At 45.2% G+C, this 72,089-nt stretch overlaps 1 protein-coding gene and 1 pseudogene across 3 annotated transcripts; one reads left to right on the top strand and one right to left on the bottom strand.

Moving 5' to 3' along the window:
• Window positions 1-22,920: 22,920 nt before the first annotated feature.
• On the top strand, window positions 22,921-23,327 carry LOC100074265 (annotated as a pseudogene).
• Window positions 23,328-26,691: 3,364 nt separating this feature from the next.
• PTP4A1 (protein tyrosine phosphatase 4A1) lies at window positions 26,692-52,938 on the bottom strand. Of its 3 annotated transcripts, none has more exons than XM_029067065.2 (6): window positions 52,844-52,938; window positions 42,316-42,861; window positions 40,288-40,380; window positions 34,534-34,664; window positions 31,295-31,369; window positions 26,692-28,158 (listed from the first exon to the last, which is right to left on the bottom strand). In XM_029067065.2, exons 2-6 carry the CDS (start codon window positions 42,418-42,420, stop codon window positions 28,041-28,043), a joined length of 522 nt encoding a protein of 173 aa, XP_028922898.1. In that variant the 5' UTR covers window positions 42,421-42,861; window positions 52,844-52,938; the 3' UTR covers window positions 26,692-28,040. The 3 variants fall into 3 exon arrangements, with proteins under 3 accessions (XP_028922898.1, XP_028922904.1, XP_039768239.1); XM_029067071.2 differs by having other exon boundaries at window positions 42,316-42,858; window positions 52,844-52,919; XM_039912305.1 differs by lacking the exon at window positions 52,844-52,938 and adding an exon at window positions 52,514-52,533.
• Window positions 52,939-72,089: the final 19,151 nt, after the last annotated feature.

Here is a 72,089-nt window from a genome sequence, read left to right as displayed (position 1 = left end):
ACATCTGAAGAGGTCCTATCACTCCTCAATACTCACCTTGTGTATATTCTCAGGGTAACTTGTTACAGTAGGGAATCTTTCCAATAAATGCAGGCCTGTTGAGAAACTTAACTTTGGACAGGTCAATGTCTATCACTGAACTAGATCAATATTGGCTATGTAGAAAGTAAGCCTAAGTTTTATTAGACTTCAGGGGTCTAAAATCTAAAGATTATTGGTCTCAAGCAAATTAAATTCAATGAGTTCAGGCAACATGCAAATTCAGGCTGGAATAAACAAGTAGAGAAGCATTGTGGCCTAGTGGATAGATTAAGGGCCTGGAAGTCAGAAGGTCATGGGTTCTAATCCTGGCTCCACCACTTGTCTGCTATGTGACCTTGGGCAAGTCACTTCGCTTCTCTGGGCCTCAGTTACCTCATCTGTAAATGGGGATTGAGACTGTGAGCCCCACAAGGGACAGAGACTGTGTCCAACCTGATTTGCTGGTATTCATCCCAGGGCTTCGTATAGTGCCTGGCGCATAGTAAGAGCTTAACAAACTCTATAACTGTAATTATTATTAGTGGGTAGAGCGTGGGCCTGGGAGTCAGAAGGACCTTGGTTCTAAGCCCCAGTCTGCCACTTTGCTAAATGACCTTGGGCAAGTCAAACACTTCTCTATGCCTCAGTTACCTTATTTGTAAAATGGGGATTGAGACTGTAAGCCCTATGCAGGACAGGGACAGTCTCCAACTTGATTAGCTTATGTGTACACAAGTACTTAGTACTGTGCCTGACACATAGTGAGCACTTAAGTGCCATTAGAAAAAAAAAGTAAAAATCCCAACTGGGAACTAAAAACTGGCTTCATCTGCCCTTTGGATTTGAGTACTCTGCTTGATATTATTTATTTTTTGAAGAATTACTCCTTGGTCCATTGTTTATTATCAGAGCTATATTCCTAGTAGAAGGGAAGGTTTGACTGAATAATAAAAATGGCTAGTAGTTTTATGGGGTTAGTGAAGAAAACATTCTCTCCAAGGTGATGCCTGTGAGAAGGAGGAAGCAAAGGTTGAAGGGATGGAAGAAAAAGCAAACACCAGTCTCAGAAAACAGACCCTAGGTCAGGGTTGCCAACTGTCTCTAAATTCATGGACAGTTATAAAAATGAGACAAAACTAAGTCTATAAAAATACTTGGATGTCAGTTCATCTGGGGCTTGCCACACTGGGGTAGCTGAAGGAGGAATCCCAGGGGCCTCATCACCATGGCTGCTCTCTCACCTGCCTCCTTATTTATGCAGCGAGTGCCTGAATGTCAGGGTTGCCAACTGCCGAGAACGATTTTTACAAATAGAGAATGTTGTGAGTTTGTCTGGCTGCTCTCATGTGAACAACTACTTCATACCCTTTCTCCCTCTCCCTGAATGCCTGCTCACCACTGCTTTTGATCAGTCAAAAGCCTTAAGAAATCTTAATATCTGTCCTACGGTTAATTTTTTTTGTGGTATCTGTTAAGTGCTTACTATGTGCGACACTGTACTAGGTGCTGGGGTAGATACAAGATAGGTTGGCCACAACCTTGGCATTGTCCTTGACTCCTCTCTCTCATTCAGTGCAAATATTCTATCCATTACTACATCCTGTCTGTCCCACCTTCACAACATCACTAACACCTGCCCTTTCCTTTCCATGGGAACTGCTACCGAGCTAATTCAATCATTCATCCTAAACCACCTGGATTACTACATCAGCCTCCTTGCTGACCTCCCAGCCTCCTTTCTCTCCCCACTCCAGACCTGATTTCACTCTACTGCCTGGAGCACTTTTCTACCAAAACATTCAGGACATGTCTCCCCACTCCTCAGAAAACTCCTGTGGTTATCCATCCACCTCCACATCAAACAAAAACTCCTCACCATTGGCTTTAAAGCACTCAATCACCTTGCCCCATCCTACTTCACCTCACTACTCTCCTTCTATAACCCAGCCCACACACTTCACTCCTCTAATACTGACCTTCTCACTGTGCCTCGATCTTGTCCATCTCTATCTCACTGCCAACCCCTGACCCACATCCTGCCTCTGGCCTGTACTGCCCTCTATCCTCAAACTTGACAGACAATTATTCTCCCCCTTCAAAGCCTTATTGAAGGCACATCTCCTCCAGGAAGTCTTCCCTGACTAAGCCCTCCTTTCCTCATCTCCCACTCCCTTCTGCATCATCCTGACTTGCTCCCTTTATTCATCCCTCCCTTTATTCATCCCTCCTCCCAGACCCACAGCACTTAGGTACATTGCTGTAATTTTATTTATATTAATGTCATATTCATATTACAATCCCTATCTCACAGGGGGCTCATGGTCTTAATAACAATGGTACTTTTTAAGTGCTTACTATGTGCCAAGCACTGTTCTAAGCGCTGGGGTAGATACAGAGTAATCAGATTGTTTTACGTGAGGCTCACAGTCATAATCCCCATTTTACAGATTAGGTAACTGAGGCCCAGAGAAGTTAAGTGATTGGGTCAGGAACAGGTCAAGGATGAAGGGAAACTTCCCCATGATGGAGCTGCGGTTTCACAGGATGCACTTGGTTGAGGCTGTAGGGAGGTGCGGGGAGAGGATTCTGGTAGAAGGGATGGTGCAAGGGGTGGGGAGGGGTTGGATGGGAGTGAGATAATGGGGGTTGGTGCAGGAGGTGGGGAATGAGGGGCACCGCTGGGACAGAATAATAGGGATTGGGTGGGATTGCAGGGTGGGGAGCACAAGGGGTGGAGGGTTGGATTGAAGAGAAGAGGGTATGTGGGAAGGGCGGACTGGGTTGGGCTGACTGGAGAACAGGAATTGAGGGGTCATGGCAAGGTAAGGGTAGTTTAAGGGTCATGGGTGAGATAATCAACAGCAATAACTACTTAATCCAATAGTTTCCTGAGTAAATTGTTGAATTTTGAGCAAATCCTTGGGTCCTTGAGAGTGAAGAGGTGAGAGTTTAGGAGTAAAACAGAGGCTGGGTTTATGTGAAGGTAAGCAGCTGTTGATAAGCAAAACACCCAGGATATTTTCACCTGGGTTTCTGACAGCCACACCTGTTCAGTGTTCTCCACTGTGGAATCAAGCCCAATTGTAGAGAAAGAGGAAAGATTAAAAAATGGCACTTGTAGGCCGCAGCTGTTTGGGAAGGAAATGCCACAGTTCTGGTGGCTGTGTCGGAGGTAGGCAGTGGTGCTGATGTCCGAAGACCTGGTCCGGCTGAAGCCATTTAGCAGACACATCTCAGGGCTTAGAATGCAGGTCCTCTGATTTCCAGGTCGTGCTCTTTCCACTAGGCCAAGCTTCTCAGAAGAGGGATAAGGAAGGTAAGTAAGATCCCCTCTCTCCCTCCCTCTTTGATTATGAGCTCTCAGTGGGACAGGGTCACTAATCTTGAATATACCCCAGTGTGAAACACACAGAATGTTTAACAAATACCATTAAAAAATGTCGTCATTCCTTACCTCCCAGGGTCTATTTTGATTATTGTGAATTTATATAATGTAAATGGTTAACAGATACCATTGTATCTAAATCAAATTACTTATTCCCCTGGGAAGGAGAGGACAGATGGAGATAATAGGTTACATCTGTTTCTGCCTATCTCCTTCTTTCAGCTTCTGGATGTGACTTTGCACATACTTTCACTGGACGACAGGACAAGATAAAGGTACATACTGTGTAATAATAATAATAATGATGGTATTTGTTAAGTGCTTACTATGTGCCTAGCACTCTTCTAAGCGCTGGGGTAGATCCAATGTAATCAGGTTGTCCCACATGGGGGTCACAATCTTAATCCCCATTTTACTGATGAGGTCACTGAGGCACAAAGAAGTGAAGTGACTTGCCCAAGGTCAAACAGCAGACAGGTGGAGCAGCCAGAATTAGAAACCCACATTCTTTGACTCCCAAGCCCATGTTCTTCCTCCTTAGCCACAGCACTTCTACAGGATGATACTTCACAGGAGAGCAGTGGCAGTGAGGTGTGGTGAATGGAGGAACAATTTCCTATCATTATCATAATAATTATTGTGATATTTGTTAAAGTGCTTACTATGTGCCAAATCCTAGAGTAGATACAGATAACTAGGTCAGGCACAGACCCTCTCCTACATGGCATTCACAGTCGGGAGGAGGGAGAGCAGCTATTTATTCCCCTTTTTAAGATGAGGAAACTGAGGCACAGAGAAGTTCAGTAACTTACCCCAAGTCACACAGGGAATCAATCAGTCAATGGTATTTTTTGAGTGCTAACTGTGTGCAGATTCATTCAATAGTATTTATTGAGCGCTTACTATGTGCAGAGCATTGTACTAAGCACTTGGAATGTACAATTAGGCAACAGATAGAGACAATCCCTGCCCATTGACGGGTTTACAGTCTAATCGGGGAAGGCAGACAGACAAAAACAACAGCAATAAATAGAATCAAGGGGATGTACATCTCATTAACAAAATAAATAGGGTAATAAAAATATATACGAATGAGCGGACGAGTAGAGTGCTGAGGGGAGGGGAAGGGAGAGGGGGAGGAGCAGAGGGAAAAGGGGAGAAAAAGGGGCTTAGCTGAGGGGAGGTGAATGTGGGGGGCAGAGAGGAAGCAGAGGGAAAAGGGGAAGCTCAGTCTGGGAAGGCCTCTTGGAGGAGGGGAGCTCTCAGTAGGGCTTTGAAGAGGCGAAGAGAATTAGTTTGGAGGAGCTGAGGAGGGAAGGCATTCCAGGACAGCAGGAAGACGTGGCCCGGGGGTCGACGTCGGGAGAGGCGAGAACGGAGGACGGTGAGGAGGTGGGAGGGAGAGGAGCGGAGCGTGCGGGGTGGGCAGTAGAAAAAGAGAAGGGAGGAGAGGTAGGAGGGGGCAAGGTGATGGAGAGCCTTGAAGCCCAGAGTGAGAAGTTTTTGTTCGTGCGGAGGTTGATAGGCAACCACTGGAGGTTTTTAAGAAGGGGAGTGACCTGCCCAGAGCGTTTCTGCAGAAAGATGATCCGGGCAGCAGAATGAAGAATAGACTGGATCGGGGAGAGACAGGAGGAAGGGAGATCAGAGAGAAGACTGACACAATAATCCAGCCAGGATATTATGGGAGCCTGTACCAGTAAGATAGCCGTTTGGGTGGAGAGGAAAGGGCGGATCTTGGCGATATTATAAAGGTGAGACCGGCAAGTCTTGGTGACGGATTGAATGTGTGGGGGTGAATGAGAGAGATCACTGTGCCCGGGATGGGAGGGTGCAATACAAGAGAGTTAGTAGGCATGTCCCCTGCCCCAACAAACTTACGGTCTAGAGGGGAGGCAAGAGACAAAGGATCATCTTACAGAAATCATCTCCTTTCAAACTGATTACCATTCAGGATTCAGGTTTTGTGTGTTCTCCTGAGAAGTAAATTGCCTCTGCTCCCACAACCCTAGCCCAACCCCTCCCTTCCCATTTCCTGGCCCTTGGCATCCTTGGTCTCATTACTTCATCCCATTCTTGCCCCATCTCCCTGATCATTCCACACCCTCCCACCCCCTCACTCCCCATTACGTCTCTATTCTTTTAGTTGATGAATTCTTTAATGGCCCCAACACCACTGGTGGTGGATCATCCCATTCTCCTTCCCCCTTCCTCTTCCTCGTCTCTTCCTTCTTCTCAGCCTCCTCTTTCTCCTCCTCCAATTCCCAGGGAGGGCCTTATCATATCTTAGGTAGACTAAGAATAATTTTCCCTCTAGGAGACATTACTGAACTCATTGTCAAATCTTTGTTTTTTGGTTTTTTTGTAAAGTGTTTTCCTCTGTGTACACAAAGCAAGCTCACTTCCGGACCATCCTATAAACCATCTGTGTCGCAATGTGCAGACTTGTTATGGGCAGGGAACATATCTGCTAATTCTGTTGTATTGTACTCTCCAAAACACATAGTACAGTGCTGTGCATATACTAAACATTCAATAAATACCACTGTTGATTTATTATAGGGTACAAACTATAACTGAGAAAAATATGTGCCAATACCTTGTACAATATTAAGAATATAAAAGTTTTCTGGTTTGATTTTTTTTCCCTGAAAAATTTCAAAATTCTTACCTTCATCTTCTCCCATCAAAATTCACCTCGCTAGCCAGGATGTATATGGCTGTTGGGAAATCTGCCACTGGTCACAGTAACAATTTTTCACCATGAATTTAGTCAATTAGATGAGTGTGTTACAATTTAAAATATATCAATCTTACATAATCAATCAATATAGTAAGCCAGTAGTTCCTATCTCTGCTTTGAGCTGAGTCTGGTTGTTTAGAAAAAAAAACAGATCACATTCCGCTCTTAAAGTACAGTGGAAAGATTTGATCTTTTATAAGTGACATAGAGATGGATAGTCGAGATAAAGGGCTAATACCTCAGCCTAACATGTGGTAATCCTGACAAGACTGAATCTTCTCTGGGAAGATTTCCAGAATATTGCAGTACTAAGAGGAAGAACTGTAACTAGTTCCAGGGATAGTCAGTTCTCCTATAGGGTAGGGACAGTGTGTTTTAATAGTGTTTTTTTTAATATGGCATTTAAGCACTTACTATGTGCCACGCACTGCGCTAAGCACTGAGGTAGATGTAAGCTAATCAGGTTGGACAAAGTCTCTGCCCCACAATGGACTCATACTCTTAATGCCCTTTTTTTTTTTTTTTTTACAGATGACATAACTGAGGCACAGGGAAGTTAAGTGAATTGCCCAAGTTCACACAGCAGATAAGTGGTGGAGCTGGGATTAGAACTCATGACCTTCTGACTCTCAGGCCCGTGGTCCATCCAATAAATCATGCTAATTCTCAGCATGGGTAAGAGATAAGATAGAAGAGAAAGGATTAATGTGGTAGCAGTTTGGTTGGAGAGGAAAGAGTGTATTGTAGCGATGTTGTGAGGGTGGAACCGACAGGAATTAACGATGGTTTGAATATGTGGATTGAATGAGAGAGAGGAGTCAAGGATAATGCCAAGCTTATGGGCTGTGAGACAGGAAGGATGGTGGTGCCATCTACGTGATGGGACAGTTGGGAAAGAACAGGGTTTGGGTGGGAAGAAGAAGTTCTGTTTTAGACAAATGTTTGTGGTTACGGGAGGACAACCAAGTAGCGATGTCTTGAAGGCAGGAGGAAATGAGAGACTGGAGAGAGAGAGAGAAATCAGGCCTGGAGATGTAGATTTGGGTGTCATCAACACAGAGGTGGTAGTTGAATCCATGTGAGCAAATGAGTTCTCCATGGGAGTGGGTGTAAATGGAGATAAAAGAGCAGATGTATATAAAGTACATGGACAGGTCATTTGGAGCGAGAAATGGGGGATGGGGCTGGAGTATAGGTTACTTGAGGAGATGTACACAGTGTAGGGGGAGTCAACAGTAATGTGTAAGTCTTTTTAGCTGCATTCACATATGGATAAAATTCACTCACAGGAAGAATGTCATCCTTGAACAGAAAGAGTTATGCATAGTAAAGAAAAGTACATTACTTACATAAATACATTTCACAGAATAAACAGGTGTAGTGGGCAAGAGTGATCAGGTGAAATGTACTCAGGATTAGGATTCAAGAAATGGGTCAGAATTCTGATTCTGCAACTGAACCATCGCATAATATTGGGCCAATGTTATTTAATCTATTTGTGCCTTGGTTTTCCCACCTATAAAATGGGGGTAATAATACCAGTGCCTCTCTACTTAACCAGGATCTTGGAAGATAAATGAGATCATTGTCATGAAAGCCCTTTGGGAAATAAAAGTGCCATAGAAGGCTAAGATATTAAATAGAGGGAAACCATTTTCATTATATTTTGCTCTGAAAGACAAAATTTATCCTACCCTTCTCCTGTTCCATGGCCATTTCTTTTACTCTGTTTCCTTATTCTTCCTTTGAGGTTGTAATAAAAGTCAAGAAGTCTTATGTCCACTAATATGTATCTTTTTCCATCCCAAAGTCACACTGCACCTCTAAATTTCACTGATATCCTGCCTCTCTGCCCCCTCCTTCTCCAGTTCTTTCCCCTGTGTCCCACTCAGGATGCCCTTTCTTGACTTTACTAGTTTCCCAGGTCCTGGTCCTCATTCCTTTATGTATCAGGAAGCCTCCAGAAACTTCTCTTCATTAAGGCTGTGTTTACATTAGGGATTTCACTGCTCTGCCACCCTGTGCACCACTGTAACATTCTTTGTTCCCCAAGAAACACACTGCTTCTCAATATAATACTTTGCTAGGAATCCACAAATCACTTTTAAGGTGGGATTAGACCATATAAAATCCAGTCCACAAAGGTGAGCCTATTTGGATTTCATATTTTTAAGGGTTTTGGAAAGGAAAGTTGTATTGATATTTATGTGAGTTCTTTCCACCCTCTCTCATAATATCTCCTGGCAGCCCAACCAGGCAGCAGTCTTTGTGTGTATACAGTGAAACTGGGACTGTAAGGACCCCACAATGGCATTTTAAACACATACATACACACACACACACATATGAATTTTACCATCAAAGATGTCTTCTTCTATGCAGCTGACTCCCAAATCTACCTCTCTAGCTCTGAGCTCTCATCTGATCTACAATCAGATGAGTAATGTAGCTTAGTGGAAAGAGCACAGGCTTGGGAGTCAGAGGTCGTGAATTCTAATCTCAGCTCCGTCACTTGTCAGCTATGTGACTTTAGGCAAGTCATTTAACTACTCTGTGCCTCAGTTACCTCATCTGTAAAATGGGGATTAAGACTGTGAGCCCCACGTGTGTCTTCCTCTTTTCTCGTCTTTATAATACCACCAGCCCCTGCTTTTCGAAGTCCATAAGCTTGATATGATGCTTGATTTCTTGCTGTCTCTCAACTCCCAAATTCAATCTATAGCCAAATCCAGCCAGTTCTTTCTATACAACATCTCCTGGATTTGTCCTTCTTATCTATCCACATCAGCTACCATCCTAGTCCAAGCATTTGTAGTATTGACAGTAGGTTATTATATGTAGGTTATGGTATTTATTAAGTGCTTACTATGTGCCAAGCACTGTTCTAAGTGCTGGGGTAGACATAGAGGAATCAGGTTGTCCCACGTGGGGCTCACAGTCTTAATCCCCATTTTACAGATGAGGTAACTGAGGCACAGAGAAGCTAAGTGACTTGCTCAAAGTTGCACAGCGGATAAGTGGCAGAGTCAGGATTAGAACCCACAACCTCTAACTCCTAAACCCATGCTCGTTCCACTAAGCCATGCTGCTTCTCCAAGAGTATCAGACTCTTACTGTATTGGACATTTTGCTGGTCTTCATTCATTTATTCAATTGTATTTATTGAGCACAAACCATGTGCAAAGCACTATACTAAGCTCTTGGGAGAGTACAATATAACACTAAGCAGACACATTCCCTGCCCACAGTGAGCTTACATCTAGAAGGTGGAGACAGACATTAATACAAATTAATGAATTACACATATGTACATAAGTGCTCTGGGAGTGGGGGAATGAATGAAGGGAGCATGTCAGAGTGACTCAGAAGGGAGAGAAAGAGGAAAGTAGGGAGCCTCAGGAGATGTGCCTTCATTAAGGCTTTGAAGGGAGACAGAGTAATTTTCTGTCAGATTAGAGGAGGGAGAACATTCCAGGCCAGAGGAAGGATGTAGTCTAGAAATCGGCTGTGAGGTAGACGAGATTGAGATATAGTAAGAAGGCGAGCATTAGAGGGATGAAGTATGCAGGCTGGGTTGTTGTAGAGGTAGGAGGGGCAAGGTGATTGAGTGCTTTAAAGCCAACGATGAGGAGTTTTTGTTTGATGTGGCTGTGGATTTGCTCTGCATGTTGCAAGTGCTGAATAAAACTATTTCTGTATTACCAGACTAAGAATCCGCTTTAAAAAAAATCCAGTGATGAGACAATGTATTAGACTTCCAAGAGAAATTGTGGTGTCTTCAAATACCAGAAATCTTTAACAATACCAATTTGTATAGATTAATCACCACTTGCCTGGAGGGACCAGATGCTCTCCCCAGGCTCTTTCCAGCTCTATGATTCTATGTTCCTATGGAACTGTCTAGTATGGTAGAGAATATATTTAAACCCTCAACCCCAGGGACTGAACACAGGCCAACAACAGCTTCTCAGTAAATCCTATTAACAAGCTTTAGTCAACATTGGCACATAAAATAATCTGGGCTGGATGAATCTAGTGGCCATTCAACAAGAACAGGGAAGCAGTGTGGCTTAGTGGAAAGATCACGGGCTTGGGAGTTAGAGGATGTGAGTTCTAATCCTGGCACCGCCACTTGTCTGCTGTGGGACCTTGGGCAAGCCACTTAACTTCTCTGTGTCTCAGTTACCTCATCTGTAGAGAAGCAAGTGGCTCAGTGGAAAGAGCCCGGTCTTGGGAGTCAGAGGTCATGGGTTCGAATCCTGGCTCTGCCACTTGTCAGCTGTGTGATTGTGGGCAAGTCACTTCACTTCTCTGTGCCTCAGTTACCTCATCTGTAAAATGGGGATTAACTGGGAGCCCCACATGGGACAACCTGATTACCCTGTATCTATCCCCGCGCTTAGAACAGTGCTCTACAAATAGTAAGCACTTAACAAATACCATCATTATTATTAAAATGGGGATTAAGATTGTGAGCCACAAGGGGGACTCACAGGATTACCTTGTGTCTATCCAAGCCCTTAGAAAAGTGATTGGCACATAGTAAGTGCTTAGCAAATACCATAATTATAATAATTTAAATTATTATTATTAAGAGGTTTAGGCTATCTGGCCAGTTCAGCACAAATTGTTGTTGGCTAAAATTTGCAAATCCACCTCAACTGTCCCATTGACCTCCACCTTATGACCCGATCTGCTATCTTAGAGCCATGTGGCCCAAGGGGAGGAGGATGGAGGGCACCTCCAAAATACTAAGGAGTTGGGGAAACGGGGGTGCTTGCGTCATGTCCAAGCTGTAATGGAGCAGGGATTGTAGGTGTCTTGCATCAGCAGTGGCTCTGGGAGATGCTGTGGGCTGCACTCCAGGGCAGAGGCTAGGGGACACACCATGGCACATCAGCATCAGGGTATGTATGTGGGAAGGGGGCAGTGATCCTGGGCTGATCAAATAGGTGCGACAGTGGAGCTGGGTTCCAGGACTCATAGTGGTGGGGGGAGATGCTGCCTGTGGATATGAAGGCCCTGGCACACTGTGGAGATGTGCTCCATAGCAGCAGCGGTTCAGGTCCTTGGGGCATGCTGCAGGTGATGGGGAGATGGGAGTGGGGTGAGGGGGGTGCCTTGGCTCCTTGGCTGAGGCAGCTTGGAGCCTCCTCTCCTTGCTGTGGGGCTCACCCAAGACTTTGGAGATGTCAAAGTGGCTCGGATCTCCCTCTCTGCCCGGCAGAGCTGATGAAGGGGCTCAGAGCTCCTCTGCACGATGGAACTCAACTCAGACTGTGGTTTGGATCCGGGAAGGAGAAGAAGTGAGAAAACCCACCATTGCAGAGGAGACTTTATGCACAGGAGTCCAGGGCATCTGGGGGGAAGATGGGGAGCAATTGACAATGGTAGGGTGGGTCGGGGCAGGGATCAGCTTTGGCTCCACTGTGAAAGCAGCTCAGGGCTCATCTCTCTGCCATGGAGCCCAAGCCTGAGGAAGGCAAAGGTAGCAAGTAGGTGCTCAGTAAATATTGACGATCAATGGATTTCAAGGTTCAGCTAGGTCCGTTCCCATGTACTGGGATATAGGCAGTAGAGGTGGTGTTGATGAAAGGAGAGGGATCCCTTAGTGGAAGTGGGAGAAATGGACCTAGGGGCAATGAGTCGGTGGTGGAAGAGTAAGAGGTGGTGATGCAGCGCTCAACAGAGGCGGTAGCACAGCCTAATCCACATACAGCATAGGAAGCAGTGAACAGAGATTCAGGTGCTGTAAATCAGGGAGAGGTGGCAGAGGCAAGGCTTTAGTGGGACCAGTAACAACAAGGTGAGAAGAAAGGGCTATGCAGGTCCCCAAACAAGTTGTTTTTGTTTGAGGCTGGGAGGAAGGATTGGGGAGTGAACAGGCAGGCCAGATGGAGGAGGAGAAGATGATGCATGTTAGCGGTGCCTGTCTCACTCAAAGGCCTCTGGCTCAGCTAGGAAACTAAGAACCAGTATGGTGTTGTGGGCTGAAAAGTCTCCATGCAGGTTGGTCTAAGAATGGGGAAGCAAGAGGGATGGGTGAGGCAGGGGGATTTAAGAATGGTAATGGAAGCTGGGGGACAGGGAAGGAAGGGGACAACAGAGAAAGAGAAAGGGAAGTGCGGGGCAGTGGGCATTTCCAATTTCTGCATGGTTTAGGATGGACAGACACAAACTTTTGGAGTGTACTGTTCTCCATCTTTCATTCAACCTTCAGCCCATCTGGTCTGTCCATTCAGATCTACAATCACTTAACTAAGGAAGGGGCATCTGTAGTTTGTAAGAAACTAATCATGTTTCTAAGGTTTCAAAGCCATGTACTGTTATCTGATCTGTGAGCCTAGTTATCTGCAGTTAGTAACTGAATGGTAGATAAGAAAAGGTTGCCATGTCTTAAGAATCAACCAGAAGTTTAACTGTAAAACATGCTTTTATTACTGAAAGAGGAAGAAATGAAAAAGAAAAGAAAGCAGTATTTGTGATATCTGAAACATTCCTTAAGTATTTACTTACACTAAATATTACCATTAGGTATGATTGATTTGATCACAGGAAAGAACATTTGAGAACTGAGCAGCCCCTGATTAATGCCACAAAGGAAATGGAAGCTCTGAGCAGAACTTCAGTGCTGGGAGAATTTGTTCCAGAACTTCACTGATTGAAATTTTGTCTTGGCATTTGATATTGAATAATAATAATAATTATGATACATGTTAAGCGCTTACTATGTGCCAAGCACTGTTCTAAGCAGTGGAGTGGATACAAGTTAATTTGGATGGACACTGTCCCTGCCCCACAAGGGGCTCACATCTTTAATGCCCATTTTACAGATGAGGTAAATGAGGCTCAGAGAAGTTAGCACCTTGCCCAAGGTCACCCAACAGACTAGTGACCGACCCAGTGTTAGAACCCAGATCCTTCTGACACTCTGGCCTGTGCTCTATCCACTAAACCATGCTGAGTACATCCCATAATTGATGTTGGTGGGACTGCTCAAGAGCCAGATGTGGGTTCAGGTCTCCCAATCATAGAGAAGGTTGGGCAGCACCATGGTCCTCTAGGGCTTTGTTTTTGTCTGGAAACTGAAACCATGCTGCCATCATACTGCCTGCCAGTCTCCTAAAGGATGAGTTGGCCTTCTTGATCTGCTTTTTTTCTTCCTTGTTTATCATTGTATCGGTGGCCAGTGTGCTGTCTAGGTAACAGGATTGCGTGACAGCGTTTGGCCAATATAAATATTGGTGCATGCATAGCTTCTCCTGTGCAGGGTAATACACCACTTAGGTTTTCTTCCAACAATCAATCAATCAGTCATTCAGTGGTATTCATTGAACACTTACTATGTGCAGTGCACTGTACTAAGTGCTTAGGAGAGTATAATGCAACAGAATTAGCAGACATGTTTTTTGTCCATAAGAACTTCAGTCTAGAGGGGGAGGCAACATTAATATGAATGAATAAGCAGTTTATAATATATAATTTAAATATATATATATATATATATATATATATATATATATATATATATATATATATATATATATATATATATATGAGTGCTATGGGGTTGGGAGCGGGGTGAATATCAAATGTCCAGAGGTCACCGATCCAAGTGCCTGGCTGAGTCGGTAAAGCCGTCGACAGTCATTTGCCTCTAGTCGCAGTTATCTTTATACAGCAATTCTTGGAAGAGAAGATGACAAGGGAATGTGCTGATTCTGTTGTATTGTACTCTCCCAAGTGCTTGGTACAGTGCTGTGCACACATGAAGTGCTCAGTAAATCCTACCGTTCGATTGATGACTTTCTAGGACTTTGGATGGAGCTCGGTGAAAGTCTGTTGAGTAGGAAGAGTTTCCCAGAATGGATGAAATGTATTCTAACAAGCTCAGCAAAGTGTCATGTTACATCGACTAGCATGGCTGCATAGAAGAAATTGAAGAGGCCCAGGCCAACCACACCCTCCCAATTACTCCACTGGGAATAAATCAGACAGGACACCTTCAAATCTGTCTCCCTCAGTCATGTCATTGTGAAATAGTCTCATGACCTTTCCAGGGCGCCAAATTAATTTCAGAGACCAGATCTAAGGATGGTATCATATGCTTTCATGAGGTCTTTGAAAACCATTGTAGAGGTCTTAATGTTGATCCATACACTTTTCTGGTGCATGGTATACAGGTAAAATCATGTCCATTATGCTGTTTTGTGGTCTCAAGCCACACTTAAGACTCTGAGAGCATTAGGTCAACACTACCTTTTAGTAGCTTGTCCAGGAGGACTCTGGCTAGGAGCTTGCCAACAATGGAGAGCAAAGGGATAACTTGATAATTTGCTTTAATCTGATATGTTGTCTTTCTTCTTTCCCTCAGCAGCTATACAGAGACAGTATATACCAGATCCTTAGTGATCTTGATCAAGGCTCAGTATCGAAACAGAAAATTTATTGTGCAATGTGATGATTAGACTGTAAGCCCGTCAAACGGCAGAGACTGTCTCTATCTGTGGCCGACTTGTTCATCCCAAGCGCTTAGTACAGTGCTCTGCACATAGTAAGCGCTCAATAAATACTATTGAATAAATACTATTGAATGAACACTTGCTTCTAGCCCACAAAAATTACTCTGGACACATTTAGAGATTATTTTTCAAAGCTGATTTAGATAGCATGCACAAAAGCACTTTCTAGATCATTCAAGGCCAAAGATTGAATGGCCTTCTTTCGGTGATATGCTGGATATTTTTTAAAATAAGTCACATCTTATACGTCAACTCAGCTTTGTCTAACAATACCAATTACCATACGCATCAGTGAGCACTCATTATCTATTTTTGAAGTGACAAGAGGCTTAAAACTTATCTCAGATTTCAAATGACTCAGAAAATTTCAACAGCTAGCAATTCTGAACTGCCATTCACATTTCACAAAACCAAGAAGAAAAATAACAAGTGAGCTTGTGTGAACAAGTGGCCACGTATTGCAATATTGTCAACAGCTAGCTGCTGCTTCTTAAGTATTCTACTTTTTCCTGCCTTTTATTATTATCATTAGCTCCTTCATTCTTCTACTTCTTATACTCATTTATTGATCTTCAATGTATTTCTATACCATTTCAACTGTTTGGAATAAAACCTCACCCCAAGTCCACCCCAGCTTTCAAAACTGAAAGTTGACATCTGTGATTGGATTTTTTTTTACCAGATTTGGAGCAAAGGATCTCCATTTTAGGGAGAATTTGTTTCTCTCCAATTTTCTCTTTCACCCCCTCCAATCTGGAAAAAGAAGAAAAATAACAAGTGAATTTGTGAGAACAAGTGGCCACATATTGCAATATTGTCATCGGCTAGCTGCTTCTTCTTAAGTATGCTACTCTTCCCTACTTTTAATTATTGTCATTAGTTCATTCATTCTTCTACTTCTTACTCTCATTTATTAATCCAACTCCATGGAACCTGCCCCCACGTAAATTCCAAGGACATCCTTCTTGCCAAATTCAACAGCCTCTACTCCATCCTAATCCTTCTCAACCTCCAGATGCCTTTGACACTGTGAACCACTCCCTTCTCTTTGAAACATTAATCAACCTTGGCTGCACTGACACTGTCCTTTCTTAGTTCTCTTTCTATCTCCCTGACCACTCCTTCACACTCTCTTTGGCAGACTCCTCCTCTGCCTCCAGTTCTCTAAGATTGAGAGTCTTTCAAGGTTTAGTTCTGGGTCCCCTTCTATTCTCCCATGGCTTCAATACCATCCCTAGAGATGATTCCCAAGTCTACCTTTCGAGCTCTGACCTCCCTCCTTTTCTTGCAGTCTCACGTTTCCTGCTGCCTTCAGGATATATCTACTTGGATGTCCTGCCAACACCTCACACGAAACATATCCAAAATACAACTCCTCATCTTCCCACCCAAACCCTGTCTTCCCACTCTCCTATCACTGCAGACAATACCACCATCCTCCCTTTCACAAGCTGTAACCTTGGCATTATCCTTGACTCATTTCTCTCACTGGGAGAAGCAGCATAGTTTGGTGGATAGAGCAAGGGCCTGGGAAGGTTGAGAGTTCCAATCCTGACTCTGCCACTAGTCTATTGTGTGACCTTGGGCAAGTTACTTGACTACTCTGTGCCTCAGTTTCCTAATCTGTAAAATGGGGATTAAGACTGTGAGCCCCATCTGGGACAGGGACTCTGTCCAACCCAATTTGCTTGTATCCACCCCAGTGCTTAGTACACAGTAAGCACTTAAAAAATACCAGAATTATTATTATTATTATTCAACCCTCACATTCCATCTGTCATCAAATCCTGAAAGTTCTACCTTTACAACATCACTAAAAGCCACCCTTTCTTCTTCATCCAAATTGCTACTACAGTGACCCAAGCACTTATATTCTGTCCTGACTACTGTATTATCCTCCTTGCTGACCTAATAATAATAATGTTGGTATTTGTTAAGCGCTTACTATGTGCAGAGCACTGTTCTAAGCGCTGGGGTAGACACAGGGGAATCAGGGTGTCCCACAGTCTTCATCCCCATTTTACAGATGAGGGAACTGAGGCCCAGAGAAGTTAAGTGACTTGCCCACAGTCACACAGTTGACAAGTGGCGGAGCTGGGATTCGAACTCATGACCTCTGACTCCAAAGCCCAGGCTCTTTCCACTGAGCCACGCTGCTTCTGTGACCTCCCTGCCTCCCATCTCTCCCCACTCTAATGCCCTGATCATTTTCCTACAAAAATGTTCAGTTCAACTCTCCCCACTCCTCAAAAACCTCCAGGGGTTGTCCATTTATCTCTGCATAAAGAGAAACTACTTACTACTGGCTTTAAAGCACTCATTCAGCTCACTCCCTTACCTCACCTCATTGATTTCCTACTATAACCCAGTCCATTTACTTTCCTTCTCCAACACCAACTTATTCACTGTGCCCCGATCTCACTGCTAACCCTTTGCCCACATCCCCCTACAGGCCTGGAACTGTCCTAATCTGTAAATTCATCCTGGGCAGAGAATCTGTTTTATTGTGTCGTACTCTTTCAAGGGCTTAGTACAGTGCCCTGCACACAGTAAGCGCTCAGTAAATATAATCGATTGGCAGACCACCACTCTCCCCACCTTCAAGGCCTTATTAAAATCACAACTCCTCCAAGAAGCCTTCCCCGATTAAGCCTTCATTTCCCTTACTCCATTTCCCTTCTGCATCACCTGGATCTGCACCCTTTAAGCATTTGCTGCTCACCTACCCACAAATCTGCAGGACTTACATACATCCTTAATTTACACTACTGCCTGTCTTCCCTCTAGAATTTTAGGAACTTGTGACCAGGGAATGTGTCTACCAACTCTGTATTGTACTCTCCAAAACAAAAGCATGTACTTAGTAGAATGTTCTGCAGACAGTAAATATGCACTAAATACCACTGATTAATTTGCAAAACAGATAAAATCCTTCTTATAAAGTAGAACCTAGGGGTAAAATGTTGTCCTTATCTTCTCTTCCAAACCTTGTTTTCTCCCTGACTTCCCTGTCACTATGGACGGCACCACTATCCTTCACATCTCACAGGTCCACATCTTGGTGTCATCACTGACTCTGCTCTCTCATTCACCTCACACATCCAATCCGTCACCAGCATCTGCATGTCTCATCTTTACAATATCGCCAAGATCTGCCCTTTCCTCTCCATCCAAACTGCTATAGTGGCTGGTACAAGCTCTCATAATATCCCAACTGGATTATTGCTTCAGCCTCCTCTCGGATCTCCCTTTCTCCTGTCTCCCCACTCCAGTCTATTCTTCATTCCACTACCTGGATCATCTTAATAATGTTGGTATTTGTTAAGCGCTTACTATGTGCCAAGCACTGTTCTAAGCGCTGGGGTAGATACAGGGTAATCAGATTGTCCCACTTGGGGCTCACAGACTTAATCCCCATTTTACAGATGAGGGAACCGAGGCACCGAGAAGTCAAGTGACTTGCCCAAAGTCACACAGCTGACAGGTGGCAGAGCCGGGATTAGAACCCACGACCTCTGACTCCTAAGCCCTTGCTCTTTCCACTGAGCCACGCTGCTTTTCTAATGGTGGTATTTGTTAAGTGCTTACTATATGCAAAGCACTGTTCTAAGCGCTAGGAGAGGGATACAAGGTGATCAGGTTGTCCCATGTGGGGCTCATAGTTTTAATCCCCATTTTACAGATGAGGTATCTGAGGCATAGAGAAGTGAAGTCACACAACTGGCAAGCGGCAGAGATGGGATTAGAACCCATGACCTCTGACTCCCCAGTCCTGGCTCTTTCCACTGAGCCACCCTGCTTCTCATATGCACCAATGCACCAATATATATGCACCAATATATATACTCTGTGTCAAATGACCACATCACAATCCTTCTATCAGCTCTTCCCTACCCAGCCGTATTTTGTTAAATGTAGCAGATATGGTTATGACCAAAAACTGATGTTTACCAGATCGGGCAGCTTGAATCTGACAATTTACCTGTAGTGGGCACTAATAAATCCAAATTACCTGCCTGAACCCTCACTCATTCTCCCCTCTAATCAAAACCCCTTCAAACAGTTGCCAAACTCTCACTACATCAAAGCACTTGGGGCTCACAGGCTTCATTCCCATTTTACAGATGAGGAAACTGAGGCCCGGAGAAGCGAAGCAGTTTGCCCAAAGTCACACAGCTGACCAGGGGCAGGGGCGGGATTAAAACCCACGACCTCTGACTTCCAAGTCCTGGCTCTTTCCGCTAAGCCAAGGTTCGAATCCCAACTGTGCCATTTGCCTGCTGTGAGATGGAGAGGGTCACTCAGCGAGGGAGGGATGGGCGCCAGCCAAAAGAGGGGTGGACCGGTCGGGGGGGAGGGGCGGGGATGGAGGACGGGGGGAAGGGACGGGGTAGGCAGGTAAAGGCTCACCCGGCACATGATGTCCAGCAGGGTGGCGGTGATGGCCGGGTGGGGTATCTTCTTATAGAAGCGCTCTGAACACATCACTCCCCTCCTCAAAAACTTCTAGTGGTTGCCTATCAACCTTCGCATGAAACAAAAATTCCTCACTCTTGGCTTCAAAGCTCTCCATCACCTTACCCCCTCCCATTTCACCTCCCTTCTCTCTTTCTACTGCCCACCCCGTACACTCCGCTCCTCTGCCGCTCACCTCCTCATGGTCCCCTGTTCTCCCCTGTCCTGCCATCGACCCCTGGCCCACGTCCTACCGCTGTCCTGGAATGTCCTCCCTCGTCACATCCGCCAAACCAACTCTCTTCCCCTCTTCAAAGCCCCAATGAGACCTCACCTCCCCCAGGAGGCCTTCCCAGACTAAGTCCCCCCTTTCCCTCTGCTCCTCCTCCCCTCCCCATTCCCCTCCTCCCGCCCTATGCTCTTCCCCCTTCCCCTCCCCTCAGCACTGTGCATATTTGTATATATTATTTCTCTATTCATTTTGTTAATGATGTGTATATGTCTATGATTCTATTTATATTGGTGATGTCCGCGCCAGACTACTTGTTTTGTTTTGTTCTGTTTTGCTTTGCTGTCTGTGTCCCCGGTTTATTGGGCAGGGATTGTCTCTATCTGTTGCCGAATTGTTCAGTCATTCATTCAATAGTATTTATTGAGCTCTCACTATGTGCAGAGCACTGTACTAAGCGCTTGGAATGAACAAGTTGGCAACAGATAGAGACAGTCCCTGCCATTTGACGGGCTTACAGTCTAATCGGGGGAGACAGGCAGACAAGAACAATGGCAATAAATAGAGTCAAGGGGAAGAACATCTCATAAAAACAATGGCAACTAAATAGAATCAAGGAGATGTACATTTCATTAACAAAATAAATAGGTAATGAAAATATATACAGTTGAGCAGATGAGGACAGTGCTGAGGGGATGGGAAGGGGGAAGGGGAGGAGCAGAGGGAGACAGGGGGAAAAGAGGGTTAAGCTGTGGAGAGGTGAAGGGGGCGGTAGAGGGAGTAGAGGGAGAAGGGGAGCTCAGTCTGGGAAGACCTCTTGGAGGAGGTGAGTTTTAAGTAGGGTTTTGAAGAGGGGAAGAGAATTAGTTTGGCGGAGGTGAGGAGGGAGGGTGTTCCAGGACCGCGGGAGGACGTGGCCCAGGGGTCGACGGCGGGATAGGCGAGACCAAGGGACGGGGAGGAGGTGGGCAGCGGAGGAGCGGAGCGTGCGGGGTGGGCGGTAGAAAGAGAGAAGGGAGGAGAGGTAGGAAGGGGCAAGGTGATGGAGAGCCTTGAAGCCTAGAGTGAGGAGTTTTTGTTTGGAGCGGAGGTTGATAGGCAACCACTGGAGGTGTTTAAGAAGGGGAGTGATATGCCCAGATCGTTTCTGCAGGAGGATGAGCCGGGCAGTGGAGTGAAGAATAGACTGGAGCGGGGCGAGAGAGGAGGAAGGGAGATCAAAGAGAAGGCTGACACAGTTGTCTAGCTGAGATATAACAAGAGCCTGTAGCAGTAAGGTAGCCGTTTGTGTGGAGAGGAAAGGGCGGATCTTGGTGATATTGTAAAGGTGAAATCGGCAGATCTTGGTAGCGGATAGGATGTGTGGGGTGAACGAGAGAGACGAGTCAAAGATGACACTGAGATTGCGGGCCTGAGAGACGGGAAGGATGGTTGTGCCATCCACGTTGATAGGGAAGTCTGGGAGAAGACCGGGCTTGGGCGGGAAGATGAGGAGTTCAGTCTTGCTCATGTTGAGTTTTAGGTGGCAGGCTGACATCCAGGTGGAGACATCCTGGAGGCAGGAGGAGATGCGAAGCTGAAGGGAGGGGGAGAGGACAGGGGCGGAGATGTAGATCTGTGTGTCATCTACGTAGAGATGGTAGTCAAAGCCTTGAAAGCGAATGAGTTCACCAAGGGAGTGAGTGTAAATGGAGAACAGAAGAGGGCCAAGAACTGACCCTTCAGGAACTCCAACAGTTAAAGGATGGGAGGGGGAGGAGGCACCTGCGAAGGAGACCGAGAATGACCGGCCAGAGAGATAAGAGGAGAACCAGGAGAGGACGGAGTCCGTGAAGCCAAGGTGAGATAAGGTATGGAGGAGGAGGGGATGGTCGACAGTGTCAAAGGCAGCAGAGAGGACAAGAAGGATTAGAATGGAGTAGGAGCCATTAGATTTGGCAAGGAGGTCATGGGTGACCTTAGAGAGAGAAGTCTCGGTAGAGTGGAGGGGATGGAAGCCAGATTAGAGGGTGTCCAACTGTACATTCCAAGCACTTAGTACAGTGCTCTGCACATAGTAAGTGCTCAATAAATACTATTGAATGAATGAATGAATGAGAACAACAGATTTTTCAATTAATGGCATTCCTTTAAGATGGCTTACAAATGTTGAGTTGAAATGAAGAAAAGTTAGAATAGGACTGGCATATATTTGTTGGTTGTCTTGGAGGAAAATGTGTAAGGATAATTTAGTTGTAGTCTTAGAGAATGGTTATCACACCCACTGGACTCCCTTAGATGCTAAAATCCATACTCTTAACACCATCATCACCAACAAATTCAATTCCCTTGCTTGCCCTGTCCTCCTTGTACCATCCCCTCAGCTCCCTCTGCTTCTGCTTGCAAGTAAACCAGCACTCTTGGAGAAAATCCAGGCAGCGGGCCAACTTCTGCCTGGTCAGGTTCACTATGACCTCCTAAAATTCAGTCCCCTCATTGGCTCAGCAAGTTCTTTCCCTTGCCCATTAACTCCCAAACCCATTACCAACTATTCTATGTCTTAAATTCTTTCCTGAATCTCCCACTGAATGCCTCCCTCCCTTCCTCTATTGACCTCGCTGACTACTTCACCATCAGGTGTGAACTTTCCCTCGCCACTCTTAGCTTTCTGTCTTGTTCTTGACATTTCCCCCTCTATATTTTTCCTCCAATACCACTGCCTTCACTATTTGTTCCCCCTCTCCTACCTCACCATAATCTTAAATCTCCCACCCTTAGTTCCTTCTCATCTGCCTTCAAACCTTCCCTATACTAAAATGCCTTTTGTAGATTTCTGCTCCCTTTGCTGCACCATCTTCCTGCTCCCATTGTCCATACAACTCATTTGAGGAGTGCATTCATCCCTCCAATGCTCCCCTTGATCCATCACTCTGAGGTTTTTGCCCTCTTCACTCAACCCTCTCCAAGGTACCCGAATGACCACGCACTGCCAAATCCGATGGGGTCCCCTCATCTTAATTCTTCTTAACTTCTTGGCCAGTCAATCACATTTCAACTTTCTCATTGCCGACCCCTTGACCATGTCCTGCTTCTGATCTGGGATTCTCACCCTTCTTACCCAAAAGAGAAGCAGCTTAGCTTAATGGACAGTGCATGGGCCTGGGATTCAGAAGGACCTGTCTCTCCTTCTGACTCTGCCACTTGTCTCCTGTGACCTTGGCAAGTCACTTCACTTCTCTGAATCTCAGCTACCTCATCTGTAAAATGGAGATTGAGTGTGAGTCTCATGTGAAACAGGGACTGTGTTCAACCTAATTAACTTGTATCAACCTCAGTGCTTAGAAGAGTGCTTGGCACATTGTAACCATTTAACAAGTACCATAATTATCTTTATTAACAGATGATTACTCTCCCCACCTTCAAAGCCTTATCAAAATCACATCTCCTCCAAGAGGCCTTCCCCAACTAAGCCCTCATTTCCCCTACTCCCTCTCACATCACTTTTGCTCTTGGACTGCCATGGGGCTGTCTGGGATCCACCATGTCCATCGCCTCAGTCCAGTCGGGTCCAGCCTGGCCCTGGACGATGCTGCTCGTTCTTTCGGAGGAGCACAAGGAGCACATGGGCTTCCTGCCGCAGGTGGAGGGCGCAGCAGTGGCCGAGTTCGGCTGCATCGCCATGGAGTTCCCGCGGAAGGGGCCAACCCCAAGGTCTACGAGGGAGCCACCAGAAAACTCAATGTGAGTAGTGACACAGTTCAACATGGAACCTAAGGATTAACCTATCTTCTCACTGAGAGTTCAAAGCTTATGATTCTGAACTGGACCTCCATGACTGTGCTGGTTTGGGAATTCAGGGAAGAACTGAACAAGTTGTTGCTTCAGCTTTACCTGGACAACAGAAAAGAGATCAGAATCCTACTGAAGGAGCTGGGACCTGACCTCCAAAATTACCACAACCTTGAGTGGAGGCTCATCATCAGAATTCATTGAACACCTACTTGGTTCCACACACTAACCTGGGAACTTGCGAGCATACTATAAAAGGTGACAACACATTTTTTTCCCTTCAAGATGATTGCTGAGGTTTATGGAGAATTATGCACCATTCAACCATGAATGCCCTCTAGACTGTGAGCTTCTCATGGGCAGGGAGTGTGTCTATCAACTCTGTTGTAGTGTATTCTCCTAAGTGCTTAGTACTGTGCTCTGCCCTGGAATGCCCTCCCTTCTCACATCCGCCAAACTAGCTCACTTCTCCCCTTCAAAGCCCTACTGAAAACTCACCTCCTTCAAGAGGCCTTCCTAGACTGAGCCCCCCTTTCCCTCTGCTCGTCCTACCCTCATCGCCCCAACTCCCTCCCTCTGCTCTACCCCTCTCCTCACCCCAAGGCACTTGTGTATATATGTACATATTTATTATTTTATTTTATTAATGATGTATACATATCTATAATTCTATTTATTTTGATGTTATTGATGTCTACTTGTTTAGTTGTCTGTCTCCCCACTTCCAGACTGTGAGCCCGTTGTTGGATAGGGATTGGCTCTGTTGCCGAAATGTACTTTCAAGAACTTAGTACAATGCTTTGCACACAGTAAGTGCTCAAAAAATGCTATTGAATGAATTTGCACTCTTTACTTGACCTTTCCTCAGCTCCACAAGCTCTTATGTACAAATCCATGTCTGTCTCCTCTTCTAGACTGTAAGTTCCTTGTGGGGCAGTGTGACCTAGTAGAAAGGGCACAGGCCTGAGAGTCAGAGAACCTGGGTTCTAATCCCAGCTCCACCATTTTTCTGCTGTGTAACTTTGGGCAAGTCACAACTTTTCTGTGTCTCAGTTCCATCATCTGTAAAATGGGGATTTGATACCTGATCTCTCGTCTACTTAGACTACACCCCATGTGCAACCTGATTATCTTGTATCTAAGCACTTAAATATCACAGTTATCATCTTCTTCATGGCCAGGGAACTTGTCTATCAACTGTTATATTATGTTCTCCTAAGCACCTAGCATTGTAAGCTCATTGTGGGTAGATAACCTGTGCTTTAGTATTATACTATCCCAAGTGCTTAAAACAGTGCTCTGCCTTTGAAGCCCTTAATCAATAAGACTGATTAAGCACTGTACTGAGCATTGGGAGAGTATAACAGATATGGTCATCAACTCTGATCGTTTCCTCTTAAATTCCCAGATCTTGGTTTCACTGAAAGCACTCACCAAGTTCCCCTACTGACTACTGTACCATTTTATCTGCCAGCTCTTCCCCACTGTTGGTGCCCTTTAGTGTTCTGAGTCCCCTACTCACCTGTATCTCCACTGACTATGGGAAGCTCATATACTTATGTAGCTTCAGCTCTCCCTTCTAGACTGTGAGCTCATTGTGGGCAGGGGCTGTCTCTATTTGTTGCTGAATTGTACTTCCCAAGTTCTTAGTACAGTATTCTGCACACAGTAAGTGCCAACAAGATTGAATGAATGTATAATTGACTCCCAAACCCACTGTCAGCCCTTCTTCAACCTTTAACCCATTTTACTGTCCCACATTTATTTCTTCCTCCAGGACATCTCCACTTGGATATCCTGTAGACATCTCAAGCCTTTCACCTCCTCTCAGGCTTGTTCCTAGCTTTCCCCTCCCTTGGGAGTCAGAGGACATGGGTTCTAATCCCAATGCTGCCACTTGTCTGCTGTGACCTTGGGCAAGCCATTTAACTTCCCTGTGCCTCAGTTACCTCATCTGTAAAATGGGGATTAAGACTGTGAGCCTCATATGGGACAAACTGATTACCCTGTATCTACCCCAGGGCTTAGAACAGTGCTTGGCACGTAGTAAGGACTTAAAAAGTACCATTGTTATTAAGACCATGAGCCCCCTGTGAGATAGGGATTGTAATATGAATTGATTCTCATACCTCAGTGTCTAACAGTGCTTGGCAGGGAGTAAGCACATTTCATTACCATTATCATACTCCCATTCAAGAAATGTGTGGTCCTTATCATTCTTTGTCTTATTAATCCATTTCTAAATCTTTTCCAGTCTCTCCTCCATCCACATCTTCTCTATACCTAAACCTCTGTCACCCTGACTCAAGTTCCTATACTACCACAAGTAGACTACTTACTCTCTTTCCCCTAACATGCTGCTTCTACCTTCCACTTCCTGGTACTAGACCCAGAGCTTCTTCGATGAGGACCTAAGTAAAGTAGATTAGGATACTGAGAGAGTTCTAGATCAGTACTCAGTCAGCTGTGACACCTCTAGAAGCTAATCAGTTGAATAAGTACTGCTCTGGTACCAGTACCAGAACCACCCCACCTTGAACTGAAGCTGTTTGCATGGCCTGGAGTTCAGAGAAGGTGCATGCTGGTTGCATCAGGGCAGAGGGGTCATTCCTGCTGCCATGGTAGGCCATGCAACATTGGTCTTGGTTTTCCATTACTACTACCTGTCCCAGAGCAGATTTCTGATCTGGGGAAGGATTCTAGATGCCAGGAGGCCATGTTGGTCCCCTAAGCCAATACAGTTGCCCAGCATACCTGCTACCTGTCTGCCCCCTTCACATTCAATGTTTCCTCCCACCACGTAGCCCCTTTTCCTCTCTGCAGTAAGCAAAATGCTTCCTTTTCTTCCATGTCCTAGGCTCACTTCAAGTGGTCCAGCAGACAGACGGATTTTCCGATTCTTTCTTTTGGACTTAGGAGTTGTAATTTACTCTGTGGAGCCACGGTGCAAGGATATGGAAAGGACAGTTTTCTCGGAATCCAATCTAGACCAAGACTTTCAGCAGCAAAGAGTCAGAAGCTCAAAATGTTAGATGTTCAAAACACTGCTAACTTACATAATTTTACATTTATATTAAGTGAACACTTATGGCCAAACCACCAAATAAAGTCTGTATGGGGAATCTAGTCTAAAAGTCCAGATGCAAAAAGATATGGGACAGCCAAATACAGTAATGGGAAAGAGTGATGGGCTCAAATGCACATATCTCTCCCTTCAATATCTACTAAAAATTATTAAAAACAAGATTTCATCTAGCAACCTATAACTGACCACTGAATGACTAGAATGGAGAGCCCACATTTACGTGTCAAGCTACTGATAAATACTAAGTTCAAAGTTATCCTTAGCAGTACTTAGCTTTTAAAATCCAAATCATATATTAATTTTAGATTTCATAACCATATTTTTATGGTATATTAAATGAATGATAGAACTTTCTTGTACTGTGCAAAGGTTCCAGGAAATTATTTTTGGAGAATAAACTAGTCACATAGTCCTTAAGAATTTTTAGTCTATGCGGTGACCTTCTAGCTTGTTTTCTGAATCAACGAATTCCAACAATGATAGATGCATTTCAGTATTTATTTAGATGTTTAAGCTTTCGCACTAGATTTTACAAGCTGGTGAACACTGGTAAATTATTCTCCCACAGAACTATAACCACACATTCCCAAGACAGTATAAATATATGGATCAACTAACATTAATACACACCACCATTTTATCAATTACATAATAAAACAAATCATCAAGTATCCAAATATTAAGTTACGCAGCTCAAAAGGCATACAAAATATTAGGTCTGCTCAGTTCATAGCAGAAACTCAAGGGAATGGGGAGAGTGAAGGAGAGGGAGCGAAAGAGAGGGAAAAAAAAAATCACACTTTCCAACAAAGCAATAGTTGATAAACAACTCTCAATAGGTACAATAAAAGAAATTACAAGATTTTTCTGAAATTTTATGATTAAGAATCATTTTAGCTACAATAACAAAGCATCTCTACATTTTAAAAAAATATTTACCAAAGTAAAAGGGCATATTCTATACGTCCTGCACAAGACAAAGGCAACATTTTACTAGAAATATCAATAGCCCCCTCCCATTCTTTTCAGTCCCTCCCTGTTAAGTTGCACCATAGAGTGCTAACATTAAATTAACTGTAAGGCTTTTTGTCTGGAGACATTAAAGACTTTGTGTGCTTCTGTACAATATAAAGTAGAGATTCGAACATGACTTTTCAACCAGAGGATTATGGTCTTTTTTAAATGCAGGTTTCCTTAATAGCACAAAATTAAACAGTTTTACGAAAAGACATTAAAAGATCACGGTAAGACTGAATAAAAACCCAACAAAAAGAATGGTTGTGCAAATCCTGATACTCTAGTGCGATTGTGGGAGATGTAAACATATATAGTGAGCAGGCAGATTACCGTACAGGCCCTATCTTCAATATTGAAATGACTGAAGGAGTAGGAGCCATGTAGGGTCTAGATTAGTTAGTTGACAACCAAGCAACTACACCATATAATGCAAAATATGCGAGTATTGTGCTGGATATTTTGGCACCTAATCCCTCTACAATTCATATTTATGGACAAGACTCTCGTAATGGGTAAGTGAGATTTAGAACTCAAAACTGCATGATTTCAGGTTCAATTGATACAAACGATAAACAAGAAGCTCCAAAGGCTGAACAGCAGGAATCTTTTACTAAGTATCTGGACAGGTTGATGTTAACCTAGACAGAAGTTGCATTTCTGCCAAGCTTGTGGCCTGTAAGTTTGTTCTCGGTACTCCTAAGGAAGCTTCATTAGGCCTATAATTCAACAAGGACAAGTTGGCAATTATGTACATAATTTGCCTCAAGTTTCAATTTCCAATCTGCTTCCAAGGCAATAGTATAGGCAGCCCGGCTTTACTGAATGCAACAGGTATTTCTATGACCATTAGAATCCTTGAAGCGCAGTCTCATTTTAGGACGGTACTTCTCCAAATACAGAAGTTGTTTGCTATTAAAGGCTCCACGACGCTTTCTGAAAGGGAAATAAAAAAAGAAATTACATTTTGGAAACGCTTACTTACCAGTTATAAAAGTGTGGGGGGGAAATTATCACATTTGAGAACAAAAATCAAATTGGTATGTTCTTTATAAGGAGTCATCCAATGTAAAATGTACTTAAATGCAAGACAGGTCTCACAATATTTCAACATCTCATCCAACCTGTGACAGGCCTGGTTTTCTGATTTCATTTTCCTGACTAAACCAGAATACAGATTTCAGGTCAAAAACCGTGAAAAAGAAAATCAACTGGTAGTCAGTGTGGAGTAAAAGAATACACTCACCATACTGAACCTTAACACATGACATAAAAACTGCTATTATTGGATCAAACTAATGATCTATCCATTCAGTTTAGTATTCTCTACCAGAGCTAAACGACTCATCTGGAGGAACACTAGTCTAACGGAAGCTCATCCTCAAGACTGTAAACTCATTGTGGGCAGGGAATGTGTTGTACTCTCCCAAGTACTTAGTACAGTGCCCTGCACATAGTTAGCCCTCAGTAAATATGATGGATTGATTGGGGATGTAAAGCCTACATTATAAACCCATAGCCCATGAATTTATCCAAATTCTTCTTAATAATAATGTTGGTATTTGTTAAGCGCTTACTATGTGCCGAGCACGTTCTAAGCGCTGGGGTAGACATAGGGGAATCAGGTTGTCCCACGTGGGGCTCACAGTCTTAATCCCCATTTTACAGATGAGGGAACTGAGGCACCGAGAAGTTAAGTGACTTGCCCAAAGTCACACAGCTGGCAAGTGGCAGAGCCGGGGTTCGAACCCATGACCTCTGACTCCAAAGCCCGTGCTCCTTCCAGTGAGCCACGCTGCTTCTCATACTGCTTCTTGAACATACTGCTACTTTCAGTCACGGATTCTTGTGACACCAATGTCTGTATACAACCCACTGTATTACTATTTCCTTGTTCATTTACAAGAGAAGTCACAGATACTGAATATTCTGTTTTTTATTGCCCTCCCTGTCACCATCATGGCTGAGTATATACGGGGAGGAGGAAGCAAGGAAAAAAAAGTTTTCAAAAATCAATGGCATGTTTGCGCTGATTCCATTTTTGTTTCTTTGGCATTGGTATGGATAACTGAGCGAGAACTGGATGCATTTCTGGCATGAGATACCTTGATATTTGTGGTCTAGGACTGTAAACAACCTAGAGTAAATACCCCAAATTGGCAACTAGCACATTTTCTTTTAGAATCCGTCTGCTGCAGTGAAACAAGCAGCATATACATGGAGCATCTTTCAGAGTCTGGCAACAGGGATGCACAAAGCCTACACCTTAGAAAAGAACAGGCCAAGAAACGTACAATGCATGTAACAGGATGCCAAAGTTGAGGCACCTCATAGGCTACTGAGGTCAAAATCGGAGATATCTCTGCAGCCCTTAGAGCATACCTCTCTTCACAAATAAAAGATTTAATCTCAGAGACCCGGCAACACTTCTTCGGAGACACTTTAACACTCCTCACATCACTGAATCTAAGGTTCCGAAATGCTGCAATGCCAGCATGGAAAGATACTGCCTTTACTCCAATTCTGATGGTTAGTAATGCACAGCCAGAATCACTTTAGACCACACTAGGGCTAGTCTGATAGAGAGCTATTCAAAGAATAACATCAAGGCCCTAATGGCATTGAAGGCTTGGGCCCTGGCAGCCATCATTATCATTATTAACAATGGCGTTTACTGAGGACTTACTGTGTGCACAGCATTCTACCTAGTGTTTGGGAGAGCATAATACACCAGAGCTGGTAGACATGTTCCCTGCCCACAATGAGCTTACAGCCTAACTAAGGGCTCTAGAGATTATTAAAGCACTCAACTGTAACACAGCTGGTCTTGCAAGATCTTTTCCCTTCTATCACCAAAGGAGCTTCTTTATTTTAACTGCTCGCTGACAGCTTACAGAACCATAATTTTCACAGTTTTGTGATCTTCAGGAGGATTTTCCCAAGTGACATGCTCAGATAATATTGAGGGTAGGATGACTGCAAGCTCCTGAGGAAAGGGATGTCTACCAACTCTTATACTGTACTCTCTAAAGTGCTTGGTTCCCTGCTCTGACACAGCGGCGCTCAACACCACTGAATGACTGATGGGCCTTCACATGTGAATATATAAACTAAGTAACAGTAAAATAAAGGCTACTCTGAAAGCAGTCACTTATCATTTGAAATGTTAAAAAAACTTGGGTTACTTGGGTCTTCAGCAAACATACATGACACAACAGGGGTGGAGATTGGAGAAAACTTCCCTAAAAGAAGAAAATGCTGACGCTAATTTCTTTTACTAGGACCTGAAATCTTTCCCAGCAGAAATTAGGCAAGGAGAAATGAAGTGACCAAAAGGTGGACAGAGCAACAAGAATATCCTCACCGATATTTGAAACTCTGGAAAAGTTTAACTGGGTGGGTAAAAAAAATGCTTGTTACCCAAGTTTAGCCAACAAGAATAGCCCAAGCCAATCCCCAACAAAAACCACACATCTCAAAGTATACCTTTAAAACAAAAGCAGTAAGGATCTTCAAATATTTCAATGCCACACTCCTATTTTAAATTCCTTGCAATGATAACAGTAAACCACATTCTTAAGGTATTCTTAAGGAATTGGGAGAGGTCAGCATCTTAAATGGGGCACCCCTAGGACCAGAGAAGTTAAAATGACAAACCACATAAGCTGGTTGCAAAGTGGATAGGTGTCTTCAGATCTCAGAAGTTGTCCTGGGGGAAGGGAGGAGAGGATGAGGCAGTGTGGTCTAAAGGAAACAGCATGACTCTGGAAGCCAGAAGGCTTGGGTTTTCATTCTCGCTTGCCTGCTGTGTGACCTGGCAAATCACTTTTATATCAGTGCTTCAGTTTCCCCATCTGTCAATTACAAATAAAATGCCTGTCCTCCCTCAGAATGTGAGCCTCTTATGGGACAGGACCTTTGTTCCATTTAATAATCCTCATTGGCTTGTGTGTTTAGCATACGGTAAGAATCAGAGGGATATAAACCGTTAGTGTCTCAGTTTCAGATGCACTGAATTTCTTATTTTTAAATATTTATACTGAAAAAGCAACTGAACAAATTTGATACTTACTGCCTTATGAATTGCACTGCATCTTCATATTTCATTCCTCCTTCAATTAGAGCGAGGGCAACTAGCACAGGAGCTCTATTGAGAGAAGTTTTAATAACAATTAAAGGAAGGACAAAAACATTTCCCCAGAGCTAAGTCAAAGAATCCTCATTTCCCCGATACCACTGATTGACTGACACCAAAAAGTTTGGCTTTCATTTCTTCCATTTACTTAAATGCTAATTCATAATGTGGAATATCATTTCAAATTGGTTTTGTGGTTTTAACTTTCCATTTCCATTTTTGACCTGACATTTCTAATGTATTAAAAATTAAAATAACTTCAGTTATAGTTATGCCTACACAAAAAAGAATGGCTTTGCAAAAACAGGTGGCAGTATAGTTCTATTTGGTAAATGTTAAATTGTTAAATTACAATTGTGAACTTCTCCCAGGCCTGTGCTCTTTCCGCTAGGCCACGTTGCTTCTCTAAATCAAACTCTGAAAAATGTTTTTTGCAGAGGGTTTATTCTGAAGATTCAGAATAAGCTACTAGCGGATGAGTGAAAGTTATGTAATTATCACTGGCAAATTGGGAGAAAGAATATCTAATATAATTTTAGCCAAGATCGGATTACTGGAATGTTCTAGGTACATGTTTCGTTTACCCAAAAGTTTCAAAAATACTCTTTAATTGAAGACTCAAAGTTAGTAATACTAAATCTATACCATTTGGCATGCTGGAATTTGAATTCTGTTCAAATTAATAGCACAAGGGTGGGGGGAGGGAGGGGGGGAGATAGAGAGAAAAAAATCTTTGCCCTCAAGAAGTTTATAAAATATCACTGGTGTCTATCTGTAGCCTCCTATTGCTGATCCTCTACTCAATCTTCTTTTTCACTATAAAATCATGTTAATGATTAAACACAAGCATTTACATCCCAATATTCCTCCCCCAACCCCAAACTCTCAACTTCTCTGTGCCTCAGTTCCCTCATCTGTAAAATGGGGATTAAGACTATGAGCCCCATGTGGGACAACCTGATTCCCCTATGTCTACCCCAGCGCTTAGAACAGTGCTCGGCACATAGTAAGCGCTTAACAAATACTAACATCATCAACTTCAGTGTGAGCTTCACTGCACTTTGAGCATAAACTTTTCACCCCACTCAAGAACAGTGAACTATTTACTACATTAATGTTTGAAAGACAAGAGGACTTCTCTGGGTTCCAGTTACAACATACAGTCACCTATCTTTTCTCGGCAAAGCCAAGGCAGTATTACAGAAACACCCAATAGATCTGCTTCACAAGGGCTGATAAACTACTTAGGAAAATCAGGATTTAGAAGTCTGTTTATATAATTCATAAATGATATGGCAAGTCACTTCTCTGTATAGCTACCTGGTACCTGCAAAGTCTGTACCATCTTCAAAATTTTACAGTTAGGGGGATTCCATTTTTGAAGCAGCACGTATTAAGGAAAACTACTACTATTCCATGCTCAACCTGCAAACATATGGACAATCATTCTAACATCTAGATGTGCAGAGTCTGAAGAATAACCCAGTTCTGCTACCATATTCTAGCAAAAACTTGTAATGAAAGCACATGCTCTGTCAGACTCAATTAGTTCAAAATGTAGCTTTGTTTTAACTGCTTGCTCTAACCAATATGTAGGCACATGAGGCTCGTCAAGCACTCTGTAGTGAGGTGCAAATTCAGAAAGCCAGTGACATCTCAATTTGCTAGTGCCTATAAGTTAATCAAAATAATTTAAGTACTAATTGTGTGTAAAGCACAGAACTAAATGTTTGACAGAATACAACACTGTCAGTGAACATGGTCTCTGCCTTCATAAGAAGTAGACAATCTAGCAGGGGAGACAGACCCAAAATAAGTTAGAGGGGGAAGCAAATAGAGTATAACTGTATGTAACTGCCGGGGGAGTCTGGGGATGATATGGGAGCAAGAAATCACTGCAAGAGAGAACAGAATGAGGTGCAGTGGGAGAGGAGCAATGATTAGAGGACTCAGCTATTCTCTCTACCTGTGAACTATTTTAATGTTGGCCTCTTCCTCTATTCTGTAAATCCGTTGTGGGTAGAGATTAGGTCTGGCAACACCATTGTACTGTATTCTCCCCGACACTTAAAACAGTACTCTACACAGTAAATGCTTAATAAACACTACTGATTTGTGGGGAAATTGTATTCAGTACCTCAAAGTAACTCGAGAACTAGCATGGCCTAGTAGAAATTGCATGGGACTGGGAATCAGGGAACTTGAGTTCTACTCCCGGCTCCACCATTTGGCTGCTGTGTGACTTGGGTGAAGTAATTTAACTTCCTTGTGCCTGAGTTACCTCATCTGTAAAATGGAGATTAAGACTGTGAGTCCCATGTGGGGACATGGCTGTTGTCTCACCTGACTGGCTTGTATCTATCCCAGTGCTTATTACAGTGACTGGCACAGTCAGCTCTTAACACATACCATTTTTAAAAAGTTAATACGGGTTGTTTCCACTTGATGTGGAAGAGGAATGGGCAACGATGGGAGGTTTTTGAGGAGTAGAGAGATGCATTCAGAGCAATGTTTTAGAAAGGTGGAGAGGCTGGAGGCAGAGATGAGTGAGAAGACTATATCGCAGTCAAGCTGAGATGGGATTCCTAGGACAGTATGTAGCTGATTGGATGAGAGGAATAGGCAAATCCAGGAACTGTTGTGAAGGAAAATCCAACAGGATGTGAGAATTCAAAGAGAGGAATCAGGGACAATGCCAAGATTGCAAGTTCTGAACAGGAGGACGCCGATTGTCAACTGTGATAGGAAAGTTAGGTGTAGCTGGTTGATACGAACAAGACCTCAGCTTTGGATGTGCTCTGAAGGACACAAGAAATTTATATTAATGTCTGTCTGCCCTTCCAGACTGTAAATGCTTATGGGCAGGAACCACTCTGCTACAACTGCTGTACTGTACATTCCCAAGCTCTTAGTACTGTGCTTTGCATACAGTAAGCGCTCAGTAAATACGACCAATGTTGAAATGACCAACACCTAACAGCATGGTGACATTATGCAGTACGGCTGAATGTGCAATGCACATGCTAATTTTTAGTTTAAGAAATAATCTGATGTTAATTTAGTACAAGTGAATACTAATCTTCTTTTGTAATGATCTGTAAATCTGGAAACTATTCAATATTTCTTGAAATAAGTCTTGTAAACTCACACAATTAAATTTTAAGAATTATATTTACCTCCCAAGACCTGCCACACAGTGAACAGCAATGCAACAGCCGGGTTCCTCACGGAATTTAGTTTTCACCAGATTTAGCCAGTCATCAACAATCTGATTCGATGGTGGAGCACCATCATCAAAAGGCCAGTCCTGGAACAGGAAAATGAGAAAAATGACTCTAACAGCCATTAGCTTATTTTTTTCCACTACAACATACTATGCTTTATTCACCTAACACATTAGTGCAATCAAATTTGAACAACAACAACAACAACAACACTAACTTATTCTGATGTTGAAAAGATAGCAAACTTGTTTTACTTAAGAAAAAAACCTATGGCAGAAATTCTATAAGGAGCTTGAGGTATCAGGTCTCCGTCTTGTTCATAACAAATGAAAGCATGGTGGTCTATTTTTCTTGTTCCTTCAAATGGAAAATTTAGTTTAGACTCCTAGAAAGGTAGGCAACCCACAAAGCAACACGTTAAAACTCCAGAAGATGAGATGGGTGTGAATTTGATCCAAATAAAAGGCCACAGACTGTCAAATTGATAGAGCTACATGGGGGAGGGGGGTGGGGAGAGAGAGAAACAATTTTGTTTAAAATTGACAAGAATGGGAGACCGACAACTATCTTTGGGAAGGAAAAATATTTAAAAGAACTACTCTTGTAAGCACAAAGTTCCCCTGCTCATACTGTAGTAGGGACCAAACGATCTGGCAAAAGGGAAAGGAATAGCTCCCAGTTAAGGTAAAAAGGAATAATGAAATAAAATTCAGGCAAAACATTGATTCAAGGGGCTTCTAAGGGTACCTTAAGACAAGAATCAATCCATCAAATGTATTGAGCACTTACTGTGTGCAGAGGGCTGTATGTATTCAGAGCTTGGAAGTGTACAATGTAACAACATTAACAGAGGTGGTGGACACATTCTCTGCCCTCAACGAGCAGATTTCAGAATGTTAGCTGCTCCTCTACACTAAGCCCCTTGATGACAGGGAATGTGCCTACTACCTCAGTATCTTTGTTGGATAGAGCACAGGCTCAGAAGTCAAAAGGACCCAAGTTCTAATTTCAGCTCTGTCATCGGTCTGCTGTGTGACCGTTGCAAGTCACAGCTTCTCTGGGCCTCATCTGTAAAATGCGGATTAAGACTGTGAATCCCATGTGCGACAGGGACTGTGTCCAACCGAATGAGTTTGTTTCTACCCCGGTGCTTAGTACAGTGCCTGGAATATAGTAAGTGCTTAAACAAATACCATTAAAAAAAAACTGTTGTAATGTACTCTCTTCAGTGCTTGGACAGTGCTCTGCACACAGTATGCACCACTGACTGATGGACTGAAAACGCCTGCTTAAGACCTTATCTCTACCAACTTCTGGTGGCTAGCCTAGACTCAGACTCTGGCCTTTGAGACTATCTAGGGGTCTCCTGATGGCAAAGACCTCCTTCTTCTGCTCAATATATGAAAATCCCACACCCGCAAGTTGTAGTTAACTTCAGCATCGCATCGTTTTGGCAATCAATTCAATACCTGGGATAGTGATTCTTACTGTTACATAAATCTGACCTCTCCACTGAGTTTGTGAACCCCATGGGGACCAGGGATTGTCTCAATTGATTTTATTGCATTCCCTCCAGTGATTGGTAGGGAACTCAAAAGTGCCTAATAAGTGTTACCTCTTTAGGTGGGGTAATTGCAAGATTATTTATTTCCAAGAGTAAGGTCAAGTCAACAGGCAATTAAAGGTGTTAGGAACATCAAGACAAATTGGGCTAAGAGGAACACTGGAACCCAATTAAACCAAGAGTAAACAGAACAGGCACTCAACAACAATCACCAGGCAAAATCAAGGTAGAAGCCAGGTTACTTCTTGGCTATGGAATAAGAGCTGCTAATCTGAACTGTCTTCTACTTTAAAAGCTTCTAAGGAATTAAACAGATTACAAATGCATGAAACCTGAGATTGACTTCCAGGCTCTTTCATCCAGAGGGTACGTACCAAAAGGAAGTCATTTTCGTGAGTTTTGCTACACTTTAATCGTGAATCACGTGGGGAAAAAATGTGGCCAACCTAACAGCCATGGACATACAGAAGCCATATCACAGTCAAGTGTTTTCTGAGTCTTCTTAAAACATGTAGTCTCACTGGGCACACAGGGACTTCTATGCATCTGCGAAACATCCTTGCAACATGCTCGGAGAACCACGCAGAGGAGATATTTCCTGCACAAGAGGGCACAAGAGGCCGACAGTCTTGCACACAGTAAGCCCTCAATAAGTACGGTAATACAACATTTATAATTCTCACATTGAGATTTTGAATAATGGAGGGTGTATGGCAGAGTGCCTGACCCACTTGTGATTTTAGTCTAGCAAGACAGACACTCTTAACTCATGTGGAATATCAAGTCCAAGATCCTAGAACGAGTCGTCTACACTCGCTGCTTACAATTCCTTAACTCCCATTCTCTCCTGGACACCCTCCAATCTGGCTTCCGTCCCCTCCACTCTACCAAGACTGCTCTCTCTAAGGTCACCCATGACCTCCTTCTTGCCAAATCCAATGGCTCTTACTCTATTCTAATCCTCCTCGACCTCTCAGCTGCCTTTGACATTGTCGACCATCCCCTTCTCCTCCACACCTTATCTCACCTTGGCTTCACGAAATCAGTCCTCTCCTGGTTTTCCTCTTATCTCTCTGGCTGGTCATTCTCGGTCTCCTTCACGGGCTCCTCCTCCCCCTTCCATTATCTAACTGTTGGGGTTCCCCAAGGGTCAGTTCTTGGCCCTCTTCTGTTCTCCATCTACACTCAATCCCTCGGTGAACTCATTCGCTCTCACTTCATCTATCATCTCTGTGCAGATGACACACAGATCTACATCTCTGCCCCGTCCTCTCCACCTCCCTTCAGGCGCGTATCTCCTCCGGCCTCCAAGACGTCTCTACCTGGATGTCTGCCCGCCACCTAAAACTCAACATGAGCAAAACTAAGCTCATCTTCCCTTCCAAGCCCTGTCCTCTCCCAGACTTTCCTATCACTGTGGAAAGCACGACCATCCTTCCCATCTCTCAGGCCCTCAACCTTCGTGTCATCTTTGACTCGGTTCTCTCGTTCACTCCACACATCCGATCTGTCACCAAAACCTGCTGGTCTCACCTTTATAATATAGCCAAGATCGGCCCTTTCCTCTCCACCCAAACGGCTACCTTACTGCTACAGGCTCTCGTAATATCCCGGATAGATTACTGTGTCAGCCTGCTCTCTGATCTCCCTTCCTCCTCTCTCTCCCTGCTCCAGTCTACTCTTCACTCTGCTGCCCGGCTCATCTTCCTGCAGAAACGCTCTGGGCACGTCACTCCCCTTCTTAAAAATCTCCAGTGGTTGCTATCAACCTCCACGCAAAACAAGAACTTCTCACTCTAGGCTTCAAGGCTCTCCATCACCTTGCCCCCTCCTACCTCTCCTCCCTTCCCTCTTTCCACTGCCCACCCCGCACGCTCCGCTCCTCTGCCGCCCACCTCCTCACCGTCCCTCGGTCTCGCCTATCCCGTCGACCCCTGGGCCACGCCCTCCCTCCTCACCTCCGCCAAACTAATTCTCTTCCCCTCTTCAAAACCCTACTTACAGCTCACTTCCTCTGCGTGGTCTTCCCAGACTGAGCTCCCCTTCTCCCTCTACTCCCTCTCCCGCCCCCCCTTCACCTCTCTGCAGCTAAACCCTCTTTTCCCCCCATTTCCCTCTGCTCCTCCCTCCTCCCTTCCCATCCCCTCAGCACTGTACTCGTCTGCTCTATTGTATATATTTTCATTACCTTATTTATTTTGTTGATGATATGTACATCGCCTTGATTCTATTTGCTATTGTTTTAATGAGATGTTCATCCCCTTGATTCTATTTATTTCTATTGTTCTTGTCTGTCCGTCTCCCCCGATTAGACTGTAAGCCCGTCAAAGGGCAGGGACTGTCTCTGTTACTGATTTGTACATTCCAAGCGCTTAGTACATTGCTCTGCACATGGTAAGCACTCAATAAATACTATTGAATGAAGTCAAGAGCAGGGTGGCCTAGTGGAAAAAGCAAAGGACTGGGGGAGTCAGAGGATCTGGCCGACTCCGGCTCTGCCACGCACCTGCTGTGTGACCTTGCGCAAGTTACTTGTCTTCTGTGCCTCGGTTTCCTCAACTGCAAATGGGGAATTCAATACCTGTTCTCCTAGTCTGTGAGCCCCATGTGAGACACAGACTGTGTCAAACCTGATTATCTTGTATCTATCCCAGAACTTACAATGGTGTTTGACACCGAGTGCTTAATACATTACTGTTATTTAAAAAGAGCAGAATTATAATGGACCAGATGGTTGTACTAAAGCCGTCAAAACAGTCAAAACATGGACCAACTTAACCATAAAAAGACAAGAACGCAGGAACCATTTTTAATATAGAATAAGAGGACTAGTCCCATGGAGCACACGGGGCCTTCTGGGCATCTATGACACCACTGCACATGCACAGCTGTACCACAGCCTTTGTGCTTGCAGTGGCCGTAACTTGCTGCAGTCTTCACTTGCCCGAAAAGACAAGGAGAACATGTGTTTTCAATCCACTGTGCTATTTGACCACTTATTGTGTGCAGAGCACTGTAATAAGCACTTGGGAGAGTACAATTCAAAGCAGTTGGCAGATGTATTCCCTGCCCACCAGGAGCTTGCAGCCTAGTAACAACTTCAATTGCCAATTCAGTGCTCCATACACAGCAGGCATGCAGTACATGTGATTTTGGGGAAGTTCCATTCCTAGATGCCAATCAAGTAAAAGGGAACGGATTTTTGTCTGGAAAGGATGTGTTTCTGCATTTCAAGCCACACTGTTCCACCTAGCTCCCAAATCAGTACTGAGTAAAAAAACAGCCTTCATGACCCTCCTTAATGATTAGTACAAAAAAAAAAAAAAAGGTTAAGTGGAGATCTAGCCTATTCCAAGTGACCCGTCTTAATATTGTAGTGCCCCAAAATGACTCAATTTCACAAAATGTCTCCAATTAGGTAGGGATCATTTATATTTCAATGGTATGTTTAAGTGACAAAATGAAAACATCAATTTAAGGTCCCCAATTAAAAACACTATCTGTATTTTATACTTACTCAAGAACCTTGCAGAATAAAGAATATCCTGTACTATTAAATAATGAGGCTAAGATTAGAGACCCCTCTCAGGGTTACGCCTGGAGAGATTCCAGTACTCTACCAGTCTTGACTATGGGAGGGAGAGTCAATCAAAGCCCTACCCACTCCACTGCTAGGTTGGCCACTGGCTAGCGAGTGGAAGGCAATCTGCTTCAAGTTAAAACTCCCCGGTACTGGGGAGCAGTGACATGGGAGAGAGTCGAGGGTGGAGACTCAAGTTGAAGGAGGAAGGAGACAAGAAAACTCTATGGAAGCACCACCAGAATGGCTGCAGATGGAGGTGGGGTGTTCTGGGAGAGATGAGTCCACGGTGTCGGTGTGGGTCGGAGACGACTCGAGGGCATAAGACAAGATTTGAGGACTGGGGCAAGAGATGGGGATTTTTTTTCAATTACGTGGGATGTATAAATTACCTCAATGGGGGGAAAAAAAAGAATCAAATGTTAGCCTCTCAGTTAGTTCTCCAAAGTGACTTGGATCCATAAGTTGTTTCCACACATTTATTTTTGGTGAAATACTAACAGAGCTCATAAGTGAAAATTTACTAACGAGTTTGGAGAAAACATGATTTCAAACCACTTACTAGAACTTGAATGCCTTCTTTTTCCACAAGAGCAGTGTCATAGGTGGCTTCACAGACTCTGACCACTGTGGTAACTCCGTATTTCTTAAGCTCCTTTAAAAAAAAAAAAAAAGAAGATGACACAAAGAACATCTGCTTCAGAATATTCTCTACTGTGGTATCAAAATAACCATTACCGAGTTCATAAAACTCTTAAATAAATATTTGGAATGGTGATTGTTTTCATATGCTACAATGAAACAGTATTTGGTAACAAATTTCTAATGGGCTAGAAATTTAATTGCCAGTTCACTGACCCTCCGTTTTTCAAGTACTTTCATTTTAAAGGGAAAAAGGCAAGAAATGACTTGTTAATTAATACGGAGAATCAGCCTGCCCCTTCCTACCTCAAAGGGATGTCTTGACGAAATCAATCACAGTTAAAAACACGTTGTATCTATGTCTACTTCCCACCTTTGTAGTCCCTCCAGTGCTTTGTACAATGCTCTGTACACAGTTAGCACTTAATAAAAAGGCATTACTACTACCTACTTTGGGGATGAATAGAGCACTTTCCCCTCAACAAGATGCTTGACGCCACATGGCTGGTAGTAGGGGCTCACAAAATCGTTCATGATTTTTTAGTTGTGAGCCTTTTTTTAATCCTTGTCCTAATGAAATTAAAGAATTAAATTCCTCTTCTCATGTAGAGCCACTTGTACTGTAAATTCTATATACTGTATACTATATACTGTAAATTCTAAATACTATACATTTAGAATCAATTTCAGCCATGCTAGTTTCTCAAAATGAGAAAAGCTCTGAGCTGAGAGTAGTGTCAGTTTTGAAAAAATAAAATCAGTGGATATTTTCATTTACCCTAACTGATATAGTAGGTGGGACATACACAGACCAAGCCATTTGTCTTCTCTAGGTGCAAGACTGGGTCTGGCATGGAGACTTTGATTAAAATTTCCATTGGTTGGAACCAGACACTAGTTGCAAGCTAAAGAGTGTATGCACGGATGTATCTGTCCTGCAGCCACACTACTTTGAGTGGATTTTTTTTTTAAAAAAAAGGTATTTAAGAGCTATGGGCCATGCACCGTACTAAGCACTTAGGGTAGATACAAGCTAATCAGGTTGGACGTGGAACACATTCCACGTGGGGCTCACAGTCTTAATCCCCATGTTACAGATGAGGAAACTGAGGCAGTGAATTTTCTTTTAATGGCATTTGTTAAACATTATATGCGATACTAAGTGCAGGGATAGATACAAGCTAATCAGGATGGATACAGTCTCTGTTCCACATGGGGCTCAGTCTTAAATCCCCCTTTTTCAGATAAGAAAAGTGATTTTCCCAAGGTCACACAGTCGACACGTGGGGGAGCAGGGATTAGAACCCAGCTCTTTCTGAGTCCCAGGCCCTTGCTCTATCCACCAGGCCACGCTGCTTTTTTTGTCATTAGAAAAGCAGAAATTAGGGAGGCCAATACTTAATTATGTAAGCCATATTTATTGATTACTGAGGAAATGGCTTCCCTCTAACTGAATTAATGTTTTAGTTTAGCAACAATGATCACTGAAGTTTAGGACTCTGTGAGAATGAGACACTTAAAAGTGTTAAATCTTTTATAAAAAAATAAATGTGACCTTTTAAACAGAATGGAAATTCAGTTTAGGGATACTTTATTCAAAGCTGAAAAGTGCTTTTCATGAGAATCAACAGTACTTATTGATCACTTGTGCACAGAATAAGCATGCAGTAGAATGGAATTTGTTAAGCACTTACTGGGTGCAGAGCATTATACCACACCGAGGATACACAGTTGGTAATTGTACCATTTTTTTTCTAAAGTGATAACATTGTTTAATCATGTCCAGTTTATTTTCATGAATATGTAAACATTCATGTCTAAATGACATCGATGACCATGAAAAGGAACAGACATCACATTTTAAAGTCCTTAAAAAGAGAACAATACAGTTGCTACCCGTGAAAGTGGAAGGAGTTAAATTTTTTTTTTGAGATTCTACCAAACTTACCTCTATAAATTTGTTTAAGGTTGCATTGGTTGGGTTGTGTGTGATAAGAAATCTCATGTTCTTGTAGGTGATTTCCACAGGAGCTGGACGGTTCATTCGAGCCATGTTAATTTAGTTAGATGCGCAACAAGATTACAAAGGATTTAAAAATTCTAATAGAGAAATGATATAAAGAAACGGAGTCTGCTTCACTCTACTCCACTTGAACTTCTCAGTGCCTTACGGAGGAAGTTGGAACAATGGGAAATGAAATGAATCTCCTAACAAGAAGCAGCAATTCTTCGATCCAGTAATACTGAGGCAAAGGAAAGGCAGTGCACTGAGGTTTACCCCATCCAGGTCAGATTCTCCTTTGTAAAAATGCTCTGCCAGTTTCAATTTAACACTTCTTATCCAGGTTAACCGCTCTTAAGGGGGCTTCTTGGTGGAGTAATAATAAATTTCTACAGTTCACTTGTCTGCATAGAGGTCGTGCTGTGCCTGGCAGTAGTCTCCACTGTCCTTCAGAAACTCCATAAATGTGTGACCAAGAACACCACAGAACTGCTGTAAAGAAAAAAAAAAGGGGGGGGGGAAGAGAGGGAAGAAAAACATTTTTAGCTGATTTCAATTTTAAAATGAAGACTGCTTGGTCAAGGAGACACCAGTTTTTTTTACATTTTAATAGTGTGAAGTACCCATTTCATGGAGCTTGAGGTAGACTTTGACATAATGGCAAACATGTAATGTTACTAAGTCAGGCCAAAGGGAAGTGAGAGGAGAGGCCAAGAGGGAAGTGGGCTGGGCCCTTGGGTTGAGGCCGTTCAGAGGTCACTGCTCGGCACCTCACCAACACTCCAAATTCCTGGGCTCCCGCAAACCACCCCATCCCTCAATGAAGCAGAAATGGCCATGAAAGGAAGAGGAGCTTGGGGCCAGCGCAAGACCCCAGAAGAGCGGCAACCACTAAGCGCAAGGCTACTTTGGAATATGGGATGAAAGTGGCCAAGGTCTGGGGTTGGAAGGGCTAAGCCCATTTTTCAGCATTCACTGGTGTAATTTATGATTTCATTATAATAATGCAGCCTGGGAGGCAAGCTGAAGAAAAACAAAAAACCGCGAAGCAAGTCATGCCTTTCAAATAGAGAATATCTACTCAGGACTTGCTTAAAAATCCAACTTTGAGATCCCTGTCCTTCTAAAAAACTAAAAGCATTTCTGAAGTTACACTTCTTCTGCATCTTTTAAATTGTGGAGTAAGGCTGTCTAAATCTGAGTATTCTTTTACCACCATTTCAGTTGTAAACATAAAATTCCAAAAATCATCTTTTATACCACTTTTTCAATGCAGTATACCTAATAACTAAGCATTCCCACCCTCTTTAAATGAGAGACCACATCTCCCCTCCTCTTCAGAGTCCTTCTGAAATCCTCTCTTCTCTCCATATTATTACCCTGAACTGCCACTTCTGCACCACCACACCCATACTTACAGCCTCCCATAGCATTTATGGAGATCATAAATACTCCACTAAAACACTAGCTCTTATACCCATCCTCTTCTCCTTCCACCTACATGGAAATTATTTCGATGTCTACCATCCACCCATTTTACTATAAACTCAAGCTTAGGGATCAGGTCTAAGAATAACAACTCTGCTACTCATTAAACACTTACTATGTCAAGGCCTGTTAAGCACAGGAGCATATATAACATAATCAAATACGACTGAATGAATATTGCACAGGGCTCAAAATCTTAAGAGGTAAGGAGACCAGGCATACTATCGATTGATAGATTGATTGTGGGATTTGGGAGGACAGTAAGTAGGAATTTAATGATTAGCCTCTACATACTTCAATAAAAAAAGACTTCACAAAAGTTTGAGATGGTGAGCCCTCCAAGGGCCAGGGACTGTGTTTCGGTCATCCTTTATTCTATTCTTTCCCAAGACTTAGCACTCGGTGTCAACAGAATGAAATTCAGGTTCAAATGGAATCTGGTTAGATTTCGTCAAAATCCAGTACTTTAAAAAGAATGAGCTGGCAGGACAGTCATGCACCTCTATATTTAAAAAGGTCAGACAGGCAGCACAGCAAAGCTCAAATAATATGAATCGAGCTATTTTCAAGTGTTCCTAACTACCACGGAGAGTAAAAAACAAACAAAAAAAACAACCTTTCAGCAAATACAAACACATTAAATTTAGAAAGCAAATGGGGAGGTTTCAGGCTTCACAAGTCTGTGTCCCTAATAGTTTACTCACTAGGATAAATTAAAAAATTAACCTTTGCATTTTTAAATGCTACTTCATTGTTCTTTCTCTGAGAATTCCCACGTTCCACAGAACTGTATTAGACCCCCTGTGGTTTACAAATTCTTGACTTTTAAATGTACCCTTCAGGATTTTACAGTCTGGTGGGGGATAAAAATGAACATGGTACAGATTTAAAACATTCCTAAATTCAGTGATGTTTGTGCTTATCAGGGGCTGTAATCCCACCAAAAAAAAAAAAAAAGTGACTAGCTGATCTCTTGGGAGGGACAATATCAAGGGCTCTATGACCTATTAGGGCTGCTCCAACTTTCTCGGGCAACAGATCAGTCTCCCAGAGACACCTGAGCAGCCCAGTTTCCCATAGTAATGGACAGTCAAAGATGAAGATAAGGAGATATCTATCCATCTAGATAGATAGCTAGATATACCATCTAGGAGGTAAACTTGTTGGGAGGGATCCCGTCTACCAACTCTATCTTATTTAGTAGTGTGTGTTTAGCGCTAACTGTGTAAAAGCACTTTTCTAAGCACTGGGGTAGATGCAAATTTATCGGGTTGGAGAATCCCTGTCCTACACGGAGTTCACGGTTTAAGTAGGAGGGAGAACAGGTTTGAATCCATTTTACAGATGAGGCAGCTGAGTACCAGAGAAGTTACGTGACTTGCCCAAGGTCACGCAGTAAGCAATTGGCAGAGCCTGGATTAGAAGGCAGGTCTTCTGATTCCCAAGCCCTTGCTCTTTCCACTAGGCCACACTGCTTCTCCACTGTATTGTATTTGTCCTAGGACTGTCGCTCTGCAGGGAAATACAACAGATTGATTGATTATCCGGTTCTTCTATAAGAAGAGTTTTGCATTCTTGTAGAATTTAAGAAAAAGGTTCAGTAGTTACGCCAGCATCTGACACAGGTGCACAACTGTTTCTTTTGACATGCCACAGCCAAAGACATGGGTTGTCAGGGGAACATCCCCTAGTTCATCAACAAGTTCTAACAAAAACAAACAAACAAAAATGTAAAAACAAAAACGAGTTCTGAAAGACTTGTGCCATTTCTTCCCCCAGTCCCATTCAGCTAACTCGGAGCCTCAACTCCATCTCTTCTAGGTGCAGGAAGACAGATGACCGAGAACAGGTCCTTGTGGTGGGATCCATAGCCCTTAGAACACTGGTAGCTAACTCCCTACACGACATCAGATACTGGGGACACACAAAAACCACAGAGTTTAGGTTGGAAGCAGAGAACCACAGATCCTTTTCCACAACAGGATGAAGTAGAGGGATGAACACTCAGAGGGTCAGAAAAACACTAGAAAGGGAAAGAAACAAGTCCATCATAACCCAGGTCACGAGTAATGTTTTCTAAAAAAGACTGTAATCCAACTACTCTAAATCGTTGGCCACACATTCAACTGTATTACCTTAAGGATGCCCTACACGCAGGTGTTCTGATCACTGATTCTTTCCTATTACTCCCCCACATTTTCATCCACTTATTAATACATGATGAGTCTGGCAAAGGAAGTCTCGAGTTTCTAGCTAGTTTGCATACTCTAAAGTGAGATGAAACCAAATGGCTTAGGTAGTGGTTTTGTGCTGGTCAGCACAAGCTCTAGTTCAGATCCTGTAGACGAGAGCAACTGTTTTGGCTGTTGGGTCCTCCCAGCATGTGCGCTTGTGTGTGTTTTTGGGCGGGGGGGGGGGGGCATTTGGAACCATAAAGGGTAGCCAGCCTTGGCAGTTCAGATTAGTCTTCAGGTAAGCCGTAGACGGACGTTGGCGATCCCAACATACTGCGACAAAGAGTTTAGGTTTGTGTGAGGGGAATCCGACGGGTCTGGCGAGCTTGGAGGCAGATACTATAGAGCTCACTGTGGGTGAAGTGGCTGTACTTCAGCCAATACACTGCCAGCTTGGATCCATCTCACGAGCTGTATTTCTGCCCACCTCTGACAGGGAATCTGCGATACATCTCGGTCTTAATTCTGGTCGGTTCAGTTGGACGAGTCAGCTGTGCTGAACACCATGACAGAAGTTGGTAAAACTTCCCTCAACTTGCTAATTGCCATTATAATCTCTTATAATGATTAAGACGGCTGGGCCACAACATTCTATAAAGTTGCAGGAAGGCCAGATTTCAGACGACAACCTACCTCTAAAGCCTAAAAGTAGTCTTTCCATATCAAGAGGGCATCAGCAGAGCACTTACAGCTTTAGTTAGTAATAGGGACAAACTCTTTTGGGAGTTTCTCTACTTTCACTGTACTTTTGTACGCATTGTTTCACACATCCTGCTTAAATATCTCCTCCCAATTCTAAGTCATCTTATGCCTGTGTACCCTGCTAGACTGTAAACTCCTTGTGGACAGGTATCGGGTAATTTTCTACTATCTCCTCCAGTACAGTGTGCCACCTACAGTAGGTGCTCGGTAAAAACAGCAAATTACAAAACACTTCTACCTATTCAGAAACCGCCCAAACCACTAATTTCAGGTGTAATGGCCCTCTGCCCTACCAAATATCACACACCTGATAACTGGATGTGTGATGGGGAGGTCTAGGCTGATAATAACAACTGTGGTATTTTTAAGCACTTACTATGTGCCAAGCACTGTTCTAAGCGCCAGGGTCGATACAAGGTAATCAGGTTGTCCCACATGGGGCTCACAGCCTTAACCCCTATTTTACAGATGAGCTAACTGAGGCCCAGAGAAGTTAAATGACTCGCCCAAGGTCACACAGCAGACAAGTGGCGGAGCCGGGATTAAAACCCCCCGACCTCTGACTCCCAAGCCCGTGCTCTTTCCACTGAGCCACGTTGCTAAAATAATGAAAATACTACTTCCCATTAAGAAGTTATTAGTGGTTGGAATGGCGGCTACCACCAATAAACAAAATTCAAAACACGACAATCTTAATTTTTTCAGGGAGTGGATGGTTTAGGCCTCTTTATGTTCTCCTCTGTGTTAACTTTCCGTTCATTTTCACTACTAGCTCATCCAGGTTGAAGAGTTAGGAAAACAGAAGTGAAAATTTGGTGTTAATTTTACTGAGCATAAGTAATTCTACTAAGGCTGTAATGTCACAGGTGTTGTTTTTTTTTTAAAAAAGGGTGGTTTAAGCCTACTCTTTTTTTCACCTTATATTTTCCACTGTTTCTTCAATTAAGCAAAAACATCTCAACAATGACTCTTCCCTCAAAAGGCGATGGGGAAGGATGGGGAAGCATCAGGGCAAGGACTGAGAGAGGATTAGGAAAAGTGCACCATGGTAGTCCGTTCCCCGCCACCCCCACCCCCGCCACTCTTGCCAACAGGCAGCGGGAAATTCTTCTAAGAATTCCCTTTGCTTCCTTTGGAAATTTGATATCTGCCTCACTCCCCTCCCCCCCCCCCACAGAAATTACGTACGTCTCTTTTACAAGTATTCTAAATTACTTAATCATATTATTGTCTTTCTCCTCTAGACTGTAAGCTTGTTTTGGGCAGGGAACGTAACTGCTAATTATGCTGGATTGGACTCTCCCAAGTGCTTAGTACAGTGCTCTGTACATAAGTGCTCGATAAATACGACTGATTGATTGCTTGAGAAGGCAATCTAAATGATTGGTTTTAAGTGGTTTTAAGGAGAGTTGGGGACTAACTCAAAGGCCTACAAAGACGGGGGGTCAACATTGCCTGCCATGAATTGTTGAGCAACTTTCCCTGTACTGACAGTCACTTAGCAAAGTACCATCACTGGAGTCGGTGTATCACAATCTCCTGCCCATCCCCCCGCAAAACAGAAAATTCTCCGTGTTTCTTCACAATTCACGACATCCTGAAGATGTTTCTAAGGGGGATGCTTTGCCTTTGACCTCAACTCCATTTTATCGTTTTGTCTTCCCTACCGAAAGACCAGCGTGGCTCGGTGGAAAGAGCTCGGGCCTGGGAGTCAGAGGTCATGAGTTCCAATCCCCGCACCGCCGCTTGCCAGCTGTGTGACTTTGGGCAAGTCACTTCACTTCTCTGTGCCTCGGTTCCCTCATCTGTAAAACGGGGATGAAGACTGTGAGCCCCACGAGGGACAACCTGATCACCCTGTATCCATCCCCAGCACTTAGAACAGTGCTTTGCACATAGTAAGCGCTTAACAAATACCACCATTATGAATACCATGCCTACGAAAACATGTGTATGGGTGAACTATAAAATAAACGAAGCAGTAGAAGATGGAGTATTAAAAAGAGCAAAACGGCACGTAAACCCCTGAGAGCGCAAATACCATATACAGTACATAGCCTCGCCAAAAAGTGTAAAGCACCAGAACGTTACAGATGTGTAGCTGTCCAAAAGCACACAGATGGGGGATCCTTCTGCGGCGTGGGATTTAGGGTCCAAAATTGAGGCGACCGTAGGTCGAAGTCTTTAACTCGAGGCACGACTCTGGAGGTTAGGTGGAATGCCCAAAATAGTCCTTAGGGTTAAGTGGATTTCCTTACAGGGGAGATTGTACTTTACTATTAGAGACAGCATTTGATATGCGACCCCCGTAAATCATTCAAGTATACAGAGTATCGTTGGGGAGGGTTCCCGGATAAGATGGGACAGCGTGCAATTTTGAAGACCGGTGATAGCATAAATGAGTAAACTTGGAAAAATAAATCAGAATGCACCCAGCGAGCTATTCGCTTCACGAAGAGAAATGACTGAGCCCATCGAGCACTCAAAAAAAGCTCCGATCGTCACCCGCTCTCCTCCCCCCGCCGAAAAAAGCCACCAAAAACTGTAATAGTACAGACAGCGATATTCTTGGTTCGTCTTCCAAACTACCATCCCGCCGGCGGGTCAGGTGAAATGGGCAGCCCCGGGAGCACTAACTCCCCACCTCCGCTCCGGCTCGCACCTGTCTCCTCTTGGGGAAGTCAGTGTGGTGGTGGCTTTTCGCCGTCATTTCAGGTGGGACACCCTGAACGAGGCCCCACATCAGCGGACCTGGATGTGCGATGGGGAGGTCTAGGCTCATGACGATAATAATCGTGGTATCCGTTAAGCACTTACTATGTGCCAAGCCCTGTTCTAAGCACCGGGGTCGATACAAGGAAATCAGGTTGTCCCACGTGGGGTCCACAGCCTTAACCCCCCATTTTACAGATGAGGTCATCGAGGCACAGAGCAGCGAGGTGACTTGCCCAAGGTCACACAGCGGACAAGGGCTGGAGCCAGGATTAGAACCCACGACCTCTGACTCCCAAGCCCGGGTTCAGCGGACAGTTCTCGGGAGGGTGAGCAGACGAGTTCCCAAGCCCTGTAAACATGGCGCAGCCCATCGAGGGACGGGTCGGGGCGGCTCAGGGGGTGTCAGCAAGCAGCCTATGTTTTGTAGGGCGGCAGTCGATAAGGTCCACCGCTCCTCCCGCTCTCCGATAGCGGGAATTCATTCATCGAATGAATGAATGAATTTATTTATTTATTCCATAGTATTTATTTATTTGGAGAAGCAGCACGGCTCAGTGGCAAGAGCCCGGGCTTAGGAGTCGGAGGTCGTGGGTTCTAACCCCAGCTCCGCCGCCGGTCTGCTATGTGACTTTGGGCAAGTCACTTAACTTCTCTGTGCGTCATCTGGAAGATGGGGATGAAGACGGTGAGCCCCCTGTGGAACCACCTGATCACCTTGTATTCCCCCAGCGCTTAGAACAGTGCTTTGCACCGAGTAAGCGCTTAACAAATACCATCACTATAATTATTTATGGAGTGCTTACTCTGCGCAGAGCGCCGGACTCAGAGCTTGGACTGGACAACCGGGCAACAGAGAGAGCCCACCCCTGCCCAACGACGGGCTCACGGTCTGCACGTGCTTCCCTTCCGGTGTATTATTTACTGAGCACCTCCTGGGTGCAGAGCGCTGGGCTCAGCGCTTGGACGGGACAATTGGGCAACAGAGGGAGACCATCCCTGCCCACGGATGGGCGCACAGGCTAAACATCCCTCCCTTCCGGCCTATTAATAATAATGGTGCTATTTGTTAAGTGCTTACTAGGTGCAAAGCACTGTCCTAAGCGCCGGGGAGGATACCGGGTGATCAGGCTGTCCCACGTGGGGCTCACAGTTTCAATCCCTATTTCACAGATGAGGGCACTGAGGCCCAGAGAAGTGAAGTGACTTACCCCAGTCACACAGCTGGCAAGCGGTGGAGCGGGGATTAGAACCCATGACCTCTGACTCCCAAGCCTGAGCTCTTTCCCCTGAGCCATGCTGCTTCTCTATTACCACTGAGCGCCTACTGGGTGTAGAGCGCTGGACTCAGCGCTTGGACTGGACAACTGGGCAACAGAGAGAGACCATCCCTGCCCAACGACGGGTCCACAGGCTCAACATTCCTTCCTTCTGACGTATTACTTACTGAGCGCCTACTGGCAGCACTGGACTGAGCGCTTGGACTGAACAACTGGGCAACTGAGAGAGCCCACCCCTGCCCAACGACGGGCCCACAGCCTAAACATTCCTCCCTTCCGGGCGTATTACTTACTGAGCGCCTACTGGGAGCACTGGGCAACAGAGAGAGCCCACCCCTGCCCAAAGACAGGCTCACGGTCTCAACATTCCTTCCTTCCAACGTATCACTTACTGAGCGCCCAGTGGGAGCGCTGGACTTGGCGCTTGGACTGGACAATGGGGCAGCGGAGAGGGACCATCCCTGCCCAAAGACGGGCTCGCGGGCCAAACATCCCTCCCTTTCGGCGGATTACTTAATAATAATAATAATGTTGGTATTTGTTAAGCGCTTACTATGTGCCGAGCACTGTTCTAAGCGCTGGGGTAGCCACAGGGGAATCTGGTTGTCCCACTTGGGGCTCACAGTCTTAATCCCCATTTTACAGATGAGGTAACTGAGGCACCGAGAAGTGAAGTGACTTGCCCAAAGTCACACAGCTGACAAGTGGCCGAGCTGGGATTCGAACCCATGACCTCTGACTCCAAAGCCCGTGCTCTTTCCGCTGAGCCACGCTGCTTCTCTGGGTGCACAGTGCAGAACTCAGCGCTCGGACTGGACAATCGGGCACCAGAGAGGGCCCACCCCGGCCCAACGCCGGGCCCACAGTCTAAACATTCCTCCCTTCGGGCGTATTACTTACTGAGCACCTACTGGGTGTAGAGCGCAGAACCGCCCAACTGGGCAACAGAGAGAGAGCCCACCCCTGCCCAACGATGGGCCCCAGTCTAAGCACTGCTCCCTTTCGGCGTATTACTTCCTGAGCGCCTAGTGGGACCGCTGGATTCGGCGCTCAGACTGGACAATTGGGCAACAGAGAGGGACCCTCCCTCCCTCCCTCCCTTCGGCGTATTACTTGCTGAGCGCCTACCGGGTGCAGAGCGCAGAACCGCCCAACCGGGCAACAGAGGGGGACCACCCCCGCCCAACGCCGGGCTAAACAGCCCTTCCTTCCGGCGTGTTACTGACTGAGCGCCTGGTGGGAGCGCTGGAGGAGGATTACTTACTGAGCGCCTAGTGGGAGCGCTGGACTGAGCGCTTGGAAGGGACGACTGGGCGAGAGAGAGAGAGAGGGAGTCCCCCCGCCCCCCGCCCCCCGCCCCCCGCCGGGCTCGGGGGCTTAAAGAATTCGACTTGGGGGGTTGAAAAAGGCAGAAAGGGGAGGGGAAGAGGGAAAGCGGGGTCCGTGCGAGGAAGGCCAAGGGGGGTGGAGGGAGAGCGGGCGGAGGGCGGAGGGAGAGAGGGCGGAGGGCGGAGGGCGGAGGGCGGAGGGCGGAGGGCGGAGGGCGGCGGTCGCCCCCGCGGCGATGACGGGGTCGGACGGCGCGGTGGGGCGAGGCCATTTTGTGCGGGCCCGGGGCCCGCAGCCCTCGAAGGGGAAGCAAGGAGGGAAGGAAGGAAGGAAGGAAGGAAAGAGAAGGCAGGCAGGCAGGCAGGCAGGCCCGGCTCCCCCCCGGCTCCCTCCACCCACCGGATCCGTCCGTCCACCCGCCCGGCAAGGAGCGGCCGCATGCGGGGGGCGGGCGGCGGGGGGCGGCGGCCGCTCCCCCCCCGGGGGACCCGCCCTCAGCCCCTCGCCGCCTCGGCGGCCGGGCCGGGCCGGGGACCGGGGAGAGGGGACCGGGGCCGGGGCCGGGGCCGGGGCCCCCCGCCGCCTCACAAAGACCCTTTTATGCGGCGCCTCCTTCCCGCCCTCCCCGTCTCCCTCCTTCCCCAACCGCCGACGCCACATGGCGGCGGCCCCCGGGCCGAGGGCGCAGGGGCGCGTGCGGACAAAGGAAGGGGCGCGGGCGGCACTCACAGGACTATGTTTACTCATTGAAGAGTGTGTGGCGATCATACGGCCGGTCCCGGGGCGGCAGGGCGGGCGGGCGGGCGGGCGGGAAGGGCGCGGGCGGCAGGGAGGGAGGGAAGGAAGGAGGGAGGGACTCTGGAGCGCGCGGAGCCGGGCTGCCGAGGGAGCGCGACGCCAGCAGGACCCGCAGCCGCCGCCACCGATGCGCGCGCCCCGCCTCGCGCCCGACGCCGCCGCGCGCGCCCGCCCCCCCGCCGCTCCGCCAATCGCCGGCCGGCACGGGCGGGCGGGGGGCGGGGCCCACGCGTCACCACGGCGACGGACGGCCGCCCCCGGCGGGCCAAGGGCGGGGGGCGGCTCGGCTCGGCTCGGCTCGGCTCGGCTCGGCTCGGCTCGGCTCGGCTCGGCTCGGCTCGGCTCGGCTCGGCGGAAAGGCGCCGGGCTGGGGAGGCGCGGGTCACGGGTTCGAAGCCCGCCTCCTCCGCCGCCGCTGGGCCGCCGGGGGCCCCTCAAGTCAGCCCGGCCTGGGGCAGGCACGGGTCTCTCTCTCTCTGTCTCTCTCTGGCCCCATTTGGCCATTCCCAGCGCTTAGTCCCGCGCTCTGCCCCGAGGAAGCGCTCGGTCGATGCGATTGAAGGAATGAAGGAATGAACGAACTTCTCTGGGCCTCAGTGACCTCGTCTGGAAAACGGGGATTCACTGAGTTTCAAATGCAACCACCCGATTCCCCTGGCTCTCGTCCAGCGCTCTGCCCCGAGGAAGCGCGCAATCAAGACGATTGAATGAATGAATGAATGAATGAATGAATGAATGAATGAATGAACTTCTCTGGGCCTCAGTAACCTCATCTGGAAAATGGGGATTCACTGTGAGCTTCAAACGGAACCACCTGATTCCCCTGTATCTCCCCCAGCGCTTAGAACAGCGCTCTGCACAGAGTAAGCGCTTCACAAATGCCACCATTAGGAAGCAACGTGGCTCAGTGGAAAGAACCCCGGCTTGGGAGTCGGAGGTCATGGGTTCGAATCCCAGCTCTGCCACTTGTGTGGCTGTGGGCAGGCAAGTCACTTCACTTCTCTGGGCCTCAGTGACCTCATCTGGAAAATGGGGATGAAGACTGTGAGCTTCAAACGGAACCACCTGATTCCCCGTCTCTCCCCCAGCGCTTAGAACAGTGCTCTGCACAGAGTAAGCGCTTCACAGATGCCACCATTATGAAGCAGCATGGCTCAGTGGAAAGAGCCCTGGCTTGGGAGTCGGAGGTCATGGGTTCGAATCCCACCTCTGCCACTTGTGTGGCTGTGGGCAGGCAAGTCACTTCACTTCTCTGGGCCTCAGTGACCTCATCTGGAAAATGGGGATGAAGACTGTGAGCTTCAAACGGAACCACCTGATTCCCCTGTCTCTCCCCCAGCGCTTAGAACAGTGCTCTGCACAGAGTAAGCGCTTCACAGATGCCATCATTATGAAGCAGCGTGGCTCAGTGGAAAGAGCACGGGCTGGGGAGTCAGAGGTCACGGGTTCGAATCCCAGCTCTGCCACTTGGTTGCTGTGGGACCTTGGGCAAGTCACGTCACTGCTCTGGGCCTCAGTTACCTCATCTGGAAAATGGGGATTAACTGTGAGCCTCACGTGGGACCACCTGATTACCCAGTATCTACCCCAGCGCTTAGAACAGTGCTCTGCACAGAGTAAGCGCTTAACAGATGCCAACATTATTAGTATTACTACAGGGTCATCAGGTGGTCCCACGTGGGGCTCACCGTCTTCATCCCCATTTTCCAGATGAGGGAACTGAGGCCCAGAGTGTTTCATCTGTTCTCTTGTCACTTAAGACGAGGATCATTTTCATTTACTTGTGGCTCATTTCTTCCAGTGACCGTGGAATAGCCCCAACCCCAGAAGCAATTCAGAGTCACTGGTCAGCTACCAGGTGCATCCCCATTCTTATTTATATAACAAGTGAAGTGACTTGCCCACAGTCACACAGCTGCCAAGTGACAGAGGCGGGATTTGAACCCATGACCTCTGACTCCCAAGCCCGGGCTCTTTCCACTGAGCCACGCTGCGTACTGAGCACTTGGAACGGACAGCGTGGCTCAGTGGAAAGAGCACGGGGTTGGGACTCAGAGGTCACCGGTTCTAAACCAACTTTTCGAGCCCGGGCTGGGGAGTCAGAGGTCGTAGGTTCAAATCCCTGCTCCGCCGCTTGCCAGCTGTGTGACTTGGGGCAAGGCGCTTCACTTCTCGGTGCCTCAGTGACCTCATCTGTAAAATGGGGATTAATAATGATGTTGGTATTTGTTTAGCGCTTACTCTGTGCAGAGCACTGTTCTAAGCGCTGGGGGAGATACAGGGTAAACAGGTGGTCCCACATGAGGCTCACAGCCTTCATCCCCATTTTACAGATGAGGTCATTGAGGCCCAGAGAAGTGAAGTACCTTGCCCACAGACACACAGCTGCTCTGCCCATAGTAAGCGCTCAATAAATACTATTGAATGAAAAGTGGCAGCGCCGGCATTCAAACCCGTGACCTCTGATTTCCAAGCCCGTGCTATTTCTGTGAGCCCCAGGTGGGGCAACCCGATCGCCTTATAGTCCCCCCAGCACTTAGAACAGTGCTTTGCACACAGTAAGCGATTAATAAATACCACCATTATTATTATTATTATTATTAAGGGGAACCGCCGCCCCGCCGTTTTTACAGAGCTCAGGGATCTCTGAGTACTGCCCCCCGTGTGCCCTGCCAAAATTAATGAAAGGTAGCCCCAGTCCAAAATATTTACAGTACAGCCAGAGCTTTCTTTTGGTTCCTTTCCAATGCTCGTGCGGCAGGAGCCTCGGAACTCGAGGCCTGCCCAGTCCCCAGGGGAGTGGACGCTTGGCCTCGGCTCGGGCAAAGAGCGAAGGAGTCGGGGAAGAACGAAGCAGCGTCCTTTTTACGTGCTTTGGACAGTGCAGTTTACTTCCAACGCCACAGCCTTTTGTTGACTCTTCCCCCCCCCCCCCCCCCATACAAGGAACGGTGTTCGGTGTCAGAATGCTGCAACGGCCTCCCGGCATTAGATAGGGGTTGGGGTTGGCATTTCCATTTATGATCCTCCTTGCAGTTTACAGCAGGGTGAGAAGGAGAGGGCTTCACTTGTTCACCAGAACGTACCTTGGGAATTGGATTTGGGTGTGGAAGCTTTTGGTTTGCTTCCAAAGAGATCCCCTTCAATTATTTTTAAATGATCAAACAGGTCTGAGGGGTCGTCGTGTTAAAGGAACATCCCGTGCCTTAGATCGGGTTCAGCCAGCTGTGGGGCACCCGATCGGAAATCCATATGTCTGTCTACCCCTTGAATTTTTCATTGGGAACGACAGCTGTGAGCCAGTCAAAAATCTGGATTTTTAAAAATCACTAATAAAAAGTTTAAAAAGCAGTTTAGTCAACTTTATTAGTACAGATGTGGAGAGTTACGAGCCCGCTACACTGTGGCATTGAGACCTGTAGGGTCAAGTGGTCAGGTCACACCTCAATTATGACGGGGCCCTACCGGCCCAATTACTTTGTATGTGCTAGCTAATTTGGTTAAAAAAAAAAAAAAAGCTAAAGCTCTCAAGCCGGCTGGATCCACGGTCAAGTGAGCCAAATCTGGCCCTTGGGCCACATGTCAGACACCCTCGCCATCGATGTTTTCTCTTTGTATGTAGCTAGGGGGTCATTTTGGAGTTAAGACCATAACTTGAGGGTAGTGACTTGGTTCTAAATTTTCCTGCAGTGCCCAAGTGAGGCTATGGGCGCCCAAATTTCAAAATTAAGAGAACTCTCCTCTAGAAGAAATAATCCAGGGGATGCAGGAGAGACAAAACTATCTTGCAGGCATTGGAGCAATGTTAGATTTATGTTGTAGGTTTCATGGGACAAGTCGGAAAAGCCAGCCATGCGACTGTGCCTCAGGGTTATTTGTTTTGAACAAATCAGTCATTTCAGTCATCCTTTCCCCACAGGGACACCCCGGAATTGCAGCTTCATTCAATCATGCCATCATTTTTTAAGTGCTTACTGTGTGCAGAGCATTGCACTAAGCGCTTGGGAAAGTACAATACAAAAGTAAACCAACAGTGACACTCCCTGTCCACAAGGCGCTCACAGTCTAGAGAGGGGGAGACAGACAGCAATACACATGAAAATAAAATTACAGAAGATATGTACATCACTGCTTTGGGTCTGGGGAGGGGAAGGAGGGGGTGCCAGGGAGGGCAAAGGGTGACACGGAACGGTCTGGGAGATGAGGAAAAGTGGGACTTAGTCTGGGAAGACTTCTTGGAGAGGTGTGCCTTTGGAAAAAGCACTGAAGGTGGGGAGAGTAATTGTCCGATCTGAGGAGGGAGGGCGTTCCAGGTAGGAGGTGGGCCCAGGGGTTGGCAGCGAGACAGGCGACATGGAGGCACGGGGAGAAGGTGAGACCTAGAGGAGCCAAGTTTGCGGTCCGGGTTGTAGAAGGAGAGAAGCGATGTTCCTGCCAACTGGAATGAGTCTTTACTGACTAGAATGCACTAAAAAGAATGCTTTACCTGGCTAGGACATGTGTTTGCTAACTAGGTTGTATTGTACTCTCCCAAGCGCTTAGTACAATGTTCTGCACACAGCGAGCGCTCAATAAATACCATGGATTGACTGAGTTTGGGAGAATTAGAGGGAAACAGAAACAGGAGACAGGCTCCCACACTACTTACTCAACCACACGGGTAACAAACTGAGGTATTAGCCACTCAGTCCCATACCCCCCACCGATCAGAAACACACACACTCAATCACTGCCCTCGTGGACAGACACATTCACTCAGTCAGTCAGTCAGTCACCCGCAGACTATGGAACGTAAAAGTCCTAGCACGTTTCGGAACAGCAGCAGCGGCCGCTGAAGGTAAAAAGAGAAATTTCAGCAGCCTCCGCTCCCAACTCCCGGCTTCCTAAATTTCCACTGCAGTGGCTCAGCACGGAGTTGGTGGAAATGAGATCTCTGGAGCAACAGCAGCAGCAGCAGCAGCAGCAATGATAGTACTCTCTCCTTTTTCCTTTATACCTTCTGCTGCTGCTGCTGCTCCACTTCTTGCCGGGTTTCTGACCATCACGACTACTGTGGCTGAAAGTCGCAGGGAAAGTCTGGTGGATTAGCGCAAAGGAAAGGTCAATAACTGAGTTCACAGAGAGGAAGCGCACGCTAGGCTTCATTCGTATATTTTTAGAAGTGACTCAAGAAGTCGGTTTTAGGAGCCGACACCTATGACGAAAAGTTGTAGAAATGGACTTTTAGTCCAGCTTTTATGGGGAAGTTTGGCTGACTGAAGCTCGGTCTTGCTTTCTCTTCACCTCTCCTCTCACATTTTGATCTGTAGCCATCGGGGTGTGATATGCACAGATACATAGGGACATTCCCATTTGGTAGCAGTAACTTTTCCCCCAGGAATAATAGTCCTCATCTACCTCCCAGGGTCCCATGAACGTTATACTCAAGAATTTAGGCTGATTTTACACATCTGTCGAGAGGTGTGAACTAAGACCTCACGACACTTTCATTCCTTCAATTCATTCGATCGCATTTATTGCGCGCTTACTGTGTGCAGAGCACTGTACTAAGCCCTTGGAAAGTACAATTCAGCAACAAATAGAGACAATCCCTGCCCACAACGGGCTCACCGTCTAGAATGGGGGAGACGGGCATCAAAACAAGTAAACAGGAATCAATAGCATCAATATAAATAAATACAATTATAGATGTATACTCATCATTAATATAAATAAATAGAATTATATGTACAAATATATACAAGTGCTGTGGGGTGGGGGGGAAGGAGTAGAGCAACGGGAGCGAGTCAGAGCAATGGAGGGGGGTGGAGGAAAAGGGGAGCTTAATCTGGGAAGGCCTCCTGGAGGAGGTGAGCCTTCAGTAGGGCTTTGAAGGGGGCAAGTGTGATTTTTTGCTGGATTTGAGGAGGGAGGGCATTCCAGGCCAGAGGTAGGACGTGGGCCAGGAGTTGGCGGGACAGGCGAGAACCAGGCACAGTGAGAAGGTTAACACCAGATGAGCGGAACGTGCGGGCTAGGATGTAGAAGGAGAGAAGGGAAGGTGAGGTAAGAAGGGGCAAGGTGATGGAGAGCTCAGAAGCCAATGGTGAGGAGGTTGGGAGGTCAGCAAGGATGCTGATGCAGTAATCCAGTCGGGATAGGATGAGTGATTGATTGTACTAACGTGGTAATATCACTTTATGTCACTTGCCCAAGCTGGAAATGGGAGTAAACAGGCAGAAGAGAGGTTCGTTGGGCAGGAGATGCGTGAGAAGGTTTTGAATTAAAACAGATGTTCTGAAAAAGAGCTATTCTGCAGAGGCGCAGAGATTGTACCAGTTCTGGCCGGACCAACGTAGTGCTTGCAGGGGAGAAGGCCAAGAGGTAGGGATCTTGCAGAGGACGAAGTCACCAGAGACACCTGTCTCAAAAGAGAAAGTGCTTTCTCTGTGCAGGCCTGGATTAAGAAGAGTTAAGGCTCACAGAAGAGAAGTGGTGGTGACCAAAGAAAATTTTCCTGAAACATTGTATAGACAAGGAAACCTCTATTTGGGCACAAACCCCCAAGGAAGCAAGCTTTATTATTGTAGGTTCTTGCGTCAGAACGGCCTTTCTCAAAATGTGACAAACAGGTTGGTCCCCTCAAGGGCTTACTCTGAAAGAACTTTTGATAAACATAAAAACCCAACAGTTTCTTTCCCCCTTGACGGGGCAGTTGGCAACCCAGCTCGGTCGGGGGAGGGAGGAGCTTGTATTCCCTGCAATACCATTTCTGTTTAAAAACATGTTGGGAGTAATGCCAGAGACCGAAATGGGGCAGAAATAGGTGAAAGAGGGAGCATCGGTTCTGGCCAGGAACAAGGCAGAAAATGAAAAACCCCTCTAATTGAACTGTGGAAAAATACTTTTTTAAAACTGGCTGAGCGTGGGGCAGAAAGCTGCCACTTGACAGCCTTAATTTACATGGCTTGCATTTAGGCGGTGGATAATCCAGACAGACACTGACCTAAGCAGCATTACTGGGCAATCCTTATGTAAGACGGAATGTTCTTGAACAATTTCCCCAATGTATTAGGAATAAATTTTTGTTGTTGTTGCTATTTTTAAGCCCCGAGGGTACCGCCTTTTTTTCCCTATACCATATAACTGTTTTTAAGATATTCCTATGTAGCATTTATTCTGTTCAATTTCTCACTTCTGTGCATTCTTCCACCCGACCCCTCTCATTCATGTCATCATTGTATTAGGTCAAATCAATAGTTCTATTCATGAAAGAACTCTTGCCACACCATTTACTTCAAAAATCCCCAAACCAATTTTCCCTGGATGGTTTTATATTCCAAGGAATGCTGATGTTTATTTGCCTCTGTTATAAGAGTTCAATCCAAGTGATGACCTCATCCATGTATTACACCATGCAGCCTCCTCCTCTCTGGTCTATTAGGTAAAACTAAATGTGTTTTGTGGGGTTTTTTTTGAACTTTTTACCTTTACATATTGAAACTGATTTCTCTTGGCTGTGAAAGTGCTATGCTCTTTCTTGAACAGGTACTCAGTAGTAGATGTAGGTCGATTTAGTTGGAAAATTCCTGACATCCGACCTTCTGACACTGAACATGGTCAAGCCAAAGGATGCTGTGTGTGTTACAGTCAACCAAATCCTTGTAGTTTGTTCTAGTGAAACAGAAATGACATTTTACCTTGGTGAAACTGCTCAGCTCTGCAAGCAAGATCTGTTTTCATGTGTAGCAGGAGAACTTCAAAAAGATAAAGGCTGTTTAAAGTGCATAATTGTCATTTTCACTAACATCCTAAAGCAACAATTAAAACATCCATCAAAAGATAGCAGAAATAATTGCTGACCATACTGTTGGGGGAGAAACGGAATCCGTGGTAGTTTAGTTACCATTTTAGGCCACTGTAGTTCGACTCAGAGCTTTTCGGTGAATTCACTGGAATTTTAATAGTCTGAAAGAATTATTACCAAGCTGACCTAAGGGCCTCAGATTGTAGGTTCTTTCCCCAGCAGAATGTGGACCATTGTTTCTGGCCAAAAACTAAGTCATAAGATAGAACCGATTACCATAGACTGGTAAGCCCATTTTCAGCTAGGGTATTTGTACTGGAACTGGAGGGCACCCTGCCAGAAACACCCGCGGCCATTGCCAGCGTTATGTTTATAAGGGATAAGCTGGAAGTTGAAAAGAAAATTAGAAGAAGCTCTAAAAACGTGTTCTGAGAAATGCTTTCATTCTAGACCCTAGCAGAACACAGTTCTTAGCAATTCAATTCCCCAAAATTTCTGGGTGGGGTGTTCCTAGGCTTCTTTAGAAACCCTTCATCCTCTCGTAACTTTCACTGTACTGCAGACGTGTAAGCTGAACTTTCTTGCAAGTGTTAAGTGGAGAATTTTTAGTTGGTAGCAATCATTCTTTGGCCATCTGAAGAGTCACACAGAACAGACTGTGGGATTTCTCCCCACCCGCTGGAAAATAACAGAATTCTGTTAACTTTACATTTTCTGTCACTGACAATGCCTACACAATGTAGAGAGAGCTACCCCAGCAGTTTCCGCAGTCAGCTTTCTCACTGTTTTTCCATTACTGGCGAGACTCTAGCCCAACTCCTGTTGAACAGATGGCTATAGAAAAGTCAACTAGGCACTATCTGAATTGCAGGGGCTTTCAACTTCTTTTAGAAACTCTCCCATGGTTTCACATAAAGTACTCCTTTTCACATCCACACACCTCCCCTCCCATGCCTATCCAGCCTCCCTTTTATCTCCGCATAATAATAATAACTTGGGTAGTTTTAAAATTCCTACCACTTATCAGCCAAGTGCTGTGCTAAACACTAATCGATCAATTAATCAAGGGTATTTATTGAGCACTTACTGTGTGCAGAGCACTCTACGAAGCGATTGGGAGAGTACAACACAACAGAGTTGTAGACTTGTTCCCTGCCCACAAGGAGCTTACAGTCTAGAGGGGGACAGGCTTTTAAGTGAATTATGGATATGCACATAAGTGCTGTGGGGCTCAGAGTGGGGAGAGCATCAAGTGCTTAAAGCATACAGATCCAAGTGGAAGGACAGCTGAGCAGGCAGAGGGAGAAGGGGAAATTAGGGCTTAGTTGGGGAAGGCCTCTTGAGGAGATGGGATTTTAATAAGGCTTTGAAGGTGGGTTCCAGGTCAGAAGGAGGACATGAGCCGGGGTTGGTGATGAGAGAGAGAGAGAGAGAGACAAGATCAAGTTACAGTGAGCAGGTTGGCGTGAGAATAGTGAAAAGTGTGACCTGGGTTGTAGTAGGAAAGTAGTGAGCTAAGGGAGAAGGGGGAGAGCTGATTGATGGTAAGGAGTTTCTGCTTGATGCTCAGTTGGATGGGCAATCATTGGAGATTTTTAAGGAATGGAGAGACATGAAGTGAACTTTTTTAGAAAAATGATTGGGCCAGCAGAGTGGAGTAAGGACTGAGTTGGGGGAAAGAAGAGGCAGCGAGCACTGACAAAACTCAAAATCTAATTGGTATTCTCAAATAATTATTTTGGCAAATATAGTAAAAGAAGTAGTATTTACTGAATGCTTGTTCTCTGTAGATCAATTGTACTGAGTGCTTGGCAGAGTACAATAAAGCAGCATGGTGAGAAGCAGCACGGCATAGTGGATAGAGCATGGGCCTGGGGGTCAGAAGGTCATGGGTTCTAATCCTGACTCCACCGCTTGTGTGCTGTGTGACCTTGGGTAAGTCACTTAATTTCTCTGGGCCTCAGTTACCTCCTCTGTAAAATGGGGAGCGAGACTGTGAGCCCCAAGTGGGACAGGGACTATGTGCAACTCAATTTGCTTGTATCCACCCTAGTGCTTAGTACAGTGCCTGGCACATTGTAAGCGCTAAACAAATACTACTATTATTATTATTATTATTATTAAAGTTAGTAGACCCCAGTCCATCTCCTGATAACTATCAGGTCATAAATAGTCTCTGTCCTGTGTGGGGCTCCCGGTCTAATTAAGTAGGAGAGAGAACAGATATTTAACCCCCATTTTACAGATGAGGGAACTGAGGCACAGAGAAGTTTAGGTGACTTGCCCAGGGTCCTATAGCTGGCAAGTGGCAGAACCAATTTTAGAATCCAGGTCTTCTGACTGCTAGATCAGTGTTCTTTTGACAAAGCTACATTACTTCTCAAGAAGCATACAGTCCAGCGGGGGGAACAACCACTAAAATAAAGAGTATTCAGTAAGAGTTGCAATATAGGCAAAGCACTAAATTAGGCTAATCTATTTAAACCAATGATAAATTTAAGTAGGAGAAACAATTGAGCTTTCCCTGATTGCCAAGGTGACTCATCTTATGACCAGTTTTCCTCTCAACAGATCTGTATGGCTCTCATAATTTACCTTTTAGTATTCCCTGCAAATTGGTTCCTCTGACAGATGGACCCTATGGGTAAACTCTGGGTGTTTCACCAAGGATCCACACTAAACATATCATTTTCAGTAGCTTGCATTTGCTTTTTAATTTAAAACTACACTGAGGCTTGATCTGGGCACTGTCTGGTACAGTTGCTCGGATCTTTGCCCTTGCCTGAAGTCTGTAGTTTACTCCAGTGCACTGAATTCTCCTGGAACTGACATAAAAGCTTGAATCCCACGGTCATGCACTATAATCCTGTAACTGGGGCAAAAATTCCCCAATTTGCTTTCTTTTTTAAAAAGTCTATAATGTATATATAATCTATAGAGTCCCTCTCAGCAGTTTAGGTAAATTTATTCTGCTGTTTACTAATGGTGACAATTTACTGTGGTAACTCCCCATATATTGGCCGTTCTCTTGAGTTTCAGTTACCTATCTGGATGTCCTCAGGATGTGTACTATGTAACTCATCATAATTGTTTATTTTTCCCCTGTAACTCAACTTTTACAGTAGGTCCAATCTAAATATTGACTTGAGCTACCACTCCTGTACCAGCCCTCATACGGCTTCTTTAGAGATTGAGTGCTCCTCTGTCCTAAAGACTGGCATAATCTGAGGATTCTCCCACCATTATATACACTAACGGCACCATTGCCAAGCTACATTTTATTCTTTCGCACTCCAGTCTACCTGATCTAAATGACTGTGGGGAGCATAAAGGTCATTTTTACTCTGTGTCTCGGTGCAGGGGCATTTAATTGCCTTTGCTAATTTCATTACATCATTGTTCTAAAAAGCCATCTCTTCCAAGAAGTCTTCCCAAGTTACTACTCACATACTTTTTTGTTTATTTCATACTGATGGATTTACTCCCTTGTGCTAATTATATATACTCATTTTTCACTGTTGCAAAAAACTCCTCAAAAGCAGGGATCTGAACAATGACTTCTCTGGTTTGTTAAGCTCTGGGTCAACATGCTACTCATCTGACTACTCTCAGTTGTGTAACAGTGGACAAGCTCCTTGGGGCTCATGGTGCTTCCTATGCTCTCTTTGTTGACATAATCATTCAAACAATCAATGGCATTTATTGAATGCTTACTGTGTGCAGAGCACTGAACTAAGTGCTGAGCAAACTGTGAGCTCCTCTCTAGACTGTGAGCTCATTGTGGGCAGGGATTGTCACTGTTTATTGTTGTATTGTCCTTTCCTAAGTGCTTAGTACAGTGCTTTGCACATAGTAAGCACTTAATAAATGTGGTTGAATGAATGAATGAGTGAAAGCGCAATATAAAAGAGTTCATCATCATCAACGTATTTAATGACTGTTACTGTGGGCAGAGCACGGTACCAGCGTGGCTCAGTGGAAAGAGCAAGGGCTTTGGAGTCAGAGGTCATGAGTTCAAATCCTGGATCCGCCACTTGTCAGCTGTGTGACTGTGGGCAAGTCACTTAACTTCTCTGTGCCTCAGTTACCTCGTCTGTAAAATGGGGATTAAGACTGTGAGCCCCACGTGGGACAACCTGATTCCCTTGTGTCTACCCCAGCGGTTAGAACAGTGCTCGGCACATAGTAAGCGCATAACAAATACCAACATTATTATTATTATTATTGTTACCAAGCACTTGGGAGAATACAGTACAAAAGAGTTGATAGACATATTCCCTCTCCACAACAATTTTACGGTCTAGAGGAGACAGGCCTTAAAATAAATTACAGCTACGGGAAATAGCAGGATATAAAGCTGTGTACATATTGCCACTCTTGCACTAGCATTTGTACCCTTTATTCACTCCTCCCTCAACCCCATAGCATTTATGTATATATCTGTCATTTCATCTATTTATTTAATCAATGCCTGTCTTCTCTAGAATGTAAGTTCATTGTGGGCAGAGCATGCATCTAACAACTCTGTTACAGTTGTACTCTCCCAAGTGCTTACTTTAGTGCTCTGCACACAATAAGCCTTCAGTAAATTCAACTGATTGATTGATATGTTCCTAAATGCAATTGATTGGCTGATGTGTTCTTAAAGTGCTGTGGGGCTGGAGTGATTACCAAAGTGCTAAGGGGTACACAGCTAAGGGCATAGGCAGTAGAGAGAGGAGGGCGGGTATGGGAAATGAGAGCTTAGTCAGGGAAGGCCTCCTGGAAAAAAAGTGATTTTAAGAGTTTTTGAAGATGGGAAGAGTGGTGGTCTGTTGGAGGTGAAGAGGGAGGGAGTTCCAGACCCAAGGGAGAATGTACACAAGGACTCAGTGACTGGCTAGGTGAGATTGAGATACAGGAAGTAGATTGGTTTTAAAGGGATGAAGTGTGTGGATGGTTGTTGTTGGTCAGTGAGGTAAGGAAGGAGAGGGCCAGCTGATTGCTTAAAGATGATGATCAGGAGTTTCTGTTTGATGAGGAGGTGTGTGGGCAACCATTGGAAGTTTATGGGGAGTGAGGAGACGTGGGCTGAACATATTTTCAGAAAAACAATCCGGGCAGCAGAGTGGAGAGAAGAGAAACAGGAGGCAGGGAGGTCAGCTAGAAAGCTGAAAAAGCAGTCAAGATGGGATATAATAAGTGGCAGAATTTTGGATGGAGAGGAAGAGGCAAATTCTTGAGGTATGAAGATAGAGCTGATGGGATTTGGTGACAGACTGAACATGCTGGTTGAACGAGAGAGGTGAGTACATAGGCTTGAGAGGAGCAAAGAGTGTGAGCTAGGATGTAGTATAAGAAGAGCAAAGATAAGTAGGTGGGAAGAGAGCTGATTAAGTATTTTACAGCCAGCTGAAGGTTAGAAGTTTCTGCTTGAATATTCACCTACTGGAGTAATGGATAACCCATTCTCCCAGCCAGTCTTGCGCTCGCTAGGCCTTGAATTGGGCTCTGAAGATAGTAGGTTAACCAGACCAGCACCAGCCCCTGACTTTCTTTCCCTTTAATTTCCACTGACTGCTTCTCTCTTCTGGATGGGACTTCCGGCTCCAGGTCACATGCTTTAAAGGATTTTCTCCTTAACACTGGCATTGGTGACATACATTCAGTAGGTTCTCAATAAATACCATTGATGATGATGATGATGGTGGCTGGATGACTGAAAAGCTTAGTATAAACTGTAGACACAAAAACTGTCAATCAATCAATAGTATTTATTGAGCACTTATTCTGTGCAGAGCACTGTGATCTTTCCAAATACAGTACTGTACTGTATTCTTTTCAAATACAGTAGAGTTAGTAGACATGATCCCTCAAGGAGCTCACAGTCTGTCCTCTGTTACGCTAACGTATGCTGTTTGTAGCACCTGGCAATCTTCCATTTCTGCCTCAGTCTCACCAGTGCTTAATTTGTACTGGGAGAGAAGTGTTGAGCTCTGAAAACGAGCACTGTCCTTCTTCCAGAGAGATTGATCAAGATTTACTCCCAGGTGGTTTTAAAAGGGCAGGGGCAGAGGGAAGGGAGATGAATGGGGAGAGAAAACCCTGCTACTTCTGGCAGCCCATGTTCCTATAGACTGCATGGCTCCTGACTCACCGCAGATCCCACTCACCACCACCTGATCAGCACTCCAACAGGCACTAAAGGGTGCCAGGGCTTTGCACCAGGAACGGGACCTGCCCGGAGATTCAGGGTCTTAGCCCTGGCTATTTCTGCTATACTGCAAGTTCCTTCGGGACAACAATCACTTCTGGTAACTCTGTTGTACTCTACCAAGCATTTAGCAGATTGTGCTCTGCACAGAGTAAGCACTTAATAAATGTTATTGTTTGGCTGAAGAATTAGCCCAAATTCAAATTCATTATTGCATCTCACTCATCTTCCCAAACTTCTAAACATCCCGATCTCTTGTTCAACCTCACCCAGTCTGAGCAGTCAGAGGCAAGGCTCCAATATCCTTCTGCCCTTCTGTCACCTGTCACCCGGGGATGGGTTTGTTCGGAAATCAGCATGGCGAGGGAGAGAAATCGGGGACAGAAAGGCTGAGTTTAATACAAAATTAATTCTGTGAGGCAAATTGAATTATTTTATTATTTTGGATATGGCAAATTGAACCACCCTTTCAGTTATTTAATGATATTAGTGTTTCCCCATCAGGAGAAATATACTTAATAATAATAATGTTGGTATTTGTTAAGCGCTTACTATGTGCCAAGCACTGTTCTAAGCGCTGGGGTAGATTCAAGGTAAACAGGTAGTCCCATGTGGGGCTCACAGTCTTCATCCCCAATTTACAGATGAGGTAACTGAGGCACAGAGAAGTTAAGTGACTTGCCCAAGGTCACACAGCTGACAAGTGGCAGAGGCGGGACTAGAACCCATGACCTCTGACTCCCAAGCCTGTGCTCTTTCCACTAAGCCATGCTGCTTCTCTGTTACTCACATGTGGCAAAGCATCTCGGACCCACCCCCTAACATGTCCCAACTGGGAGGAATTCATTAATGTATTCCACACCCGTGGTGAAGCACCCTAGCTTCTAGTCCCGGGAGCGTTCAGTGGGACACTCACCCATCCAGTGACTCCTCATTTGCTGCAGGCAGAGCGGGCATCCCAGGCTCTGGGCAGAGGAGACACGCAGCCAACTGCTGAAAGTCTGGTTCCACTACCCGGAAGGACAGAGGCCGCAGGTATTTATTACCTGTGCTCTTAGGCCATTCCAGCTTCCGACCTCAGTTTATCCAATTTCCGCTCCCTCCCCCCGCCCCCCACCATACCTAATTGGATTGGCACAGGGACGAGGGATACCTTCTGTTTTCCCACCTTGATCTGTCAATCTAGCAGTTTTGATTGGAGGGGCAGTATCCCACCTGCACTTCTGAGTCCCACTTTGCTGGCTTGGGCAGTCACGAGATAATTAATGGCATTTGTTAAGCGCTTACTATTTGCAAAGCACTGTTCTAAGCGCTGGAGAGGATACAAAGTGATCAGGTTGTCCCTTGTGGGACTCACAGTCTTAATCCCCCTTTTACAGATGGGATAACTGAGGCACAGAGAAATTTAGTGACTTGCCCAAAGTCACAGAGCTGGCAAGTGGCTGAGTCGGGGTTTGAACCCATGACCTCTGATTCCCAAGCCCATGCTCTTTCCACTGAGCCATGCTGCTTCTAATAGCATTTGACCTTGAGATGGTGGGTACCCTAGGTTCACCTTGGGACGCCTTTCAACCCAGAAGCCCTACTGCCTCCTCCACTCCCCTGTGGTGGCAACCACTGCTGCTGCTGCTTCCTCCTCTAGACTGTCAGGGTAGGGAACATGTCTACTGACTCTGTTACACTGTACTCTCTCCAACTCTGCACACAGGAAGCATTCTGGAAATACCACTGATGGTTTCTTCCTGAGAAGTCCCCTCACACCACTACCCCTGCCAACAGTGAAATGCTTAATTCCTTCCACTCCAGGCATTCACAGGGCTAAAGAACACTAAAAGTCACAAAAGCCTTCCTTTAGGAGGGCCTTGAGCACTATACAACGTAGAGCAGCAGCGTGGCTCAGTGGAAAGAGCCCAGGCTTGGGAGTCAGAGGTCATGGGTTCGAATCCCTGCTCTGCCAGTTGTCAGCTATGTGACTGTGGGCAAGTCACTTCACTTCCCTGTGCCTCAGTTACCTCATCTGTAAAATGGGGGATTAACTGTGAGCCTCACGTAGGACAACCTGATTACCCTGTATCAACCCCTGTGTTTAGAACAGTGCTCTGCACATAGTAAGCGCTTAACAAATACCAACATTATTACTATTACTTAGGATAGTACAAAATAGTGAAGTTGGTGGCACGATGCCTGCCCTCAAGAAGCTTACAGTCTAGAAGGGATGATGATAATGGTATCTATTAAGGGCTTTACTATGTGCCAAGCACTGTACTAGACACTGGGGTAATACAAGATAATCAAGTCAGACCCAGTCCCTGTCCCTCATGGAGGTCACTGTCTAAAGGGGCGGAAGGACAGGCAGTGACAGATCCATTTTACAGACGAGGAGACTGAAGCATAGAAAAGTTAAGTGACATGCACAAGGTCGCGTATAGCAAAGGTCGCCACTAGCAAAGCCAGGATTAGAACTTAGGCCCTCTGACTTCCAGACCCCTGTTCTTGGCACTAGGCCATATTTTACGAATATGTTTGCGTTTAATTCCATTATTTAAAAATATGGATTTAGGACAGATAGTAAAATACATCTGTGTTGGACACGTTAACTTATAGGTGCCTGTGGGACATTCACATAGATATGTCCTGAAGGCAGTAGGAAATGTGAGACTATAAAGGAGAGAGGCCAGGGCTGCTCTTTCTCCCACTCTTTTTCCCCTCTCTTTATCCATTCTCCCCATTTCTCTTTCCTCTATCTTCCTTCTTCATTCTGAACCTTCCTCTTTCTCTTCCTCCATCCCCCCGCTCTCCCTCTGGTCCGCTTTAAGCTTCACCCCATGTGGCCGGAAACTAAATCCTCACCTTAGGCCAAGTGGATATTTCAGCGCTTGCTGACCTTTCCCAGTGAGTTCTGGCTTTTCCTGGAACAGCAATACAATCAGAACCCTGCCTCAGCAAAGTTATAGGGGCGTTGCACTTTTTAATAAGTTAGACTTGCAAACTGGGAAATGTTAATAAAAAATGAGGTCTGAGGGATAGGACCCTGAATTTAGCTTTGCCCGTGGAACTTGGAATGGAGATGAATCAGTTGACTGTATTTATTGAGCACTTACTATGTGAAGAGTGCTGTATAAAACACTTGGGAGAGTACAGAATAACAGAGTTTTAGACACATTCTCTGCTCACAACAAGCTTACAGTCTAGAAGGGGAGACGAACATTAACATAAATGAATCAATTACAGATATGTATATAAGTGTTGTGGGGCTGAAGGACGGGTGAATAAATGGAGCAAATCAGGGTGACACAGAAGGGAGTAGGAGAAGAGGAAATGAGGGCTTAGTCGCGGAAGGCCTCCTGGAGGAGATGTACCTCCAATAAGCCTTTGAAGATGGTGAGATTAATTGTTGGATATTCATTCATTCAGACAATAGTATTTACTGAACGCTTACTATTTGCAGAACACTATACTAAGCACTTGGAATGTACAATTTGGCAGCAGATAGAGACAATCTCTGCCCAATGACAGGCTCACAGTCTAATCGGGGGAGACAGACGGACAAAAACAAGACAACATAATCACGATAAAAATTGATCTGAAAGAGGATATGAAAGAGGGAGGGCATTCCAGGCCAGAGCCAGCATGTGGGCCAGAGGCAGGTTATGGGCGAGAGTCACTGGTGAGATAGACAATATTGAGGGTCAGTGAATAGGTTGGCATTAGAGAAGCCAAGTGCGCAAGCCAGGATATAGTAGGAGAGCAGCAAGGTGAGAAGGCCAGGAGTCTGTGTCAGGCTCTGAATATCCAATTTAGGCAGTGCTTTTATGCTGGGACAGCAAGACGAAGGCCCTCAAAACATATTTTGAGAATTGTTCTTTCACTCTTAGCCGTTTGGAGAGTGAAAATAGGAACTCTGAGGATTTTGGAAAGGGTTTTTCTTGTAGTCTTGGCCCCCGCAGATTTTTATGTTGGAGGCTGAGTGCCAGTCAGAACTCTTGGTGACCTTGCATTCCATGAAGTCTCGTGGTCAGCAAATAGATAATTAGGCACAGTTTGCCCCGAAGAAGAGAAAGGGTGGATTTGAGCTGAGAACAGACAGAAAAAAATTTAGCTTTTTAATGTGAGAGTTCAGAAGCCATTGGGGATTCAGAAGTTGCCAACAGCAGGGGCAAAGAGTCCTTCACTCCTCTGAAACGTTGCAACAACTCATCCAGCTTTATTCTAGCTAATTTGTTCACATTTGCATCTTGTGAAGGCGGTCCATTCATTGTATCTTCAGGACCCCTTATGCAAAAGAAAATTTGGCAGGGCAGGCAAAAATCACTCACTTGGGCTCTCCACAGAACCAACTGATCAGAATATTGAGGCCTCTTGGCCTAGCTTCTCTTCCCACCTGATGGGCTTCCATAGAATCCAGATCTGTTGCTCTTGGCCTCTTGTGCAAATGAAGAGCCAAATTCTGTCCTCGGAGGCCGAAGTTCATGAGTATTTGAGGTCAGAATTTACCCCTAAGTAAAGAGCAATGTCTGTGGCCTGTCTGTGGCTGGTGAGTACATTATATTAAAATAAAGCATACTTGCTACTTTCTCTTTCCATTTTTGCCAGTCTTTTACAAATATGTTTGTGTTTGAACTCACTGTTTCAAAATAAGGATTTACCGCTAAAAGGGGTAAATAGCCTCAACTTGTCAACAGCTCTGCATGCTGAATTCATGAGAATCAGACTGTGTTTACAGTTGTTTCCTACCTGTGCTCAGACATCTGTTTATTTGCTTATGGATGTAGATTTCAAGGTCACTAAATATATTCTGAATAGCAGCCTTTTTAAAAAATTTACTGATTTATATGTGCAATTTGAGAAGCTGATTTTTAAATGGTTCTGTGTGCTTTTGACTACTCATTTTTAACATCCTCAAAAACTACACCAACGGTAAAACTTAAAATCATATTTAAATGATAAAATAACATACATTCATTAGAAAATAGAAATCTCCCTATTGTTTTGTGATAAATCGAAGCAAGAAAAGAAAGTTTCAAGATGAAACAGTATTTGGGTGGATAAAAAGTCACTGAATCCAATGTGAAGTTGACATTTCAGAAAGTAGAAACTGCAAATAAGACCCTTGTTCAAAATAAAGGGAAGCAACATGGTCTAGTGACAAAAGCACGGGCCCTGGAGCCAGTGCACCTGGGTTCTAATCCTGGCTCTCT

The sequence above is a fragment of the Ornithorhynchus anatinus genome, chromosome 1 (genome assembly GCF_004115215.2).
Source record: "Ornithorhynchus anatinus isolate Pmale09 chromosome 1, mOrnAna1.pri.v4, whole genome shotgun sequence".
Classification (NCBI taxonomy): domain Eukaryota; kingdom Metazoa; phylum Chordata; class Mammalia; order Monotremata; family Ornithorhynchidae; genus Ornithorhynchus; species Ornithorhynchus anatinus.
The sequence above is the reverse complement of the archived record's forward strand: the minus strand, read 5'-3'. Positions and strand labels throughout refer to the sequence as shown.

What these genes read in the sequence shown, in the direction of transcription:
- PTP4A1 (XM_029067065.2), bottom strand. Translation starts at nt 42,420, where the DNA reads ATGGCTCGAATGAACCGTCCAGCTCCTGTGGAAATCACCTACAAGAAC. An exon ending in CCTTAAACAAATTTATAGAG is followed by an intron (nt 40,381 to 42,315) that starts GTAAGTTTGGTA and finishes TTTTTTTTAAAG; the next exon opens with GAGCTTAAGAAATACGGAGT. An exon ending in TGTGTGGCAGGTCTTGGGAG is followed by an intron (nt 31,370 to 34,533) that starts GTAAATATAATT and finishes TTCTCTCAATAG; the next exon opens with AGCTCCTGTGCTAGTTGCCC.